This window comes from Pholis gunnellus (genome assembly GCF_910591455.1).
Source record: "Pholis gunnellus genome assembly, chromosome: 5".
In the NCBI taxonomy this organism is placed as follows: Eukaryota; Metazoa; Chordata; class Actinopteri; order Perciformes; family Pholidae; genus Pholis; species Pholis gunnellus.
Window position 1 is genome coordinate 15816046 of NC_136531.1, and position 71706 is coordinate 15887751.

General features: G+C 43.1%; 5 protein-coding genes across 6 annotated transcripts; 4 read left to right on the plus strand and 1 right to left on the minus strand.

Moving 5' to 3' along the window:
• Positions 1–1036: 1036 nt before the first annotated feature.
• Positions 1037–39326, minus strand: grk4 (G protein-coupled receptor kinase 4). Its single transcript, XM_079159607.1, has 16 exons — positions 39000–39326; positions 27698–27793; positions 22944–23056; positions 21825–21902; positions 20892–20992; positions 16054–16146; positions 15551–15614; positions 15201–15341; positions 11107–11297; positions 9957–9994; positions 9442–9531; positions 9010–9218; positions 6947–7084; positions 5973–6110; positions 5156–5287; positions 1037–4386 (listed from the first exon to the last, which is right to left on the minus strand). Exons 1-16 carry the CDS (start codon positions 39049–39051, stop codon positions 4330–4332), a joined length of 1731 nt encoding a protein of 576 aa, XP_079015733.1. The 5' UTR covers positions 39052–39326; the 3' UTR covers positions 1037–4329.
• A 4926-nt stretch (positions 39327–44252) lies between these two features.
• On the plus strand, positions 44253–52382 carry LOC306695640 (target of Myb1 membrane trafficking protein). Of its 2 annotated transcripts, none has more exons than XM_079158939.1 (15): positions 44253–44442; positions 46278–46362; positions 46774–46852; positions 47057–47206; positions 47845–47979; positions 48071–48220; positions 48823–48951; positions 49639–49772; positions 49872–49914; positions 50005–50122; positions 50517–50583; positions 51221–51296; positions 51432–51491; positions 51610–51649; positions 51786–52382. In XM_079158939.1, the coding sequence occupies exons 1-15, from the start codon at positions 44370–44372 to the stop codon at positions 51926–51928; spliced, it is 1482 nt and encodes a 493-aa protein (XP_079015065.1). In that variant the 5' UTR covers positions 44253–44369; the 3' UTR covers positions 51929–52382. The 2 variants fall into 2 exon arrangements, with proteins under 2 accessions (XP_079015065.1, XP_079015066.1); XM_079158940.1 differs by having other exon boundaries at positions 50008–50122.
• A 791-nt stretch (positions 52383–53173) lies between these two features.
• LOC306696428 (noggin-2-like) lies at positions 53174–54154 on the plus strand (the record flags this gene model as incomplete). The annotated part of the gene is made up of 1 exon (XM_079160032.1): positions 53174–54154. The coding sequence occupies one exon, from the start codon at positions 53174–53176 to the stop codon at positions 54152–54154; it is 981 nt and encodes a 326-aa protein (XP_079016158.1).
• Positions 54155–55655: 1501 nt separating this feature from the next.
• get3 (guided entry of tail-anchored proteins factor 3, ATPase) lies at positions 55656–60218 on the plus strand. The gene is made up of 7 exons (XM_079158727.1): positions 55656–55805; positions 56603–56750; positions 57228–57376; positions 57490–57640; positions 57889–57996; positions 58483–58680; positions 58795–60218. The coding sequence occupies exons 1-7, from the start codon at positions 55663–55665 to the stop codon at positions 58921–58923; spliced, it is 1026 nt and encodes a 341-aa protein (XP_079014853.1). The 5' UTR covers positions 55656–55662; the 3' UTR covers positions 58924–60218.
• Positions 60219–61452: 1234 nt separating this feature from the next.
• best2 (bestrophin 2) lies at positions 61453–68277 on the plus strand (the record flags this gene model as incomplete). Its single annotated transcript, XM_079159686.1, has 9 exons — positions 61453–61607; positions 61704–61798; positions 62233–62466; positions 64644–64798; positions 64955–65032; positions 66499–66651; positions 66758–66838; positions 67105–67259; positions 67488–68277. The coding sequence occupies exons 1-9, from the start codon at positions 61456–61458 to the stop codon at positions 68275–68277; spliced, it is 1893 nt and encodes a 630-aa protein (XP_079015812.1). The 5' UTR covers positions 61453–61455.
• Between the last annotated feature and the right edge of the window lie 3429 nt (positions 68278–71706).

Sequence of the window (71706 nt, forward strand, 5' to 3'; positions counted from 1 at the left end):
ACAATTTTTCATACCCTTCCGGTCCAGTGAAAACCATGTAGTGTATCTCCAAATTTCATTCATTTGAAATGTTTTGACAAACTGCAGGATCAAGTTTCTTTATAAGGAAATGAGAAAATAATCCTACCTTCTTAAGTTAAATAAAAAAAATCAAATATCCACTAGTTTTAAACATATGGTGATCTTATAGAATATGATGCACAGTTGTACATTAAGCTACCCCCAAATTGCCATACAACAGCGATAAAAATGCAACACACACATTAATGCATCGGCAATATTAATCCAAAAACCTAATACTTAGGCAACTTACTTTTACTTGAGTAAGGTTCTGGGAACTTTTACCTGTGCTGGGTATAAGTAAAGGATCTGAATACTTCTTACACCACTGAAGAAGGTAAGCAGAGCTGACACCGACTAAGCTAATTCAATTGAATTAAATTAGGTGTGGCTCTTACACCTTAGTATTCATTCATGAATACAAACATCCTGTCATCCGTTTGCTCTCTTCCTGTGAATCAAGTCAAGGGGTACATCCCAGGGCCCAATCCAGCTGTGATTAGCGGCTACCGTCATCAGAAACAGACGTCGCTTCACGTGACGCTTCAGAGGAAAGGACGTCTCATTTCTCTTCAAACACATTTCCTTGTTTCCTCTCTCCTCGTGTGGATTCCTTGCATCGAAAAAAAAAAAGCATGTGCATGAAAATCTATCTTATCCGGCTCTCACCTTCACGTTATACCGAAGCTTATTATAGTCCTACGCACCCTTGACTCAGTAGGAAAATAATTAATGGGGAAAACACAACCACCCATTAGAAATACATTTATACCTTTAACTTTATGTACTGGGTCAAGGAAGTAGTAAAAGCTTACCTGCAGGCAGCATATGCCCTGTAACTAATGCAGCTATACAGTATATTGCGGCTCGGACATTGCATAAGTCTCAGCAGCATGACACTTTTTTCTGTGCACATTAATTGACAACAAACAAATCAATTTACGACACAAATAAGTCAAGACACAAGCATTTTTATACAAATGGCAGTGTATTATTTCATAATTACAAATGTCAGATATGGTACAACAACCAGTGATACAACTTGTACAAGAATTAACAATGACTGCAGTGGTTGAACGACATGACTGTACAGATACAAAAAAAAAGAAGAAAAATCAAGAAGTCCCCGGCCCCGTTTGAATACCAATAATGCATTTGTCATTCCTCCCGTCCTTGATCACTTATCCGACATATCTGGACAGAAGAGTGTGAAACCCTGGAGAGCCTCCAGGCATTCTATCGGTGGTTATCCCAAAACTAGACTCAAGTGACATCAAGGAACTGAGGACCTCTCCCTTCTAAAATGTTGCAGGTGAGCGCCATCCCAGCTTTTAGGGAAAGACTCACCACCATCGCCTTGGAGGAAGGCAGAAGGGAAGGAATGCATGTTGTGCATTTAAACGGGGGCCAACTCAGCTGGTCACCTTGCCATTTATAAAGTTGTCCTCAGATACCAGTGAGATATGTTGGCACTAGAAGGTCATCATTTACATATACAAGGAACCTGAAGTATTACAAACCAATACATGCTTGAGTAATAAAACATATGTATTTTTTTTTTTTTTTTTTTAAAACAGGCATTACAATGCACTTAGTGCGGACATTCAAAACTGTTGAGCTGTGTAAAGTTCCTTTATGTGAAGGAATTTCTCTCAGAATGGACGGAATGATAGAAAAGAGGCTGGAAAGAAAGGCGGGATGTCAGAACGTAACTTGGTAATTGGCACATATAATAAAAGGCTGTCAGTCTTTCTTCAGTAAAATTTTTCAGACAACGAGACAAGTTTGATTTACTTGATGTTGCTTTTGGTATCATTGGCAAAAAAAGGTTAAAGACACTTCCTATAGTCATTGTCAAAACACAACATAGTGCAATGAAACTAAACAGACTTTCTTTACTGCTATATGGATGGTATAAGAGCAAAGTTCAAACAATGACAGAGGCATGGGTGGCAAACACAGTTTAGTTTCCCTGTGAGAGTGAATGTGTGTTAGTTACATGTTAGAAATACATCATTTACAAGGTTTTTGAGGCTAAAGAGCTAAAAGGCTAAAATCTACATAGGCAAGAGAAATCAGCTTCAAAATGTGCCTGAGAGCAAAAAAAAAAAAAAAAAAAAAGAACAAAGACACTCAGAAACTCAAGTGATGACGAGCCAGCAACAGATGCACGCATTCGATTCCTGATTTTTGACAATGGAATGTGCGACAGGTGACAACATTTTTTTTCAGAACAAGCCAACTCTCCAAATTAGATATCAGGATGAATTATATGTGTACCATTTTAAATGTAATGTCTTGAATGGTTTAATATTCAAATGAGTGACATTCAAGACTACATGATTTCTAACTATTGTATTGTTGTACTTCAATGCATTAGATTGAACAGAAGCTGCAGTTGCTTACAAGGAAAAATACACACACACACACACACACACACAAAGTGAACATGTCCAGATTGGGTATTCACAGCATTAAAACAGGTGATGGGGAGTAAACAGCAACTGCTTCAAAAGCTAAATTCAAAAGCAAAACGGCTTCAAATGCCTCCGAAATGCAAATGAGAAAAACAATTAGAACATGCTGAGAAATGTACAGAAAGCGCATTTGTTCACGACTGGTTAACTTGGAAGTAAACACTTTGTCTATGAAGAAACAAAAGTGCGGAGCTACTGTGGTTCTGCAAGTGGACAAATGTTCCCGTACACAGACTCTGCCTGCAGGATGCTAATAAACACTATTCCCCCGTTCCTCCCGGTCTACACGCATACAAACAACCGTCCCGAGCCATTCCAACGGCAGAACGTATACAGGTTTTAAAAATGGAATATTACGATTAAGAAATGGTGTTTTCGTCTAGTACAAACACAGCCAAAGCCACGGGGTCTAACTGCAGGTCTACTAGCAGGATATGTGTCCGTCAGGCATCGTGCTATCTATGATCTACAGGCTGCATCTTGACAGAGGCTAATGGCTGCTGACAGCCTAATCAATGGAAGTTACTTTGATGCAACAGCAACATGTTATCAAGATGAAGCCCTCGTCAGCTGCAGATTAGATATCTTATACAGTGCCATCATCATCATCATCTGTCATGTGTTCCAACTCCACCTGGTTTTCTGGTACACTGAAAATATGGGTGGCAAATTACTAAGATACTTTAAGGGAAAGGATTTCCGCTCGGCACATGAAACAGGTTTATAACAATAACCGGACACGTCAGGAAAAATAAAACAAAGAAAAGCCAGGTAGTACAATATAAGAAGCGGTAAAAAGGATGAGGAATGAAGATAACCAAAAGACATGTTTTGCCTGAGTGAATAAATGTAACAGACTTTCACTAAACAGCTGTTCTCCAGAAGGAAACACAGTCTGACATCTGAAATTTAAAGATCTGAGCCTTTTAGGAGCCCATGAGAGATTTTTTAGAGAACATGAATGATAATTATCAGACCTTTTACCGAAAAAAGGCTCCGGGATATTTACTTTAAAACATACTAACACTTGCTGACTCCATATTGTCAGAAATAAATCCATGCCATCTCTGCTAAAAATGTATTTAGTACAGGAACCTAGAAGACGGTTTACTACACAGTCCAGTGCAACCTAACTGGGCTGAGGGAAGGATGTGGAATATCACTTTGAAACCAATTCTAATCAAAAGGGGGCAGGTGGAGCACGGCATCAACACAGCAACGCGAGACTGGATTTATCCCCCCCCCCCACGTCATTCAGATCTACCCGAGCCTTGAGGGGTGCAGAGGCTAAGGGTTAGTTTGGGAACCGGGTGGATCTGCTGTGCCAACAACATGTCATGTTGACCAAATCAATGACAAACATACAGCACATGTTAAAAAAAAAAAGGCCTTATGCTACATTGAGAAAAGAAAAGGAAACTACTGGTACTGTGCTTCTTACAAAAAAGAAAAAAACTCCCCGATACACATTATCCATACTCATTCCAAAAGAAAAAAAAGGAAATCAAAACGTAATGTATGCATTCAAGTGGTACTTTTATGGCTTTTTGTACAATACAACCTTTAGTGAAAATATACATCTAGACATAAATTCAAGTACAAATGTACAAAATCTTTAAACTCATACTTTTTTCTTTAATTATAATACACTTTTAATACAGCTCATAAATACAGGTCAACATTCACTGAGTTCCTAAGATTTGCGCTCGGTTGGAGTTTGTGGCGAAGTTCAGCGGATAGGGATGGGAGGAGGAAGGGGGAGGAGGAGGAGGAGGCAGGTGGAGGGAGTGGTTTAAAGTCGCGAGGGCTCCTCGATCTCGTCGTCACTGTAACCGCTCTTAAAACAGACCTGGGAAGAACCAGAAGTGAGGATATATCACCAACGTTATCAACTTTCATCACTACGTCATCTCTCATGTGCAGGATGAGGTCACATTCTCCCTAAACGACGACCTCATCTTCACCACATCACAAGAAGTATTCCTGTAGTGGACCAAGCTGGTGTCACACACACACACACACACACACACACACACACACACACACACACACACGAGCAAGTTAGAGGATAAAATAACAAATGCAACTGATGCAAGGGTGTAGGCTAGGTAGCAAATAAAAAGGGAGGGGGGCATGTCATCCTATTGTCCCTGGTGGCAGCCACACCCTTGAATTCAAGGGAATTCAAGTACAGAACAAAAAAAGGTCTCTGTAATAAAGGACAGGTGAAAGTTGGTGGAAATAACCAAATAGCCAGGTAGCTGCTGTTGCCTATAAAAGAGGTTATTATATATATTATTATATATACTGTCACACATCTGATGATATGTGTCACTTGATATTAAGTCTTCCCACAACCACAAACCAGTTGCTCTCAAGACAAGACTCATCACGCTAGAGACAACGTGGCACAGCAACATATAGAGAAAAGAATAAGAAAAGCAGAAAGAGAGGCCTTATTCTAACCAACTTAAACTAGCGATGAATCGGATTCGAGGTTCAGGGGCAACGTTTTCTCATGTCGAGTTTGGACAAGGCCTGGAAGGAAGCAAAGAAGGAAGAGAAGAAGTACCTTAGCCCCCACCCCCCCGGACAGTTGCCGGAGCACTAGCACTTGCCTCTCTTCTGAACAGGCGGTAGAAGAAGCCTCTCTTTGGTGGAGGGTTAGGCCGATTCACGTCCAGATCCGAGCACAGCGTCCCGTCAGTCTCGTAGACGTTGATTTCCTTAAAGCACTCCATCTCGATCATCTACAAAGAACGAGAGGGCGAGTTATCTATCGGGATGACTTCCTGGGGAGCTCGGTTCTACAAAAGGCCTGTGCGTCAGCGTACGGGAGGGTGCCGTGTATTCATAACACAACCCCTCTCTACAGGTAGCCGTTTAAGTGTCCATCTGGATTGAGCATTTAGGATGTAAATCAACACCTCCACACTGTGTCTCATACATATTCAAAAACTTGACTCATTCACAAGCAATGGCACATTCGCATTTAAAAGCATTTACAGGAATGTAGCCTTCTACGTCACTCTTAAAGGTCCCACATTATGAAAAGTGGTTTAAAAAAGTTAAAAAAAAATGTATAAAGCAGGTCTAATTGCTATATAAATACTGCGAAAGAATGCCTTAAAACGAGCCGTGCGATGTCACAACTACACAAAGTATAGACTGTTTCACTGTTTTAAACGTAAACAATACAAATGGGTCCCAGTGTATGTGAACGATATCAGCTGAGGAAGTAAACGTTGTTTACTTTTATTGTTTACATTGAAGCATGTACACAAGTTCTAGTAGAAACCCAATATACAAGTATGAACCTGTACATGAGCATAATAAGTGTCCTTTTAAAAGGAAGGGAGTGTTCTTTAATACAGGTGTTTCTATGTGTCTGTACAGTATGTGGTACTGAACGATGACATCATCTGTCTGCAGTACCTCGTTCTGCCACGGGATGGAGACGCTGCCCGTGACGAACTTGTGGTAGAAGTCGTCGTCTGTGGGGTCAAGGTTCACGCCTTTGACTGTGGAGAACTGCTCGATGTCCAGGACGTCTTTACAGTACACGGCCCGAGGCTGAGAGAGAGAGAGAGAGAGAGAGAGAGAGAGAGAGAGAGAGAGAGAGAGAGAGAGAGAGAGAGAGAGAGAGAGAGAGAGAGAGAGAGAGAGAGAGAGAGAGAGAGAGAGGGAACAGACAACTGTGAAACCTGGATTTATTTTAGATGAAAGGGGGATGGGGGATACTAACCCTGAAATAATTCAGATGGTTATTTTAATAACATGGAAGTCCTCACACGCATAACGACTGTTTGCTGCTCTGTTTTCCTCAGCGGGGCCCTACTGACCTGAATCACCCAGAATAGAAACGCAGATAGCACTATCTACATTCAGCTATTGATTTAACCTCTCAGGCCAGTCCCTCTCCCTCACTCAGGCTATTTATGACACTGACCATGTAATGACTCTCTCTACGAACAGCTTAGAAAAAGCTAACAGTGCCTTTGGTTAAGCTACATTTATCTAGGGAGGGTACCACAGCTGGAGGTATTAGTATTAGCGATGATTACCACCAAACAGGGAAACTCTGCTTTAAATCACTTTTGTGGGGATTTCAAACAACGACACTGAAATCACAAGCCTGATTCTCACCGCCCCCATTAGCCAGCATGATAACTAGCTTCTACTGTAAGTGTTTGTTTACTTGTGACAATGGTATTTCCTGTATGCCAAGTCGCTGCTTGCTGAGGTTTTAGACTACAAGCTGTGAATCAAGCCTGTATGCACAGTGTGTGTGTGCGTGTGTGTGTGTGTGTGTGTGTGTGTGTGTGTGTGTGTGTGTGTGTGTGTGTGTGTGTGTGTGTGTGTGTGTGTGTGTGTGCGTGTGTGCGTGTGTGTGTGTGCGCTGTTCTCACATCAGGGCTGAAGGGAGGGTCCAGCATGTTGGCCTCCAGCCGTTTGAAGTTGATGTTTCTGAAGATGGGGTGCTGCTTGACCTCTATGGCCCCTCGACCCTGGCAACCCAGTCGCTCCTTGGGGTCCTTAGCCAGGAGCTGACACGCAGCAGGAGGAAGAAGAAGCACGAGAGGTTCAAACATTAGAACTCTCTGAAGATGTGCGTGTTAGCCCAAATAGATAAATTATAGCTTTATGTATTTCAACTACCTCACAAAACAAATACGAAACAAACCTCTGATTCTTCATTCATAACCTAACCTTTAGTGTGATGTATAGAACACACACACGTGGTTGTAGTGTGCATGTAATCCTCTTGCCTTTATGTATCTGACCCAATGTAAGCCAATAAAGGCCGATACAAATCCATGCACTCAGGGGTTAATGCAGCACCACCGTGGATAGATTTAGAGAGCCTCTATGAGAGCCTCTGGATAATATCACCAGCGCACCACCTACAGAGCAGCAGGCTTATCAAGTGGATGAGTGCTGTTTAGTGGTTTGGCTACCAGTGGACACTCTCACTGGCCCTGTTGTCACCCAAAAGCTGGTGGCTTTCACAATCAAGAGGCCAATAGACTTCTCACTTCCCCCCTCCCCCCCTCCCACGCCTCTCTGTCTTTCTAGTTCCCAATTGCTTCTCTTGTCTTTAACTCTTGGCCAACTTCCACCAGGGTTCAAAGCAGACTCTCACTCTCACTCTCTGCTCTTGACAACTTGGATCACTTGTCTATTTTGAGCTGTGGTAATAGCCGCCCTCCCCCCCCGTTTTCTCTCCCCTTCCTTATTATCTTGCTCCCATTTCTTGCTGAAACCGTTCTCCCCCCCTCCACTTCTCCTTGGGGAGATTATGAATCTGCTGAACCTCGGGTCATAATGTTCCACCGCGTCACACAAATCCACGTCCCCTCCCCTCCTCTCCTGCCCAGAGGCAAAGCAGCTCAGTGGCTCCCTCTAGCAGAACGGTCAGCTTGTGGAAGACAGATGGGAAGATTGCAGCTACATTGTAATAAACAACTGATCTCCTTAAAGTTACAGTAATCCATGTTTTTACTGGGTGAAATGTACAGTTTGGATTCAATCACAGAGTTTGTGACTACCTGGTGAACATGGAAGAGCATTTAGCAGCTAAAGAGCTAGCTATGTCTAAGGATTTGGTGGCGACCTTGCATCCGTCAGGTCACCAGAAAGACAAATACTGTTGCTCTTTATCAGCTGGATGTGTAAATATGCAACTGTTGTCAAACTTTAAAAAGGTGATCATTTGTCAGCGTTGTGTGCTTACAGCTTGTTCCACTGTCTCAAGAGCAACCAACAACAGGTTTGAACTGAATTTGTTCAGAAACAAGGTGTATTTTTTAAACAAAACAAACAATTAGATTTTTCAGCGTGAACACTTCTGATTCATAAAGAGAGAACGATACAAAAAATGCTTAGTATGTTGGGAAAAACTCCCCACAACCCTGACAAGAGGATACACAAAAAAATGGATGTGTGGATCTTGGCAAAAATAATTTTGTTATTATCTAATCTTGAAATATAATTACAACATAAGAGTCCTTCAATGATATAAAAATAAATTTAGATAAAACCAGAAGCTACTGAAATAACAAATTAAAATAAGAGTTCAAGGAAGCAATGACACACTGCCAGTCAAACAGCTTTGTTTCTAATTTCAGTGTGCAACTTCTGCTTTTCATTTGCCACCGTGTCTACTGAGTGAGTGGCAGAAGATAAAAGGCGCTCCGCTATTGAGGCCACGCCTACTTATTATATTAATAAAGGCTAGTTATTGCAGTAATATAAACATGTTCGAGTAATTTATCAAGGCAAGAACTTGTAGTTTCGTAAACTATACGGAACTGAAATCCATCACTAAGTTCCTCTCTCGCCTCAGCTACGTCCATCCATGTCCTCATTTGCCAGTAGTCTCAAAGAAATGTGTTAATGTGCTCTCCTCCCTTTGTCCTCCTTCCTCCTCCTCCTCCTCCACACAGCCAGCTGTCTCCTCTCTCTCTCTCACCTGTCTGCAGATGTCCTTCGCCTCCTCCACGAACTTATCAGAGTACTCCTCCTGGTCCTCGCGCACTCTTCTGTCCACCTCCTCCCGCTTGACACGCTCCTTGCGCTTTCGGAAGGGCGACTGGCCCTGTATCATCTCAAAGATCAGGCAGCCCAGCCCCCACCAGTCCGGGCTGACGGTGTAGCTCTCATTCTGGATCACCTCGGGAGCTGAGAGGAGGCAGGGATGAGGAGGCAGGGATGAGGAGGCAGGGATGAGGAGTGAGAGAGGAGAGGTCAGTTCAAAAGGCAAACAGGAAACCTGACAGAGGGGTTTACAATGTGAATGGAGTGGACCAGAGACAGTTGATGAAGTCTATTGCAGTGGTTTTCTTAAAGAAGGATGAAGGCTTGAGGAGGTAGAAGAGGGTATCACAGTTACCCAGATTCTTACCCATGTATCCAACAGTGCCCACTCTCCCTCGTATCGTCTCTCCTTCAGGGATTTGAACAGCAAGGCCCAGGTCTGAAATTCGGATGTGTCCTGAAAATGAACCACAGATTAATAACTACGATCATGTTGAATGTACATACTTTAATAAAAATGTACTCTATTGAGGAATGCATTTCTTTTTCTAGATAACAAGAGAGCAAAGGTTAAAGCAATAGAGTTCTGACAATACTCATGTTATACTAAAATTATCTTTTATGATTAAAGTGAGAAAAGTAAGAGCGTAAGAGATACATGAAAGAGATTCCTCTATTTCAAGATAAGACCGTGTTGCGGAGAATAGATGATATGGGAGTGTGACTCGGAGGAAGAGCATGAACTGAAGAACTTGAAGAGATGACTTTTCAGCCTGTGAGAGACATTCTGCTGCTGTACTTGCACATTATAACGCAGACTAGTAACACGCTGCTTGTGTGTGAGCTTGTTACATAAAAAGAGGAACAAAAAACGGAACGTACCACGATCATCCAGAAGGATGTTTTCAGGTTTCAAATCCCTGCAGAAAAAAAAAAAAAAAAACATGTTAAAGAGTCATTCCGTTGATTTATTACATATGAAGATGTGCCAATAAAATCCTTTATTAACTTGTCACGTTGTTGACGTATCTTTTATTGCCTGTGTGCTTTTACAATCGTTCATGTGGATTAATAGATGGCTTATCTGCACACATATGTGTTTTTGCTGTATTTGTTACCATGCGTTACACTGAGCTACATTCCTGTTTTCAACAGTGTTACAACAGATTCATTTTAGGCTCCTTAAATCAGTGTATTTTATGAATCTCATCTCAAAACTTTTAACCCTATTTTTTTAGCCAAACCATTGTCTTATCTAACTTGTGTAAAGTGTAAAACAACAACAACAACAATGCCAAGCTCAACCACAATGCCAACTGTGAAGTCCAATACAACACATGCAGAGTGTTGACTACACGGGCCATGTCTGTGTGAGTGCATGCATCCAGCAAGAACACCCGTGTTCACGTTAGCATTACTCTGAGGCTCCTTTGAGTGGGACAGGTGGCACCTCAGTGAAGTCGGTACCACACTAATCCAGTGACACTTCATCATCCGGGACTTTCCTTCTGCCAGACATGCAGTCGGTTTAGGGTTCGTTTTAGACCTCTTGCGTTGACGAGGTTTGTCAATTAATTCGAGATAACCCTGATGACATCACTTTGACACCAGCTGGGTTATTTTCTCAAACTTTAGAAAGCTCCTCTCAGAGATAAAAGACATCATGCAACCGTTTTACTGGTTGAGTAGTGCTTCTCATGACGAGTGAACTGAACTTCCTGTGTAAAAAGTCGGTGGAGTGGTCCTTTAAAGGCCAGGGCATTCTCCCGTACAACAACAAGCTTACATAATGTTGTTCTGGGACTGTAAACCTCAAAAAGGTCCTCAGAGACGGAGATCCTCAAAATACCCCGGAAAAATGTCCTTAAACCTTTACGCTCAAAGAGACATGGCCCGCCTACAATATGTTATAATCTTCTAAACAGAAGTCAAAAAAGTAATCTCTTAGTCTAATCTTCTTGAAGTGAATACCCATCTGCACCTGCCCCAAAACAGTTTCTGCCCCCCCCCCCCCCGCCCCATGTGGTCTAACCTGTAGACTATCCTCTCACGGTGCAGGTCCTCAAGGCCACAGCAGATCTCAGCAGCATAGAAGATGGCCCTCTGCTCGTCGAAGCCGGAGTTGCCCATGTTGTAGATGTGAAACTTTAAGTCACCGCCATTCATTATGGTCAACACCAGGCACAGCGCATCCTTGGTCTCATAGGCATATGCTAGATTAACCTGGAGAGGGAGGAACATTTTGGGGAAGTGGCAACGAGGGAGGTGAAGGGCCAGTCAAGGAGTCGGTGTAGAAGAGAGAAAGGGGGGAGGAGGAGGAGGAGGAGGAGGAAGAAGAAGGAAGAGCAGTGGTAAGAGACAGGGTGGCTAGAGGAACACGACTGTTACATTTGGTTTATTCAATGCCCCAACTAATCATCCATGTCAGGAATGTATACAAAGAGAAACAAAGAGATATATCACAGATGTGCAACATACAAAAACAGAAGCTTCCTCTCCACTTCTTACTCCATTGCCTCGTGTGCTTTCCCTCTAATCCCACCATCTATCTCTCTTCTCTCCCTTCATTCCCACCAGCCTCCCCTTCTCTCCCCCCGTGGGTCAGTGACACGCAGGGTACAGTGTGTGTGTGTGTGTATGTGCTGCCGAGTACAAGCAGGATGTTGCTGCCATCGGGAGGAATCCCATCTGCTCTGGACTACGTAGTCAGAGACGCACCAAAAGAGGGGATGGGTAAAATTCTCATGGGCCAAAAGAACAACACACACACACACACACACACACACACACACACACACACACACACACACACCCCCACGCATACGATACCTAAACAAACACACAAGCATGAACTACAAGCCAAAGCAAACAGTCAAATTCCCATTTTTTACATATTTATGCATTATAAACGGACCGATCTATTGACCAGTCTTTCACACTGGAGTATTTAAAACATATAAAACAATAGAAAACTAGGAATCCACAAAGCTTCCCAATGATGAAAGAAGCTCAAAGTATTCACAAATGCATGACTTCTATGAGGTGGAGATCAGAACAGAAAATGACTTTACTGTAATGCAGCCTTTAAAACCAGGAAGAGACAAAACTCATGGCACATTACGGTATATAAATCTACGACGATATCTAGTCACGTATCACATTATAATATCAACATATTGTCCTGCCTCATCTCATACCTTTAAAAATAAAACTATATGCTAGGAAGTGTGTATTAAGAGAACATTAAATGAGAAGGCTGACTTATTATCTAGAGGATACTATATATGTATATATACATATATATAAACATACATACACACCCACACACTGAATACGTGGATGGGTTATTGGTTTAAACATACAGTAAACTGACTAATAGTATGATGCACTGATAAAAAAAAAAAAAAAGGTAAAGAGGAAGAGCGCAAGAGAGAGAAAAATGAAGGGTTTGAGAGAGCACTTGACTCTTCCTCCTTGCTACTGCTGTTTGGTCAGTGTTGCTAGGCAACAGAGCTGCTCTCGTAGGTAGAGAGGCACATGAAGAGTCATCAGTTCTGCCTGCAGCATAGAGAACAAACGCACACAAACACACACACACGCACGCCAATCCCAGGTGACAAGAGCTGCAAGTCTGAGGTTCTGTAACAAGCCCACTCCAGCGTGTTTTTGTGTGTGTGTGTGTGTGTGTGTGTGTGTGTGTGTGTGTGTGTGTGTGTGTGTGTGTGTGTGTGTGTGTGTGTGTGTGTGTGTGTGTGTGTGTGTGTGTGTGTGTGTGTGTGTGTGTGTGTGTGTGTGTGTGTGTGTGTGTGTGTGTGTGTGTGTGTGTGTGTGTGTGTGTGTGTGTGTGTGTGTGTGCGCGCGCGCGCGCGCACATATGCATGCCCATACACATGCTTCTGCCGTGACTCACTCAAAACAAGGACGTGCAACACAGCTCACGCTGCATCAGAAACGGACTAATCCAAAAACGTAGTACAACTCAAACGCAACCATGAGCTTCAAATTGAGAACATGAAGTTCTGAGACTCTGCTGCCTTACAGCCGACTGTACGACAGCTCAATACCTCTGGTCTGCGCAGTAAATAGTAGAACACCATGTTCGACGGTATGTACACATATACAAAGTACCCGTTGCACACAGCCCCCACAGACCATAAAAAAAAGAGGACTTTCTGTCATTTTCTTGTCTTTGGAACAATCATTTGAAAAAAAAAAAAGACACTGAGCCAGAGCTAAGTTCTCTTTTCCTGCTGGAGCACCTGGGAAGTTTGTGTGTGTACAGTTGGACAGAATGGAAAGAGAAGCACACATTACTAATTTTCCAGCTGCGCTCGACTCCTGATGTCAAGCGAGATGGAAATTCAGGCATTGAAATTCTTATAATTTGTGTTGATAGCAGAGGAAAAAAACAAAGCAGACACACCGGGAATACATCTACTGCAGCACATGCACACAGCGAGAGGGAAAGAGAGTGACGGTGGTTCATATTTTGGAATTTGTTCTACTCTTCTTACTCGTATTTTATTGAAGAAAGTATCAGTTAATAAAGTCAATCTTCCCTATCTTGGGTGTAGGAAAGGCACTGCCACCATAGAAATGAAATGAACATAACTTTAACATTTATTCATGTCACATGACCCTTAGACATTACTGCCATCTCCTTTTACGGTCTTGAACCTTTCCTATAATATATCATCTTACACGTTGGTGGACTGTTAGCTGTACGTTTCTGCTCTTCAGCACGGAAGAAATGAAAAGCGAGGCGACTCCCTCAAAAAGCGCTCAGGCTTGGCATTACAGCGCCGGCTTACTCATGACTATGGCTCAATTTATAAAAATCCTCCGTAGGAAAATCAGCCAGGAGCTACGCCACCATTAAGAGCTCGAGGCACGCTGGTACAGTGGGAATGGCTTATTTATTGATTTTTGGCGGGTACACGAGCAGGACACCGTCATGCTTTCATCAACACGCTGTTGCTCCGTTATGTAACCTAAACTGTGACGCAAAGCTCCACATAACTCAATGCAGTTGGAGACGACACAATGAACTCATAAACGGGACGGTGTCTTTTAAAGATATTGAACTTTTTGTGCATCAAAAGCACCATACAGTGTGACCAGGAAGAGCAGTTTTAATATTATTTCCCAATGGTGGGACCTGCTTTTTGGGAAATTGTTTTCATATTGTTCTACAGATTGGTGCTTCTTCAGAAGTATCTTGGAAATCTGACAGTTCCTTAAAATGTAATGCTCAGGTTACCGAACACTACAGTTGATTACAGATGTGTTTTGTCCAATAATTGATTTGGCCTCAAATGAGCTCAAGTTGTGACGAGCTAGTCTAGTTTTGAGGGTCACTGCAAATAGGATTGATAAAGTCCTTATTCCAATCATGCACCTTGGTTTTAGTTTTCATTAAAAGATGTATGAAGTAGAAGGTACAGGTGTAGAGGCATGTGTGTCACAATCTATGACATGCACCTGTGAAGAAGTACACACACACACACACACGTATACAACTATCAATGTGTACATCTGAGTCTTAAACACCACAGCTTGAAGACCAAATAAAAGAATTCATAGGGCAGCAAAACAGATTTCAATCAAAATGCAAAACACATTCACAGATGATTAAACGCTCACAGGGCGCTCCAAATCAAAGTCAAATCTGGTATGTTTGCACAGGCAAAATAGCAGGTTTCTAACCAAAATGAATTAGCATTTGGTTTCTGCTATTCATTTGAGCTGGTTAGCTGAACTTGTCAGCCGTTGCGCCCGTCATTGCTAACTGTATGCAGTCATCTGCAACTGGTCAATAATATCATGTCAGTTCCTTTTTTTCCCCCTTTTGTGCTTTTATCCCCTCATGTTTCTTTCCACTGCGACCCACAACCTCTCATTAAACAAACAGAACTCAAGTCACAGCAACTGTCTTAAACAGCTGATCGACAGCCTTTGCAAACATACCGTTCCAATTTAATCTGCAGGATCCTGGAGCCACAACAAACAATGCTCACACACACACACACACACACACACACACACACAAACAGACACACTCAAAACAGACAGACAAAACAGGTACAATTCTGTGTAAAGGTTGAATAAGAAAAAGGTAGTACTTACTACAAAACTACTGTTAACTTTTTCTAAAATGCGTTTTTCGTTTAGTGCCATTGCTTCACCTTTTCTTTTCTTCACTCGTTTCTTTTCCAGCTTTTTACAGGCGTACATCTTACCGGTGGCACGTACTTGGCAGGCACAAACCTGGAAAACAAGCAGCGAGGAAACATGATCACATACACATGCACATAACAAATATGAACTCACTGTTAACGGTGACTTGTAGCAACTTAAATCATTAACGTCTCATTCCCAAACTTGCTGTGTAAGGGAACTTGTAAGGTGGCTCAGTATCCATCACACAAGTATAGTATCTTATTCCAACTTCACTTCTTCATTACAGCGACACTCACCTCGCCAAATCCACCTTTTCCTAGTACTCTGTAATGTCTGAAGGTATTTTTGGTTACTGGTTGCCTGCATTGACGGAAAGAAGAGAAAAAGAGAGAAATGATAAAGAGAGCAACAAAAAGAAGACAGACAATAACTGATCTGACCATGTGAGCAATACGCAGACAGAGCAATGCGCCAATATATTATTAATCCAGCCTGATGACTGCCGTTTCCACCGGGCTACAGTTATCCAGCTATTACACAAAGCATCATCAATTATTTATTCCCTCTAGAGATTATGATCCCTCCCAAAAAAAAACAATCTTGACTATGTGCTGGAAGTTTAAAGGAGACAATTTGCTGCCCTTAGCAAACAAAGAAGTGGAGTGAAGGATGCAACCCCGAACAGAGAATATCGAATGTGCAGAAGATCACGGGTGCCATTTTTATTGGGAGAAAAGGAATGGTTTGCACGCCTGCTTCACCGAGCGTGTAAAGCGTGTAATCTGCAGTGACTACCCACCTCTCCAACCATTTCCACTGCAGGAAGCGAGAGAAGTGCATGGACTCGTGGTAGGAGGAAAATGGAGCTCCACTCAGATAATCACGAACTATTCTGTAGGGAGGGAGGGAGAGGGAGGGTTGGTGATCATGTAATACCACAGTAATAAAGATGTACATGTCAAAAACAAGCAAACATGTACAAATTATTGCAAAATCTTCCAGACAGAAGAACAGACATCTGGCCTGCGTTCCACAAATGAATAACCTTTACAATGACTAGGAACACACACATCCTCTTTATCCGACTACCAACTAAATCGTGTGTGTGTGTGTGTGTGTGTGTGTGTGTGTGTGTGTGTGTGTGTGTGTGTGTGTGTGTGTGTGTGTGTGTGTGCTCAGGCATTGCCTGGGTGTGTAACGGTTCAAAACAGTTCTCAGTGGAAAGAGTGAAAAAAGCTCAGTGGCGGTAACCACCGTGAAAAATTAAAAATGCCTTTGAACAGAGACATTCCGCTCAACTCTACCAGGAAACGGGGGATTTTGGGGGGGAAACTGGTTTCCACTGAGCAGGAGGTTGAGCGGAACATCTAATCTCACTTTTCCTCACACGTGAATGTGGCAGTGAGTCTGTCTTAATCGATGAGATTGGGTCATATATTCAGACGTAATCACCCCCCCCCACACACACACACACACACACACACACACACACACACACACAACAAAACTGAATTGCGTAAAAGCCCTGGCGTAGGTCGAAGGATGAATGTAACGGACACAAAAGGTCTTTGAGGAAAGAAGGGGTCATGAATGTCTCCTGACCATACGTCAGCCGTCAGCCCGCTGAGAGTTGTAGAACATGACTCTTTGACATGACCCTGCCAGCCTCTCGTGCTAGTGTCCTTTTTCACTGCAGATGTTGTTTGACTTAAACACCGTGTCCTCTTTGACGCGGTTGTACCAAACAGACGAGAACTACAATTCTACTTCAAGGATTATGGGGAAAAAATAATCGGGATCTGCATTAATGTTGTGGTTACTGCAGCGACAAATTTCATACATCAAATGTATTGTCCTTGCTGTCTGTGTTGTCTGCAGATAACACATTTAAGATTACTGCATTCTCATTCTTTAAGGTTTGATTGCGCGTCTCTCTTTCGATCAACAGATGCGAGTCAGCAGGTTTTCATCCCGGATCATCAACTTTGATGCTTCTGCTTTACTTTAAATCAAGACAAGCATTTTGGTCATTTGATGTTTGATACTAATATTGTTTCTGTTATTTAAATGATTGTGTACAAGACGCTCCCAACGCTTTTACCCCAGTGCTAATTTTGGCACATTTCATGCCAAAAGCATAATTATTATTATTATATTATTATATCTAAAGAAACGCAATATTTTAGGGTTGGTCAATGGTGCTTTCACAAAATATTTACATATTTGATAAAGACGAATCAGTAAGCTGGCTATAATGGACTAAGTGGTTACGGCAAATAATAGAACAGTCTGGCAAGTAAAATGACATCACTTTACTGTAACGCAGCCTTTAAGACGACAACACTCATGACACATTCAAATATCCAAAATATAAGATATACTGCTCATCCCTAAGTACAGCACAACTGCCCAAATGCAAAAAGTACAAATATTTCAACGTGGTGAAACATCATCATCGTGTAAAGAAACACAAGTCGGCACTACAAGCTTTCCATGTAGAGTTCCATCTGTCATCCAAATCATTACCAGTAGCATCACGACTTGAGCTTTAAAAAAAAAAGCCAGATTTAAGAAGTCCATGTATCTGCTTTACGTAGCAGCAGAGAGACTGAGACAAAGGATCATGATCCCAAACAACTGAAATCATAATTCCACTTTTGCCTAACATTTAAAAGCCTTCAAAAGTGAAAGAACAGTTCCACCAGCAGCACGTTCTCTCCTGCGGACCAGGGAGCTAAAAAAATCAGATATTCCCTCCCCTGCCACCCAGATGTTGAAGGGATGCTCATATTAGACGATTTTTTTCCTTGACCATGTTTTTAAATGACTTCATCGCGAAGGAGGATGAGGAGAGCTGCCTGTGGTTACCAGCAGCGCTGGGGTGGCTGTTCTTGGCAAAAGGCTGGAGAGTAGAGAGTTTCCACAAGGGGAGCACCCTCCGCTGTCTGAAAGAAAACTGAATTATGTCATCATGGGACCCAGTGGCTTTGTGCACGAGATTCCATCTAGCCAGACGAGCCGTTGATCCTTCCGCAGGGGAAGTACGGTGTCTATGGGATGTTATCTCTCCTCTGCTGTTCCTGAGCTCACAAGGGTTTCTACTGAAAGCATGGACATCAAAGCTCAATTCAAAACGTATTGAAATCCCCTTGCAAAGTGCTGGTCTGCTCTGTAACCTCAACAGACACAAGAACGTCTTTTTCAACACACTAGCTTCACTCAGTCTTAGAAGACAGAAGCGGTTCCGGGGGAACTTAAAAAGGAAGGGGGCTCCGGAGAGACAGGAGCCTAGCGGTGCCTGGCTTGGAGTCGGGCCTCAGACAGACACCACTGGGAGTAGAAATAAACACCGCTACAATATGGCTTTTGTTACTCGAAAGGGAGCGGGAGAGGAAAAGAAAGGAGCAAAAACCAGCACAAAGACCTTTGTCAAGAGCGGCGATACACACAAACACCAAGATGCGCGTGTACCGAAGGGCCACACTCTACCGCTGGTGTGACATAACCATATGTTCCACTGCAGCAGAAGAAAATCCATGAGTGAGCTAATACGCTTCTGCTAGCTCCGCCCAAAAGTCACATTTCCACGTGCGGCAACCATGCTTTCCTACACGCTATCCCCCTCTGAGGAAAAAAGGGGAATAAGCCGCGGTACAGAATTACATCTCGGAGTAAGTGAAAATAAATACAGAATTCCACATTATTATTCCAAATAATGATGATAGTGGAAGGAGTGATGACCGAACTTGAACAGGAATCCCATTCAAAAACATCTGATCTGCGGCTGCGACGGCTTTCAGTAACACAAACATGTGCCTGTGTTGTTCCACGCTTGTACACTCGCCCCGCTCTCCTTCACGCTTTCTTTCCATTTCTTCCCCCCCCCCCCAATGTCTCTTTGCTCTCCTTCCATGACTCCCCGAGGGTCTTTCTAAACGTGGCCCCTCCTGCTGTCGCTTCCCTCTTTCTCACACCGTTTCTCTGCCCTCCCCGGAGCCCTTTTGACTACCAGAGGTGTTAAAATAAGAGATGCATGCAGACGGGAAGGAAAACGGGGCCAACAGGCCATGACCTGAGACGCCAAAGACAGGTGTGTTGTGTTCATCCTCAAAACAAATCCTCTGGTCACACACACAAGCCGCCGCCGTATGCAGTAAAAGTCCCTCTACTTTCTTTGTCACGATCACAAACCTCCCGCCGCGCTCATTTTGTCACCCTCCAAACTGCGACGCAAACACGATCGGTCTAGATAAGTGGATGTAGAACATAATCACAAGACAAATAGGCAAACAGTTGATCTGATCTTCACGAACCGGCATGAGCAGCTTCTGAACCTCGGCGCATTTAGAACTCCAGCAGCTCTCTAAATGTGTCGTGCCAGAGCAGGAGAGCGGGCTGAGAACATAACCGAGTTTCCCAACAATGATTCCTATTTCTCCAGCCTCCCTGAGAGCAGATTCCAGTATTCCCCCGGGGAAGCTCAAGTGGATCGGGGGGCCGGTCACAGCATTTTTTATGTGGCGCTAAAAGCTGTGTCGTCTGCTCTTGCCAGGACTGAGCAAACATGCGTCTGTTTTCTTTTAGCCAACTGATTTGATGGAAGAGGGGGGAGTTGTATATTTTATGTATCAATGTATTTATGGATGTTTTTGTTCATGGTCCCTGACAAAATAAATTCTATAACATAAAATCTGTCGTAAGGCTGAAGACCTGAGACGCGTGTAACTTTCTGCCAGTTTACACAAAGCAGCCACATTTTGTGGTACACTTTATGAAAAGCTCTTTTTATGTTTTCTGGTTCGGACTTACCAATTCACCTTAAATTACACAGAGAACAACCACCAATGATATCTAAGCAGAAACCTGCAAACAGTGCACTTCAGACATCAACAATCTTTAACTGCTCCTTAATTAATACAAACACATCAGCGGTAAGAAAGGAAAATACGATATATAAAATATAGTGCACCAGCGTATATCATACTAATTATTAAATGTATCGTTACCAAGTCAAATGTTAATACTTATCATGATTTTACAATATATCATTTGGCTAATCCCCTGGGCGACAGAAACTAACTGTGACGGAGTGAAATATTTGGGCTAATACAGAGTTACGTGGAGGTGTGTGAATGTGTGTCAGTCTGTGCAATCAGAAGTACAAACCAGGAACTAATCCACGGTCTGTTTGCTTCTCCTGGCTCTCAGAGCAGGAAGCAGAAGCACCTGCAAGAGTGTTTGTGTGTGTTTGTAAATCTGTGTTTGTGTTTGTGTGTGAGTGTGTGTGTGTGTGTGTGTGTGTGTTTACGTGGAACACTGAGGTAGCTGTTGTTTTCATGCCAGCCATCCGGATGCGCTCTTTGCCCACTGCTCTTTTTCATTCGCCTCCACTGTGTGTTTGCAAGTCTGTGTGCGTGTGTGTGTGTGTGTGTGTGTGTATATATATGTGTGTACTACTGCACACCAGGTGCCAGCTGCGTCATCATCACTAGTGACGGGGTGAACTAGTCCACGCACACATTACAAAACGCACACATACATATGCTTTCTGAAGGAACAGGCCTCTATTGGTGCTGCTGCACTTTTATGGCCAGACTCAATCAAAACACAACATCTATGTGCCAGAGAGAGACTTACTTGGTGCAGTCGTTGAAGAGCTCCTTACATGGACTCTGCTCCAGCCTCTCCCGACACCCAGCGACCACATCCTGGGGTACGTCTGGCAGATGGGCTGCCGACTTGAGGGAGACAAGGAGGGAGAGAGAGAGACATGGGGGTGAGGCAGGCAGACAGACAGCGGGGGACACAAACAAAGTGATATAAGATAAGATAAGATACGCTGCAGAGCATCAAGGCTAAGAAAAAACTCCTGTTTGTCAACATGTACAGTCAGACTGGTTGAGGCATGATATCAAGGCTGTGGACACACCTCGCCGGTTTGGTCCGGTTCATACATGGTGGTGAGAATGTGGTAAACAAATACTGAAGACAAAAAAAAAGGTTGTGCTTTGGTTGTGATGTGAACACAAGACAAAACCACAAGAATGTGTGATATGGGTATGTAGCACATTTATATCTACTCAACCCATTTCCTCCAACTACACGACAGCCCGGTTTCCTTATTCTATTTCTAGTTGGGGTTTTTTTGAGAATTGAAGTCCCGTTAAGAGTGTCGACCAATAATGGTAATGAACCAAAATAGAGGGGTAAACACTACCGCATACTGCTGCAGATAGAGGTGCCAATGCTAACGGGACACACCTTTGTCTTCATACACCTTGGATTCAGTCCACCGCATATCATACAAGACTCATCGTTGGCAAATATTTCGTCATCATTATATATATATATATATATCGGATATATTTATGAATGACATAATTAAAGAAAGCAATAAATCACACGGATATTGAAAACAAACTAACATTGTTTTCAAATCACAGTGTTAATGTACTAAATAAAATCCTGCAGTTCAATGAGAACTGCAGGATTTAATTTGCACATTTGCAAATATGATGTTATGTCCATATCGGCCAGCTCTGTTATTAAGTGAGTGTGCGTGCGGCTTACCCCATTATTAAAGTATGTGTCTAAAACATTCAGTCCACAGTCCCTCCTCTTCTCGTCAGGAGCTAGCTGGTACATGGCCTGCCGAAGAAGAACAGACGTGTGAGCAACCACAATGACACAGGAAGCCATCTTTAATATCTCTCCAAATAAGGTCAGAGAGAGAGAGAGAGACGGCCAGCAGAAGGCACAGAGGACGGTTGAGACGGGGAGGAAGAGAGAGAGAGAGAGAGAGAGAGAGAGAGAGAGAGACAGAAAGGTAGAGGGGTTAATGAGGAGGAGGAGAGAGGAAGACATCAAAACAGAAATGACTGCAGACAAATAGAGAGATGGTACTGGTGACAAAACGTCTCATCTGAGTCAAGGCAGCAAACTGGCAACCATGTTCATTCTCACGCTTCGCCCGTTACATCCGTCACCTACCCCCCCCCCCCCCCCCATCGCAGCGTCACAGACTGCATTTTTGGAAAAATATGTAGGCAGGGAGATGGTCCGCAGTTTTACCGCTTCAGGTCGTGTGTTTTGTTTGAAAACAACTCGGTGGAGAGCAATGGGTCCGAGCAACGCGACTGTGCATCGCAGCCGAGGCATACGACGCCCTCGGTGAGACTAGTGGCACGTTGAGCACTAACAAACTTGCTCGTTTCATTTCTTGACTTTCTTTCAGTCGCCGTGAGTTTGTGTCACGTACCTGTCTTGAAAAAGACTAATGCGGGTTCTTATTAAATAAGCACGGTTCTCCCCCTGTTTTTCTTTCTCGCATACCTCCAGGGGCAGAGACACAAGCTGGGGCCTGTGTTTGCCTGCTCACCCAGGGGACCTGCCTCTGACGTGGGCTTGACCTCATGGGGGAGTGCATGGAGGAAGAGGGGGGGGGGCTGCTCTGTGACAGCCTGTCTAAGTCGCTAATCACCCCGCTACGCCCACCCCGAGCTACTGCCAAGAGCAGGCAAAAGGGCCGAGCTCCCACTTTCCTCTCCTTGTTCGCTGCTCTGCAGGCCGGAGTCGGGCCGGATTCGGGGGAGAAAATCGCAGAGAGTCCAAAGACCATGAGAGAGAGAGTGAAAGAGGATGTGTGCAGAGAGGATAGCTACTAGTAATGAGTAATGGTGAAAGTCTTACCACGGTATCCATAAACTCGATGCAGCGCTTCAGCTCTGGCCTGGTGTCACAGTACTGACGGAATAACAGCCGACCAATGGGCTGCTTCTCACATAAACTGGTGTAGTCCCTGTCTGAGGAGAAGAGAGGAGACAGATGGAGGAGCGTCATTTCACTAGAAAAACACACAAATCCAAACAAGCTGAAAAAAAACTCATTATTTAACATAAATAATCTGTATTTTTCAGACTCACTCTTACCTTTGCATTTTTTTTGTACTCTACAGTTTTAACCATTCAGGCCTCTAATAGTTATAACAACATATCCTATTGTTAGATAGCGATCACAAGCTAGCTAATAGATGAGAGCTGGAGATCTTGAAGGCTTCATCTTACTTTAGCTAAAAAAGAAAAGGCTAATCCCATTGACAAACATACTTTAAAATGCAGATATACTATAAGGGCGAGAGAGAGAAAAAGAAAAGCAAGCTGTCCCTTAATTAGTGCGGTTACTTATGCTACGACATGCTAAAAACAAACACACACTGCACGTCTGTGTTTTCTGTGTGTGTTCTGTGCAGCTGGCCTCAGCCTATTAACACTAATGGCGTCCATTTGAGTCATATTTCCTCTGGCACAAAATGAGGAAGAAGACCCAGGACGTTTTCCATCACTGGTTGACAGTAAGGACACACACACACACACACACACACACACACACACACACACACACACACACACACACACACACACACACACACACACACACACACACACACACACACACACACACACACACACACACACACACACACACACACACGAGTAGAGGAGGGGGAGGGGAGGGGGGATGCATGGGATGAACATTTGTGAGTGGTGACAGCCACAGGACAACCTCCAACAGTAAATCAAATCTTCACAACAGTCCTCCCAGCTGCACTGTTTATGACTCAGCCGCCCCCTCCGCTCGGCAGCACAGGGCTACTCGTTCAAACTCACCACTTATACGACCACAAAACCCAAGTTATCGCTTTGGTGAGCAAACAGTGCAGAGATATGATGGATTTGTATTGCTTCCCCCTTCCACGGTGCAGATGCTGTGTTTTGAATGTGAAGCTCAAAAAGCTCTCTCAGGAAAGAATCTCACTGAGAGATCTTTTTTGGGGGGGGGGGGGGGTTCCCTATCAGCTGAGTGCTGGAGCTGGGAAAGCCCCTCGCACTCATAATTGATATTTCAGGGCGTCTGTACAAGATGTTTGGAGCAGTGTATTTGAACTTTGGAGTTAGATGATTCAATCTGGACAGGTGGGAACAATGTAATTAATACCTGGTAAATGTGGATCTCTTTTTACTGCCATGCAAACAAATGTGTTGACTTCCATCAAAAGCCTCTTCACAATCACGGGACAGGTTTCTTGTGAGTCCATGCGACTTCTGTTCATGAGCTGCTTTGTTTACAAACGGGCAGTGTGGACCTAAACAAAGTAATTCTACAAAGTCAACTTTTCCACTCTGGTTCAGAAGAAAATGAACTTTGAATGCTTTTAGTTTGAATGGTTAGCGTCTGCTTCTCAAGCATCCCAATAGCCAGAGATTACGGATTCTTTATTTTAGTTCAGATTTTCTCTCGTGGGGATTTTCTTCATTCCTTCCTGCATATCATTACAGCAGCGCTCTCGTTTACAATGAGCCTCCTGATGAGGTTTCAGCGTCTCGCTCCAGAACTGGTTTTGCTGGGAGGATATTTCAGGGCGGTTTCATTCTAATTGCGAGTATTTCCTGCTGAATCACAGCACAATGGGTCACTCTTGAGGTGAAACTCTCTAATTTGCGTAATAAACGGAGTCACTGAAACTGTTGCGCAATGTTCCTGAAAGGATTCCCGTGTTTCTAAGTAACCGAGACATTGGGCCACGCATGTGTCAACCAACATGATCCAAATGAAGAAAAGAGACGGTTTCATGATCATAATTAATACGTTCTGATTGAACCCTAGCTCAGTTTTGAATGACATCTATTAATAGGCCTATATAGCAATATAGCATGGCACGTATATAGAGAAGATTTTCAAATCGTTTAGATTTTGATTACCTATTTCCATCAACATAATTATCTATATATATATAGATATATATAGATAGATAATTATGTTGATGGAACATTCTGAGCCTACTGGAAAAAAACAAAAACATACTGATAGTGTTGCGCCTCGTCTATCACACTTTATTTGCCATTTATACAGCGGGGAGTCACCTCAGCAGCTCCGAGTAGCCGGTGTTATTTTCTGTCATAAGTTGTTTACATTTTAACGGTACACAGAGAACTGAAACGTGGCAACAATCTACACCCAGGGACACATGAATGATTTCAGTATCTATGTTGTCATAACTTCATGGTAAGCAAGTCAAATGTTCTAACAACATACTAGATTCCTGTCAGAGCAACAAATACTACCGATGGAGCTCATGTCAACAAACTGTAAAAATATATGAAATGAATAAATAAATAATGTAATTATATAGTTTATCATTGCTGCAACCTTAGTGGGGTTGACTACTCAACAATAACTGTATCAATACCAGTCAACGTCTTTTTTTTATATCTTGTTAGATGAAGTTTACAGATTGCAAAACAAAGGATTCTGTTCAAAAATGTAGCCTTTGAACATAAAAGCACCTCAGGCCTGAAAAGAAACCACAGTATTCTGGGTTAGCCTGTGAGAGCATGTGTGTGTCCAAGCTGATTCCAGGCTCTAAATCATTTGAATGAAAGAACGTAAGATGGCCTTCCAAGAATGAAGAATGTCCTCTTTGCGTAAGAGAACTGTCTCCGTAAGAAAAACAACTGTGAAAGTAAGATGAGAGAGAGGAAAAACTTGACAGGAAAATGAAAGGACTGAAAATAATGAAGAGTTGTAAAAGCTTGAACTAGCCTGGACTAGCGACTGTCTGAGCCGGGCAACGAAGCTGCAATTACAACTTAATTAAAACTCCAATTTAGGCCAAGAGTGAGCGAGTGAGAGAGACACACTGATGGCCGGATGTGCACAAGTGTACGCGTGTGCAATGGGTGTGCCCGCTTCTAAGGCCGACATGGCAGAGATGAAAAGTAAAAGGTGCAGGTGTACTGTATGCATTGGCCAGAAGAGCGAGAGAAAGGGAAGGGGAGATAGAAGGAGAGGAGAGAGAGAGGGAGGGCGAGCGGCCTAAAGCTGGCAGACAAAGTGGCTGCAGCCCACATAATGTAATCTAGGCTCCCTAGAATACTGCACACTCGTCAAGGCTAAGGTCAAATGCCTGACATTATCAAGACACAACAAAGACACGGCTATCAGTCGCTTTACTCGCCTTTTATCCGCTGGGCCTACACTGTGTATGGGTATGGGCGAGCGTCTCTGCACATGGGGCGTGTGTGTGCCTGTGTGCGAGTACACGCACATGCCTACACGTCCGTGTGTTCAAGTAGGCAAAAGGGATTATTTTGATCCCGCGCTCGGTGCGATAGGGGCATTACGCAATAGCTATCTATGTAATAGTGACGTATATAATGCTCAACAGCTGCTGCGCGAGCGTACACACACACACACACACACACACACACACACACACACACACACACACACACACACACACACACACACACACACACACACACACACACACACACACACACACACACACACACACACACACACACACACACACACACACACACAGCCCAGTTTAGAATCCTCTGAAAAGTTATAATCCGAAAGGCAATAAATATGCAAGATATAACCAGCACAATGCGTCTTCACACTTACGGTGACATTTATATGCTGCTGTTTTTTCATCAGGTAATTTATCCCGGCTGAATACAGACGCATTCACGTTTATGATAATTAGATCTGCGAGTGATGATTTGGGATATGAAGACAGAACGACGAGGAACACAAATCGACGGCGAGTGAGAGATACCGCCGTAGGGAGTACGTGCGTCTCTTTCACTCAGCCTCCCTTCTTTCCTCACGTCGTTTCTCTCACTCGCTCCTGTCCTTAAGAGATCTTTCCTCCCCTGGTAAAAGCCTCTCTTTGTTTCTGTTTTTCACTCGGTCTCTCCATAACTCTCCTGTTCTGCCACTCTCATGTTCCTCTGAAGTGGTGGAAAGAGGGAGGGAGAGAGAGAGAGATGCAGATAGTGGGAGGGGGAGGCATGGAGACAGAAAAGAGGGAGGGAGGGAGAGTATGTGGGGGAGGGTAGCACTGCAATCTCTGGCAGAGATAGCAGTGACGCACTATTACACACACACACACACACACACACACACACACACACACACACACACACACACACACTCCAATGCTGTGGCATTCAGAGGACCAGGGTGGGAGGGGGGGGGGGGGGGGGAGATAATGTAGCCCAGGAGTAGAGCACTTGTCTGGGCCACAAAGAGAGAATCCGGGCCCTACTTTCAAGTCAAACCTGAATGTGGAGAACAGGAAGGAAGACGTTTTGATTTGGCGTGTGAGCAGTCAGTGGGACACGCACGTAAGGTCCGGAGAGACTTTGAGATTAAGATACGGCTGTGCAAACGGATTCCCTGAGTCAGACGAGAACACAAACACACATCTATACACACACTGTTTCCTGTCCCCTGCCTGTAAGTGCGGGTGGAGACGGGTAGAAACCGGAAGGAAGTCTAATCTGAACTTCCTCCCGCAGACAGACCCACCCCAACGACACAGCGTGGCATGTTATCTTCCTGCCTCACACCCACCCACACACCGGGTTTCTTACCGATAGAGCGGCGTAGCTCCTCACACTGGCTGATGTGTGGGAGTTTTAGCATCTCCTTCCATTTCTTACTGCGACCGTTCCTCTTCCCTCCTCCACCTGAGAGACACAGAGAGACATTTCAATCAGCCCATCAATCAAGTCACTGTTTCAACATTGCACTTGGAGTAGTTACCCACAGCCAATGGTTGGCATTGTCAACACAAGAACAAGAGTACATCCAGCCTAGTGTGTGTGTGTGTGTGTGTGTGTGTGTGTGTGGGGGGGCGTGTGTGAGAGCATGTTGACCTTGCAGCGACCAGAGGCAGAGACAGCTGGTTCATCTCACCAGTCGCCTCTATGCATCATGACAGAGCATGTGGTGAAGAATGTTGACAGCTCTAAAGATCACGGGGAACGCACACATCTTGGCACGCACGCGGCTCTTTCTCGGCAGCAAACTTTAGCCAAACATTACTTTAACATTATTATTATCTCACACACACTAACACACACGGTGGCGTTGGAGATTCCTCTCCGTAGATGAGATGACCCTTAACACGAGGGGTGAATGACCTACTGGTACAACAGCGCTCTTCAAAAGACCCGAGGTCACTCCGTATATATTTTACTGAAATGCTCATTGCAACACCAGCAGGGGTGTGTGTGTGTGTGTGTGTGTGTGTGTGTGTGTGTGTGTGTGTGTGTGTGTGTGTGTGGAGGGGGCCGAGGTATTTACTCCTCGAGGACAACGTGCTGAAGATGAAGAAGTTTTCTGATGAAATGCTGCTTTGATTAGCAAAGTAGCAGCTTTACACACAAGCAGCCGACCTTTAGAGAGGCGAGAGGAAAGCTTGGACAGTGGGATCAACGTTTGTGTGCGAGAGCGTCCGTGATCCATACCGATTATCATCATTTTTGTTGCTTACTCGTGTCAGTTTTCTTTTTGCCTCAGCAGTAATGTACCGTCCACGTTCACACCAATAAAGCTTTTTTCAACTTTATAGACCCAGTTAGGAAGCCACTAATTAAACCTGTAGTAAACACGACAGAGGCATTTTAGTGTTTTCATCACTGCTAGTACAATGTGGACACATTTCACATTTAAAGAAACAACAAGGCATCTTCCTGGCTTCTTCCAAGTCTACGGTGGTTTTGATGGGTTTTATATAGATGGTAGAAAATGAGTGAAGGAGATTAAAGACAGGGCTGGCAATCTTCTTTAAAAACATATTTGACAGTTTTTTGTTCTCATTACATCCTGACAGCAATTGATGAATCAAAGGCGATGACAAAAAGAGACAAACATCACTTCTCTGTGGCCGTTGCGGGACTGTAATAAGCCCACCCAATCATTTCATTTGGCTCAGGTGTAACACTACCTGCCTGCCTGCGCGGATTTTTCACAGCTGCTTGCGTGAGAGCTGTGAGTCCTAACACTAGTCACGTACTTTGTTTACGTTCTCAAAGACTATTTTGGGGGAGGGGCTTTGGAGGGAGGCCTGAGGGGACGGCCGTCAGTGTTGCCCAACTTTCTGGTGAGATTTAGCAACCTTTGGAGTGAGCGCTGCAGCTACTTTCATTGGAAAAGACTGGGAAGGATTTTTCGGTTGGATAATTTTTTAGTGCTCTTGCTAGTTTCTCAAGATTACCAAAGCTGCCTTTAAAAAAAAAAAAAAGGACAGAAAGCACCTTCTACAGAGACACACATCTGATTTCAGAGTCAGCTGATTATTCTTGGGCACACATTGCTGTGTTTCCCCATCACTTCAAACCCATATTTTAAAGCACTCAGTAAACAAACGAGCCCGAGCGACCCACGTAGACTGGGACGGTTTGAGGATGACAGAGAGGGAAATCCTCTGCCCCGAAGTTCACCAGCCACCAGCTGGTCCGGTGGTGACATGAGACGGCTTCAACACAAAACACATACAGGGGGTCACTGTGGCCAAACACCTGCAAAACAACACCTTCCCAACACACACACACACACACACACACACACACAAGCAAGCACAGTGTTCATGCTCTTACAAAAACACCCCCATTGCTCCATTACTTCAGACTTACTCACACTTTTTACTCTTGTCCTATGTTCACAGTGAACAGTAACAACTGGAAACATACTATAAAGCCAGATATGAGCACTCCGAGCTGCCATGATTTATTTGGACAAGCAGTGGTAGCATACACACTCAAAAAAGTGACTTTGTCACACCATGAATGGCTCAACGGGAGCGTTAAGAGACGAGCTCCTAGTAGACGTTTTGCTGACGGAGTTTATAAGATCCCACTAGTCTCAGGTTTTAGTTGAAAGACCGGTTGTGGGGCTGCAGGGCATACACACACACGCGCACACACACGCAGATATAGTGATACAAGCCCATGCACAAAAATATGCCGTTTGTTGCAGGACAACAACACCGTCTGGTGATGGCCAGTTGCACACACTTGATCCACAAATACACAATGATTGATGATTGCAGTCAAAGCAGCTCAACAAAAAGTAGCAAACTGTCACAGATTGACTTCTTCCCGACCGGAAGATGTTGTTCGAGGGAAATGCAAGTGTTGAGATTAGTAGTGCCTGTAATAGGATGAAAGTGACAATGCTTTTATACATGAAAAAAAAAGACAAAAGGGGGAGAAACGTCACCTAAACGTGGGGTCAGAAAAGAGAGAAGGAAAGACAAAGAAGAATTAGGAAAACAACTAAATGAACAGAGATTCTAACAAGAAAAGAAAGACGGGGATTTAATAGCAAGCTATGGAAGAGCGCATGTGTGTGTGCGCGCGTGTGCGTGCGTGAGTGCACATGCCGAGTCGGAGTTGGCTGGGTCACCCCACCCTGTTTAATGTCACTCTGACGTCAAAGCCATGTGTGCAGGCCCTTAATGCAGACAGGATGGAGCAAGTATTTATTTAACTTTGGTTCTCCCCTCCGAGAGAGCGGGGCCCTCCATAAACACAGACTTCAGAGCAGTTTGGCTCATTCATAGCCGAGCAACAGCCAGCGGCGCTGAGATCATCGCGCAGGACCTCAGGACGGCTCCGCGCACGCGCGGACAGTGACGCGATTCAAATGTCGGAACATGTTGAGAAAGACTCGGGTGTCAAATCAGGTGACATGCCTCTCAACCAAGGATGCACATTCCTGAAAAGACTTCTAAAGAGAAGATCGAGACACGTTTACGTGTTACCAGCGACTGGCCTCACATCATCCCCCGCTCCCCACGTTTCCCGTCACTCTCTGCTGACAGCTATCCAGCATATAAAAAGCAAACGGCCATTTAAAAAAAAAAAAGAAAAAAAAAATGCGACACAGCTTTGGCCACAGATGAATGGATGAGCGAACATTACACTCTGCTCATTTAAAACAGCGCAAGGTAACCAAAGCCCTCTTCTTCCTTGGTAATACAATCCAACAGTCTGACATTTCTTATAACCAAGTAACAACATTTCTGGGAAATCACTATCCAGCACTTTGATCTCACAGCAGGGATGGATGCACCAACAGTGTTTACTTTGTGTCTTACATTTTAAAGTCCGGTTCGAAGTTTTTAAGACAGTCTGGGAAAATGAAAAATACACAAAGAGAGGGAGGAGACGGAGAAGACTTTTGTTTGTATGTCTGTCAGTCTGGAGAGAGCTATGACTGCATTCATGAATGCTACATTCACGGGTCGCTTCCGTTTTCACATTATGCTCTTAAAGCAAGTGCAGGCCACATACAGTCAAACGCCATCCCAAATATGCTCCGCCCCCCCCCGTCCCCCCTTCCTCTCTCTCTCCTTCATCTCAAGTGGGAGACGGACTGTGGAAGTATTGTCTCAGGGCATTTCTACAAAGTCAGACTTGAGATTCATTCACTTTTTAAAAAAACAGTTCAGATAAAGCTCACAGCGTATTTCACATATTTCACAAAAACCTTATAGAAGAAATCCCTGTGTGACTGATCGGCATCTAAAAGCTGGCGATATGTTGAATTTATAGAGAAACAGGTGAAACCCAAATCAGCCAACAGATGTGTTATAATAGAGCGCATTAAATAGATATTATATCAGCATATATATTGGCTGATAAGTCACAAGAACTTGTAAGATAGAAATGCCAAATATGTGTTTGAGGTAACAAAAGAAGTGCTGAGATTATCTGAAATATCGATATCATTATCATCAACCTCAAAATCCAGTATCGGTCTCGATGGCTCTAGCTCAAACTGATTTTGTCTAGGATTAAATATCGGTCTTTTATGAAAGAAAAGTGAATATCTTTTGTCTGGCCAACAGTCCAAAACCTAAAGACGACATTTTACAAAGCCACTATGAGCTCTGGGAACTTGTGATGGACATTCTTTTCACAATTTTCTGACATTTTATAAACCTAACAATTAACGTGAGTTATATCGCTACATTACTATATAGTAAAAGTCCCCCATATCAAACAATAACACGTCTGTGTGTCATTATGTTATATACGATCACATGAAGCGACTATTTGCAAACCCTAATCAGAGACTAGGTGGTCATTCTGTGAAAGTTAAACCGATAGCTTCGATGAAATCAAAACACTTGGAAAAGGTAAACTGGCGACTTCTTCCGCTGTGATTCCCAGCTTTCTCAGATGTTTCCCTGCCGTCTTTCACAACCCGTCTTCATTTGGCATCGCCATATGGGAGAAGCCGCTCGCCCATCTGATGAACACATGTCACATGCCGACACACAGGAAAAACAGCCACGAGGCCGGAGACTCCAGCTCGTCTGTGAACAGTGACAGACCGACCATTTTCACGCAATCCGCTTCAGCGCAGGTCGGCTACGCGTCAGCACACAGTGACTTATACATGAGTGCAAGAAGGTTTAATTACCTGAACACTAACTGCATGGAGGTTAAAGATCAGCTTCAATTTTAAAAAAAATACACTGAGCATAAAAGAGAAACGCGGTACGCCACTACATTTTGGCACTAACAGCAGTTTTCTAACTTTAAAAACACTGTAATCGGTGTTTACCAAGTTATTTTTGGCCAATGTAATCATACCCTGAATATTTGGTACCAGCCCATACCTCGCGAGATCTCCCCCCCCCCCCGCAGCAGTCACATCGCTCTCTAAAAAAACACGACTTACATTGTAGGAAATGAGAAGAGAGTCACACATAGTTTAGGGCCCGTCGTACTGTGAGCACGCACACAATGGAGCCCGGCCATGATAAATGAATGGCCTGTTGCTTTCCCATACAGTGCATGATTGGCTGGAGTAGCCTCTGATAAGGAAAACATTAGCTGCGAGTGTCTGTGCTGGCCATTCAAAGCACAGGCCCAGTGTTTGCATAAGCTGATCCATCTGTATACTCACACTGAAAGACACACATCAGCTCTCTCAGACACACACACAGAGAGACAGAGAGACAGAGACAGAGAGCGAGAGAGCGAGAGAGAGAGAGAGAGAGACTCGCTCACATGGCCCCTTCCCTTGTTTCCTCCCCTCTCTTACTTCAGCTTCTTGCTCCCCTCCCCCACAGTATTCTCCTCTTGTTTTGCCTTTAATAATTCTCTATAGCCAGACTTCCCTCTCTCTTGCACACACGAGGTAGAAAATGCAGTTTTTCACACACACACACACACGCGCACGCTGCACATAAACATGCGCTCTCGCTCATTCCAGCGACGTGCCGTGGTGTTTTGCAAGACCTCTCCTTCCTCTGCCCCGTATCTCCGTGTTCGAGATATTCCATTAAAATCGAGCCGAGGCGTGCTTGAAAACTGACCCTTGTTTTCACAGCGTCTTGAGGGAGGAGAGGGAGGGAAGGGAGACGGGTGGGGGAGACGGTGGGACTAAACTTGAGCAAGACGCACAGAGCTGGATTGAGTGAGAGGACGGACGGAAAGGTTAATCATCTATACGTTATCTACAGCTGTCTCTCAGATGAAGGGCCCGCCGGTTAATTTCACGGCCTCGCTGAACGAGCAGGAACACACAAACAGCAGTCCTCTCTGGCGCTGAGCCCTTGGGTGTGGAACACATAGAACATTTCACACCTTGAAGATTATCTGTGATAAGACAACCCCTTCAAGTCGCGTTTGAAGGAAGGACCGACATCGAATTCAACCAAGGGCAGGCGCCAAAATTGTGACTCTATGAATGTTTCAAAAAGGCAAACTGATAAAGCACGAAGGACCTTTGACATTGAATACACTTGCTACTAGACTTTCGACTCTGCTAGACCTTTAAAGAGAAACTAAATCTTAACCATACCAACTTGTAAATACACTCAGCTGCACACATCATCGCTCGAATCCGGCTCTCTCACAGGAAGAACGGCCATTTAATGTTTAATAAGGCAGCTGGAACAACGTCCCTACGATGTTCGCAAAGTGCCTCAAAGAGTGCCTCTTCATGCTCAGTCGGCCTGCCAAGGAATTGTGCTAATGAACCTCCCGGTAGCGACCCAGCTAAGCGTCGCCGCTATAGTGCCAAAGCGGCACGGCCGCGTACGCAACTCGCTGCGTCTCGCTCCCCGCACAGCCCATTTGTGGGTGTAATAACTGTAAAATGAGTCCCACATCAAGGGACAGTCACAAAGCAATGTGCTTTATGAGCCTCAGCTGGAGGAAACACCCCAGAGTGATGACAACAAGTGTTAGCCCAGCTATGACCACAAAACTAATAAAGCTACGCCGGCTAACGTCACAGGAAAAGCCTCACAAGTGGTCTGAGAGGACCTGCTGGCCTACAATTTGAAGGGTGGTGGAGAGAGGGGGGGGCAGAGAGGGGTTAGAGACTCCAAAAGCAGAGGTAGATCCTCTTACATGTGTTGTGTTCTATGGCAAAAAGAGAGCTTCCAACTTGCAAGGTGGAAATAACTTATATAAGCAGGATTAGTTTCTACTGTTTGTCCGGGGAATGTGCGCACCGGACCGTCCACATTCCTTCCTTTTTTATGAAGACAGTAGGAATGAAAAAATAAACAAAGCGGAAAAAGATCTTCGTGAAATGTGACTCCGGGAAGATGGATTAATGCCCTGTACGTCCAGTCTCTCTTTACATTTGAATATGAACATATATAGTTTGTATTAAAGAGGAATACAGTAAATGCTGCTCCTCTGTGCCCTTTGGGTATTTCCATTACTTCTCAGCAGACATTCATCTACCAAAGCCGGGATCTGTGGAGCGGTATATTTCGCTGAATAGCTGCACATTTTTATTAACTCAAAATTACATTTTGGATTTTATCCCACAACACTGTTGTGGCAACGGTGTGCTTTTGACGAGTGCGTGTTGCTTATTCCCAGATATAGAGAACTTAAAGTCACAACAATGTATTACCGGTGCAGCTTTGTTGAAGCTCGAGTACATATTTGTATTCATTTGAGGAAACATAAGCAGTTGTCAGCCCCTCAAGTGTGTTATTTTTACTAACTTTAGAGTAGAAATCCGGTACTTTAATGACAAACCTCAATAGACCAGAATGCATTGCAGACATCCAACACGTTGGGTTTTCACTACGGGGTGCAACTAACTTTTATCAACTGGAAGTGTTCAACCATGCATATATTTAAAACTCATAGCTGAATGCAACAAGAAAACATTGGCTCGTATAGGGAACTCTGGGAAACGTAGTCATTCTCTAACTGAAGTAAAAGCTCTGGCAACGAACAGCCAAATTTACAGCTTTGAATATTAGTTGTTTTTTTTGTCTAAATGTCCAATTTAAGAATTCCCCCAAGAAACATCTGGATCTTCCTGTTGTCTCTGTGGTGCATCGTCACTCAAAACGAAGCAGTGTACAATACGGTCAGGGCTAATACTTTAATAGTTTGAGACAGCATCTTTCAGCAGATGATGTAAAACATACACAATAATTCCTGCGACACAGACTGCTGATATCAAACAATGTCAGAGCATACCGGGGTGGATTCATCTCAAATAAATGTACAACTTCAGCAATGTTTTGATGCTTCGGGGTTAACATCCACTGACGTTTTAAGGAAGATATGTCGGATGTAAATGTTCCAGTGGTTGTTCAGCACTGCTTGCTTGCTTCCTTATTGAGACCCAACTGTATGATCAAGGTACAAGAAATGTATCAGTTTGTATCAATACTTGTTTCCCATCTCATATAAATGTTAAGTTGATCAAAGAGACCCTCCAATGTGGTTGTTAAAGAGCTCTGACAAATACATGTAATGGAGGCAGGACATTTTACAGCTGAAGAGTAAACATGGATTTTTCTCCACAGACTTCACACCGCCATCTGCTCGGCTATGATCGGGTGCTCCGCCAACTCAGGTGCAGCAAAGTTTTGTAAACAGTGGAGTCTGCGGGACAAAGTATGATAACACTGTTTCTAAATGATCTCAAGTGCTTTTAACGGCATTCTGTCCTACAAGCTTTCATATATATATATCAGCCAATGCAGTCTGTGATAAAAAAACAATATCAGCTGTCAAAGCAGGCCCTCCGATGTATTCATAGAATGTACTGAATACTACTCGACGATGTGAAAATGGTTTAGACTGTGATACAATTATTGAGGATGCAATGGTATACTGTTCTAATGTTATACTGCATGAGTCTATGTGTTGATATGAACTCTCTAATGCTTGGCTGAGGTTTTACATCCTCATGACCTGTGGGCTGCGTCTATGCTCTATGATCCTCTCATATTCTCACACACACACCATTTCCAAAACTTTGTATCGTATTCTCATGGAAGCTATTATTAGCAATAACTTCCTCTGACGGTACGAGACTTTCACCCCATGCAACCGTAACCTCTTGCAGTCCGAAGGGCCCCCCAAGGCAAAAGACAGAATTGAGATACTGTAAAATGAGTTGGGTTTCCTTTTCCATGTTGTGTACTGAATGTATACATTTCACAGAGGCAGAGGTGGGGGAGAGGCGTCATCTCGACGACACCAAACCACTTCCCTTAACGTGTCATTTCAACTGTGGCAGACTGGACACACCCTGTCATAACACTTCTCTCGCTGGCCACCCAGTTTCACATCAACAGGTGTGTAAAAGTTGACGAAAAAAATGTTGTCTAGGTACCGGCAGACGTGTTTGGTGGCCTTAATAATCAAGAGTTAATTCAGCGCATCAGCAAACAATTATTGTTTATGCACCGTGCATATTTATTAGTGTGCTGGGAAACTGTTTGTCATTTCCTGTCTCCACAGCGAGGTCAGAGAGTTGCAGGAAAACTGATTTAATGTCATGCTCAAGGACACATCAGCAGGGCAAACGCTTGCTGACTCAGTGGATGGGACCCAGCTGAGGCAGCTGGTAGACAGACTCCACTGCTCGCGGAGGCCTTGATGTCGTGTAGCATGGAGGGGCTCAAGGAGGGACTCTTGATGCTGACCTCTGACCCACAGGAGCCGTTTCCTGTCTGGATTTGTGAGTATTAAAAAAAAAGGGTGGGGCTCGGGACACTGCCAGTGTTGACAACTGTCACTGTGACATACTGAAACACGTTGACAGCTGCAAACACCCACCTCTGGAAAGCCTAATTAAAATCAAATTAGTCTCCTGTGCACCTTAAAAGGATAAATTGGGAGCCATTAGCGGTTTTATTCTGAGTGCTAATTAACAGTCAATGGTATAGCAGGGAGAAATAAAAAGAAAAACTGGCTTATTCAACATATTTGACGTGGCAGAGGAGCACCGACTACATCCAAAATCCTCATTAAGACTGAAAGTACTCACTGTTTTCTTTGTTGATAAATCTATGTTATGTCACAATAATAATAAATGTACATCACAAGTCACGATAATAAATGACCTGTTGGTATATTAACGTGATAAACGACTCAAATGATTACTGAAAACCCCCCAATAAATGTCATGTCAAATGATCACCAAATGTTTCTGCACACATCTCACCATTGAAGCTAAATGATGGTGAAGTTGGGCCACATTTGGAGACGTACACCATGCTCAGTCTACTCTCTGCACGGACCGTATCCTCATCACTGAAGGCCCTCTGGAGCCTCTGGCCGAGGACACCGACGGGTACCGAGGCTGTAGATCCGATCTGCGCACCGTCACGAGTAAACACTCGTGACAACGCCAAGCACGGAAGGTAAAGGAAAAGCCTGGTGCCTCGTAAGGAAGCAGCTGCCGCTATGAAATGGATTCACTGCCGCTGTGAATAATCCATTTCACAGCAGTGTTGGCGTTTAGTCTTGAACTGAAACGCAGTCCGATTATAATGCAAACCATAAGCAGGGGAAGGCCTCCGCATACGCACACTGAGCTGAGCCATGCAGCCGCACTGTGAGCGAATAAAACGCATCAACTTTGACAATACCCTCTGGAGGCCATGTAGCCTTATGCTGGCGTCCAATCCGATTGGAAGAGAGGGAAGAAGAAGAAGAAGAAAAAAAACACACAAGTGGAAATCGTTGACTAGTAATAACACCTTTTCACCCTCCCCCTGGCAGCTGATACAGTGTTGTACACCCACCCTGCGCCCACTCACTGGCTACAAAGTAGCCTCTCTGCTCTGCCATCTCCTGGAAAACAGATGGACACTCGCTTCTTTTTCCGCCTCCAGGTGAGCTGCTGCGGGATCACCGGCCCACTGAGCAGCGTGCACACCCGGGGCTTTAGCGCCTGGGGCCGCGGGGGGGGGGAGACCGGGCCTTCTCCCGGTCTCCCCCCTCGCCTCTAAACCCTCCACTAGAACAGTATTCCTCCCTCCCACTAGGTCCTTATCAACAGCCGAAACGGCAATGCAGTGGCATATTTCTGCGTCAAATAACACCACACGTTCACGTTACATTTCTAATTGGGCTTTTTTTTTTTTTTTTTTTTTTAAACACACGTATTGAAACCTACAATGACAGCTAGGAAAGAGGCTTGTTACTGAAGCCCCGCTGCGCAGCTTTATTTTCGGGGTCAACAATTACAACATGTAATGTGAACACCGTTAAATGTCGGTTATGTCATCGTAAATTGTAAATATCCACAAAACCACTGGTGCTTGTGTGGAAAAATGTGCTCGACAGCCTCTAACGCAACGATGCTGCAAACACTCCCTGCGTTGTTCATCTCCAGCCCGCTGGGCCTTGTGTTAAACCTGCGCGGCAAATATATGCGTGTTGCTGGTGTACAAACAGCTGATTTTCAACGGAATATGTTTGGTGTCTGCCCAGAGACAAAATGCGCTGCGCAGGGATGGGAGACAGAGAAAAGCATAAATCCCAAAGAGGACAGCCGAAAGCTCGGGCTCGTCCGTGTCCATGTCGTAGAGGCGGGGGACCCAACCACAAATATATACATTTTCATTTATTCTTGTTGCCATTCTGCTGTGCTTACCTTCTCTTGCCTTCAGGAGAACCGTGTTGGCCACGATATTTTCAATCTCCATTGTCAGAATGTGAATCCCGAGCAATACATTTCACTCAGCGGAAAAAGACGGGTTTTCTGATCAAACGTGCCGACGACGGTGAGGCTGCTGCACGCGCACAGGGCGAACGCGGCACTGGCGCATAGTAGGTGTTTAATAGTGGTCGTCGTTCCTCTCCATGGCAAGACGATTTTTTTTTTTTTTTTAACAAACCCTACCTATGGAGCGCTATGATTACGACGGTGCTTGTTAGCATTCACAGCCTGCCTCCCTTCCCTCTCTGCCTGCCTTCCTTCCTGCTTCGGTTCCCTCCTCCTCCTCCTCCTCCTCTTCCTCCTCCTCCTTCTCGCCCCTCCTCTGCACAACGAACCAGCGAGAGTAGGAGGGATCAATTTACAACCAGTGCAACCGCACACACATTCACACACAAATGCATTCATACGTACATGCATGCTATTTCCTCGGCTTAATCCTGACATTATGGATGGTTATGACATTTATTATGTGGCAGTTTTGGATTAAAACGTGCTTTATGTGTGCAGTTGTCTACAAGTTTCCCTCTCCTCAACCACAGGAGCCTACAGGAAACATCTAGAAGAAGAAAAAGATGTTTCCTTTAAACAATCATTCTTGAATGGCTTTTTAATCCAAACATGGATGAAAATACTAAAAAGTAAACTTTTCCTTCCCGTGATTTCCTGCTTTACAGCTTTTTGCTGCTGGCTAATGTAATGTTAGGCAACATGAATGCCTTTGGCCACAGAGGCCTGATGCAGACCTTGTGCTGCGTGAACAATGGTGTGAGGGTTTTAAAGTTGTTACATTATGCCGGGTCGTACAGCCTGGAGAAAAGAGATAACGCACCGGTGTTCTCCTCCTCACAACCACACAGTGTGACCCAGCATGCCTCTGGGCTTTCTAATCTGACTTTTGGATCGACTGAGCCCACGATGCTCAGAGAAGAGTCGTGTGTCTGCAGAAAGAGAGGAGAGAAGTCGTGTGCCTTTAGAAGGACAATGTGGGAGTTGTAAAGTAATCAATGAAACTGTTCTTGAAAAGATTTAGAGATCCATAAATGGGATCATTGAGAATACACAATAGGCCTCATTAGCTGTTTTACTTTTCATTTTTACTACGGTCATAAACACATCACAGGGAGGCCTGAGGGTATCTGTGGAGAAACTCAAAGGTCGAAGGTCGAAGGTCACAGGCTTTCATCTTCACTTCCTCACTGATTTTATCAACACAGAGAGTGTCAAGTTACTGGAACACTCACAACATGTCTCTTTTCATGTTTAACCAATGGACATGTAATAATGTTTGTTTTGAATCGCCCTGAATGGGTTCATTTTGCAAGAATGATCCGGTCGCTGTACATTAACTAGCCAGTCTCTACAGAGATCAATAATTTGACACAAAATATTGATTTAAAAATGATTTTATTGATTAAAAAACATAGCAACAGATCGTAGAACCGGGTGTTCAACAAAGCTGTGTAATACATGTTTATAAAGCAGGAAAAATGAAACTAAAGTAGTAGTTTACTCTCCTACCAACGACATTATCACCATTATCAGTTCCCAGAGGAACAGGATGCTGGTTATGGGACAGATACAACCAAAGAACCCGTTGACATAAAAGTGAATATTACATGGGATGGGCAAGTAGCCCGACCTCAGGTCAGCAATTCAATTTAAAGCCATAGAGGCCATGATTGCAGAGGGTTAAATCTGATGCAGTACTGTGTCATACTGAAAAGCCTTAATTCTTTCATAGTTTAAATTTAAGGTAATTTTCTCATCACAAGAACAACTTGTGAGTGCAACAAGTGGATGCTGTCCCTCTAACAATACGGTACAGTATAAACCTGATTCTTATTTCACCATGTTAGTAATGCACCACTGTCCATAGTCGCTGCGGTACATACATGGTTGCTCGTCTGGAACCACATAAAACCAAACTACTGGACCATTCAGATTCAATGCTGCCACCTAGTGGTGATTATGCATGAATACAGGCCATTACATGCAGTGCGCCAGTTTTCTTCTCTCCTTCAATAATGACTTTTCTCACAGAGACAAAAAGAGTATATATCAGACCCCAAATGTATTATTTACATTTGAAATAGTTTGGTCCCCAAAAGAAGAATGCAATTATTAAAACATTTAGTCGATTTCCTCTTAGTTTTGCATGACGGGAGAATACTGTTGTAACCATTTTCCCTCCAAATACCCTTAAACTTTTAAGTTGTTTTCCAGTCCAGAAAAGCATTAGTGACATTAAATCATTATTTAACCACAACTGTGCACTATGGACTCAATATTTTGGGTAGCCGCTTTTCTATGTGCCCTCTGCAGTCTACTCAGCGGTTTGATTAAAGAGGTTCAAACTGTGAATCGTTTGTCACAGTATGTTTCAGCTGATATTCCACCAGTGATAACACTACACTATCCTTATATTTATATTGTGATGAGCTTTAAGAAGAAGAGCTTTGCTAAATAAACACACCTGTTAATATTCCAGCTCGTTATAGGCTGCATTGATGTACACTTGACACTGAAACAGGAACCTGTTCCTAAATTTGCACACATTTTGATGCTAAGCTTCCAACTGACCAATGACTGATGATTTCTTCTTTTTCAACTGTTGCTCAGAAGGACCTTTGTCTCTTATTGCCCTTTCACTTGTCAGTTTGGTTGAACCATTGTACAGAGTTGTGATCTCCACTTACACAAACAGGACTTTTTTTGCAAACCCCCATAGAAAATTTGTAAAGTGGACTTTCTCCAACCCAAAAGCATGAAAGACATTTCAAAAATAGAGAGTAGTCCTCTCTGCCACCTGACTGTAACAAATCAAGCTTTGAACGTATCCCTGCAGCTAACTGCTCACCGTTACATTGAGATCTCAGGTGAGTCCTGTGTTGTGGACACTAAACTATAATGTTTCAACTCACCTAACAAGCTCAACTGGGCTGCAGCTGGTGGAATAGGATTTACTCAAGAACTGTACTCAAGCACAGATTTCAGCTACTTACTCCACTAAAATACTGTACTTTTTACTCCAGTTATTCGACAGCTGCAGTTACTAATTACTTTAGAAACTAGGAATTTATTTACATACAAAACATAAAATGATAAGGGATGATACTATTTTTACAGATTAAAGTACTACCCAATATTATAAAAAAGTAGAGCTGAGAATGAATCAATTAGTGGATCGGCTCTTGGATCTTTACTGTAATCTCTCTACTGTCTCAGATAAAGACACATGATTTCCCAAAACTATTTTCGTAAAAAAAGGTTATTATGAGATTAGTTTCCTAATAGACCCGTTAAGTTTTGTGGCAAAAGGTAAAAAAAAGTAATGCTAGTGAAAACAGTGCATTTTTGACAAAAATACACAAACCTAAACAACCCAAACTGTGCCTTAAGTACATTAGAGAACTAGATATATGGTAGATAGATGAGAAACAAACAATAAGATTCCTTAACCACAAGTCTGTAGTTTCTAACATGTGGCTGCTATTTTCTTGATGTCAGAGGTAAAACTCAACAGCAGATTTAACCCCGAATGCTTCACCAGCAAACGTTAACGTGTAGATTTCCTGCAGGCTACATTTACAACACTAGATGGTGCTGCTGACATAGAAATATGCCAGAATTTCAGGCCTACAAATAACTTTTGGTCTTAGATTTTGGTTGTGGAATTTTAACAAATGCTCATCTACCGCTCAAATGCATTTCATTTATTCAACCTCTACTTCTGCATTTATCCTCTAATTGGTCTTGTGTCCCACTGGTCACCACACAGAACAGGCTGAGTGAAGATGACGTGTGAATTTTGTACCAAAAATATTCATGAATATTCATTTTGTGTTTGTACAAAAATAATCTCACTATCTGATGCCAGCTGTATAGCAGCAGGTCAAACAATTTAGAATTCTGTTGTTAAGTAAGACACAGTGTACACACTGCAGGCGAGAGGGTAACATGGTTACAATGAAACCCATGCTGAAATCTTTATTAAACTTTTAAATAAACAAACATATCAAGGCTTTTTTTTAAATGCTATTTTAAGAGCTAAATGCCATTTTAAGAGCCGTTTGTTCCTGCTGGAACATATTACTTAAACCTCTTTTCTGCAAGGGAAGAGTATGCGAAAGGATTATGTATTCATGAAAAATCTTCATTCATACTGTCTGAGCAGCAAATTGCATGTTAGTCGTAGACTCCAAAGTAACTGTACTGTAGCAGAACCTGCACATATTGTCTCTGACAATGTATTAGATTTCATTTGGTCAGAGAAATTCAATAGACAGGCCCACCAGTGTGACCTTTTGGAGTTTTCCTTGAAACACAATATTTTCAAGCTGAGAGAGCAGATAGGTGTTTTATTTACACATTTTCAAAACTGTTTTCTTTGTTAACAAGGTACCTGTAATGAGATGTGAGCATGGCTTCCCTCAGTGTTTCATATGAGCTTTTGAGGCGATACTGAATATCAATCATACAGCTGTGCTTCAGCATTATGTGTTCCTCTAAATCCTGTACAGTTTGAGATTGAGATATTTTAATTTGACATTTTCAATTTATGCTGCTTTTTGCCGCTACTTTAAGAGGAACATATTGTACTTTTGAATTAACTACATTTATCCAACAGTTTCAGATCAAGACTTTCTATTATAAAACTCCTGATAACTTCATTGTTTGAGATTAAACTACCCAACAGTAGTACAGGCATAAAGAGTTTTGGTAAAGGGAGATTACGGCACAGATTGTGAATGCAAGACTTTTACTTTAAATGAAGTGTTTTGCTCCTTTTAACTTATTAAAATACCTTATACTTCTTGACTGCCAATCATAAGCCTATATACATTATATAGAAATATAACATTCTGCATTCAAAGTCTGTCTGCAAATTGAGAACTTTTACTTTCGATACCTTAGGCTATATTTTGCTGGCAATACTACCTTTACTTAGCTTTTGAAAGGTGTACCTTTACTTACAACGGAGCTGTGGTATTAGGCTACTACTTTTATGCGAGAAAGGGTTATGAGTATTATGGTCCACGACTACCTTGCTCTGAGCTTAACGTGTAAGGACTCGAGACCTATACGTGAATAAGCTCCACTCGCAAACATCAGAGGCTGTGCGCCTCTCTGTTGATGTCTGCTGTTTCCTGGCTCTGTGGGAGCTTTCACGTGACTCAGTGAGCCCGTGCGCCTCTGAAGCAGCTGAGGACACGTAAAGCAAACGGCAACACCGTAGTTTCGAGCTCAGTAGCTGCCAATTTACTTCAATACAGTTAAGAGGGGGGACGCTTGTCATATTCGAAGATGTTTTCACTCGGGGAGAAGATGGAGTTTCTCATAGGAAACCCCTTTTCAACGCCCGTCGGGCAGAGAATCGGTAAGTCTCCGTTGCTTCTCAAACTAGGAGTTGTTCACCGCTGGATTCAATTTGACTATCATTTAATTTACCTAATCAAGAACATGTTCCAGCATTTCATAACCACACTCACGGGGATGTGGCCTACGATTTAATAACACTTTTCCTGTTTTATTTCCTGATCTAAAATGTTTAAAAATGAACTCCAAATTTGACAGAGACATAGAAAGAAGTCTTTAGAGCCAATGACGCGGCTGAGGCGGGACTCGAGCCCACCGAATCTTTCGTTTGATTGGTTTATGCACGTTAAGTGACGGTTCATTTGACGAATTAAGGAGGCGCTGTGTGTTTCCTCTCACTTCCTCGATCACCGATGTGTTTTGTCAAGATTCGGTTTCACACCATTATGCACAAGTGTCACTGACGCTCTGTAACAAGCATATGCGTCACATTAAACTTCTTTTAAAACCAGCAGTGGTTCCTCGTAGTGGCAACAGGTTGCTGATTTTAGTGATGCCGACAAACCCACAACAGACTCTCAGACAGCTGCATAAGACAGATGTGTAATCATGACAATCTAGAGATGTGACAGAATGACACACAGCCATCTCAAGCCTTCCTTCCTCTGACCTCATCCACTCAGTTTTTCTCACACAGTAATGTCAGAGAGGCTTCTGCTACGTCTGAGGCCAACGAGAGCAGAAAGCAGCTGACAGTCACATGAAGTGGAGGGAGCCCAGGGAAGGGGAGAGGAGGGGGAGTAAAATGCGATTGAGAAAGGCAGTGAGGGTTTGGAGAAGTGTGGGGGTGTTAGTGGAGAGGAATGAAGGAGCTTTAGAGACTCACGAGGAGCCTGTGAGGGGTGGAGTGCAAAGAAAACTGGCTTTGATTGCTAAATAGTTTGGAGGGAAATACATGTTTAAGCCGAAAACCCATTTTCTCAATCGGCTTATGGCTATAAACAACGAGTTCCTGTAAAAACCATATTACCTGGAGGATACCACTCACTTCACATGAGCGATTTTGAGTTTGTCTGTGCTCCTCTGCCTGGTTTAAAGTTGATGGGGCCTTGTTGGATGAAGGTGATGGTTTCAACCAACCAGTCAGAATCCTTGATCCAACCACGTCAACACAGTCCTCGAGAAGCAGATTTGATTGTTGAAGGGGCTCTTGACCCAACTATACACACTGAGATTATGGTTTACGAGTCTAAAGAATCATTCATTCATTGTTTTGGTTTTCTGGCACACAACTTTACCATTCTTGTTCACAATCACTGTTTTCAACATAGCTTCGTTTTCAGCCGCAGCGGGCAGCTGTTTTTCTGCAAAAAAGCTCTGAAAACTGTCTGTACACTACGAGCACAGCTCCAAACAGCAGAGCAGACACAGACTGATGAACACAGCGGTGCATTTAGCACCTAAACAGCCACATATTTCATATTCATATTTCATTTCATACGTTTTTTTTCCCTTTAACGTTGATTGTTGTTTATGTAGTCACAAACATTTAGTTTTCAATAAAAGAAAGACATTATTTAAAAACACATTTCCAGGTGTGTGACCTTAAGTATCACATATACATATCTTATTTATTGTATGATATTATTACCATATTTCCATGTGGTGTTTAATTATTGTGAATCATGCTATGCGTTTTTATCTCAACCGACACATTTCTCACAGAATGGTTTCCGGGAATAAATCTGAAAATGCCTGCTAAAAATGTGACTTAGTATTATGTTGCAGATATCATGATATCAGAAGAAAGTCTTCTGGTTATCGCTACATGTCTCTCTTCCCATATCAGTATTACTGTATAACTGTAACTTTGTGTGATTCCCTCTCTGTTGACAGAGCGAGCGACCAGCGGCGCTCTGCAGTCCGACGACTGGGGGCTCAATATGGAGATATGTGACATCATCAACGAGACGGACGAGGGGTACGCAAGTAACATGGTTTCACCAAGAAGCCTCTAACTGACCCCATCTGATGCACACTGCCTAACCCTTCTGTCTAATGCATTGCTCTGTAGCTCCACACGTTTTATCTTCACGTTACTTTTTAGTGACACGTCCTTCATGATTTTGTTGTGTCTTTTTGTATTTCTATGGAAATGTGGTTGTGACTGAGTGACCTACAGTGAAGGCCAGTCTCAAAGTTTGCTCTGCAGTGTAGTTTTTGTAATGCTAAAAGACGAATGTCACTGGAATCCTGAAATGCAACGTGTGTAGTGATTAGATGTATACAGTAGAAATCGCAAAATTATGAGATCTCTCTCATAGAGATGAACCATAATTACCTTTCTTTGCTTATTTTCTCATTTATCAATATCAGTTTTTATTTTTCTCAGGCCCAGAGATGCAGTCAAAGCTATTAAGAAGAGAATCGTAGCGAATAAGAACTTCAGAGAGATCATGTTGGCCCTTACTGTGAGTATTCATCTGTGGGGGATCGTGTGCAATGATTTTACCCATTGGTGGCCTTGTCGCAATGGTTTGTGGCTAATTCAACATTGAAGTCTTAGTGTACGTGTTGAGACAATGAGAGAACAAGCTTTCATTTTGACTGGCATAGATTTGATTATATTTGCACCTTTTTAGTTTTTTTATATGGACTGCATCACTGTCACACAGGTTCTTGAGGCCTGTGTGAAGAACTGTGGCCATCGCTTCCACATTCTGGTGGCGTCGCAGGAGTTTATTGAAGGAGTTTTGGTGCGTTCCATTCTGCCCAAATACAACCCCCCCACTGCCCTCCATGATCGGGTGCTCAGCCTCATACAGGTATGTGGATGCTCCTGCAGAGGGCAATATATGACAACAACTGTCTGCACTTGTGCTGCAACTAATGAGTATTTCCCTTAGCGATTAGTCTGCTGCTTGTTGTCTTAAATCATTTATTAGTCGTGTCTATAAAAAAATGAATGAATTAATAAATCTCCATCACATTTTACAAAAACCAAAAGCGATGTCTTGCTCATGTTTTCTTTTTTTTTTGTTCTAAACCCAAAGATGTTACATTTACTACAATAAAACACAAATAAAGCAGGCAAATAATTCCAGCCGTTATTATGAGATATTTCAGTTCTGTGTGATGACTTCCCACAGCTTTTAAGGTTTGCTTAAGTGGGACTCTGTTATGGCTGCAGACGTGTACAATCGTGTTATCTTTAGTGTTCTTTGTGATTTATATACACTTGCACATTCCTGTGCTACATGGTCAAAGCCAGTTCTGTGTAATCACAGACTAGCAGGAATGATAATATTAGATATACACAGTATGCTGAAGGAGCAATCCTTTTCTGTAGCTTTTGGTTTCTTCTTCTTGTTTTTTTTTCCACATTTGGCCAGTTGACTGTGCTATTGAATACTGATTTAGGAATCTGTTATTCTCATGATTTCTTTCGTCATATCACCCCCAGTCGTGGGCCGATGCGTTCCGTAGCTCTCCCTCCCTAGCGGGGGTGGTGTGCGTGTATGACGACCTGAGGAGACGTGGTCTGGAGTTCCCCATGACAGATCTGGATGGTCTGTCCCCCATCCACACTCCGAATAGGGTGAGTGTCTACAAAGTGAAAACAACACACCAAAAGAAATGCATCTACAGATATCTATCTCTACAGTGCACGTTCTCCATTCATCTTGCAGAGTACCCCAGAAAACGGGACCCCTGAAACGAACCCCGTCGCTGCTCCCACACATCAGCCACAACCACAAGCACCTTCCAGTGTTCCCACTCAGAGTACGTCCACTCCAGTCCTGTCCAGTGAGGGACCAGCCTCCCTCTCTGCAGAACAGGTACAACAGCCTAAAAACACTGTCAGTCACTGACTACATAAAGCAGGTGAAGAAAACTATGACATGTTTCAAGTTAGGGACATTTGTAGACTCAAGATCAATGTGCTTTCACTTTGATATTAAAGAACCTTTTTATTTTCAGTATCAAAAATCCAATGTTCATCCGTTGTGATTCAGTGTTGCAAAACATTAAAACATGAAAATGTCTCAGCTTTAATAGTTATTATAGGCACTGATATGTTGTGCCAATATTCAGCATCTTTTGATGTGGAACCTTTTGATGTTTTGTCTGTGGAACAGCATTTAAAAAATTAACATAGACTAGAGTTCAACTGCATCTTAAATCAGGTGTGTGGTTCCCAAATTGGCCACTGAGTCTTGCACATGTGACCGGGGGGAAAGTGTTTGGTGAAAATGAATTTGTCAGAACTGTCCATTTGATTTGAGCTGGAGCAGGGCCATTGTTAATGGGGTTTTTTTTCCCTTTCAAAATACAACTGTATTACGTGAGTAATAGGCTGCTTCTATGCACAATGTTGGCTTTATAGAATAAACGTCATTGTGTTGTTGCTTTTTTGACTGCTTTAGATTTTTTTTTTAAGTTTCTTAATCAGGAACAGAAGCTGCGAAGTGAGCTGGCACTGGTGAAGGGAAATCTCACTGTGATGACAGAGCTGCTGAATGAGCTAATACCTGGACAGAGCCAGCAAGATGACACGGAGCTGCTACAGGTGTGTGTGTGTGTGTGTGTGTGTGTGTGTGTGTGTGTGTGTGTGTGTGTGTGTGTGTGTGTGTGTGTGTGTGTGTGTGTGTGTGTGTGTGTGTGTGTGTGTGTGTGTGTGTGTGTGTGTCAGCCTTTGTCCATCATCAGTGGTGTTTAAAACAAAATTAGTTGGGAGAAGATGTACCATAAATGATTGTGTGTTTTGTTCTGATGCTTCATTCTAATGTGATCATACATCACTTTAAATGTGACTTTATATTCAACTGTGCAGGCTACATTTTTGTGTTGGTACAATTTGTCAATTGATTTAATAGCATGCCATGTGTGTCTATATTAATCGATCTTACATGGGGAAGCAGAGATACTTATTTGTGTCAATTCCCTTGTATTACTCTTTCTCTCTTTGAGCTCTGTTTTGTTGATGCTGCCGGTACAATTGCTCTGTACTTCATTTACTCTATACAAGTTCAGGTATCATGTTGTTGGCAAAGAATTCTGGGAAATGTAGTAAACTAGCGATTGATGTAAAAATAGATGAAACGGATTAAGAAAATTGGGTACACCAACAAAAGAACATTTAAACATCATATAACCCTGGGACTGGATTTAACATCAAAGATGGATGATTTTCATTTACTCCATGTAATTAGTGGTGAGAATGAATTAATCTCTCTGTCCTCCGATGTCCAAGCAGCAGCTATACTCGGTGTGTAAGAGCATGCAAACTCGAGTGATGGAGCTCATCCCCCAGCTGCTGGATGAAGGGTTTATTGAAGAGCTGCTCATGGTCAACGATGACCTTAACAACGCCTTCATCCGCTATGAGAGGTGTGCCGCAGCCTAGCTTCATGTTTCAGATCACAAGAGTGCAATATGTATCTTTCTCATGGCTAAATTCATGCTCATTGTGTTGTCATTGTGTTTTAGGTTTGACAGACTGAACAAGGCACAAATCCCAAATAGTCAACAGGTAAGAAGACGACTCGCTTCTCCTCCTTTCTGCTGTAAGAACAAGCTCACACACGAGGTGATGCCCCACTGTTATGCGTCCTCACTCTAGCAGAGCTCTGCCACAAGCCCGAGCCTCATCAACCTCAGCCAGCCTGCTGTCATCACAACAACCAGCCAACCAGCAGCCAGCAGCACCCGCGCCAGTCTACCGCAGCCAGCCGACCACAGTGAGTAAACATTATGTAACTTCTGCTTCACATGTGCACTCTTTTGTAACACCGAATCCATACGTATAACATATGTATAACGGAGTTTTGCCTTTGTAATTTGGCTTATATATCTGGCAGAAAACAGGATGCTGTGGCTGGGCATCACATGGACATTTGGTGTTTATGGGGTTTCACAATAACATGACAACTTAGGAAAAAGGAGAAAATCCAAAATTGCACTGTTGGAGCATATGATGTGTTTGAAAGTTGCCGATGAGTACAAAATCACTGTTTCCATTCATGTTTGTGGTTTTATTATTCAAATGTGTTGCTACAGGAATTTAGATAACAGAATAGAGGAGGGCTTTTTTTCATTGAGTTGTGACTTAATGAGTGAGAATCTGTCTTGCAGAAGAGGAGGGGGAGTTTGACATGTTTGCCCAGACGAGAGGCAGCTCCCTGGCTGAGCAGAGGAAAAGGTGAGCGGTGCTAACTGGTGACAGAAAGACACGCGTCATATCCCGACACCACGAACTGTCACAACATGTCTGGTGCTTTTATTTGCGTGCGGTCTATAAGAGATGAAAAGTGCCTCATCCCTTGTGGTAACTTTGACTTGGCGTAGTAGCCTTAGCGATAACTGGATTTGCTTTACAGATATCTGCAATCTGTGACTGAATCTGAACATAATAAGACATAAAAAATGGATTAATTAAAAACGTCTGAATGTAGTGAGATGAAATTACAAGCTGACTGGTGAGCCTGAGGCTACTTTTGCCACTAAACCTCTGATGAAAGATATCTACAGTTTAGTTTTGGCCGACAGTACATGACACCACATAAAGACACAGAGTACACAGAGACACAAAGCCTGACAATTTGAATTTTACTTGGCCATTACTTGGATTTTTCCCAACTGCATCACAAACAAAAAGGTTATTTTACCACTAAGAAGTAGACAACGGTCTGGACCGCCCCCATGGCCGAATATTTAATGTGGGCATGCCACCTAATTGCAACGTTCAAGGTTTGACTCTCGGGCAAAAAGTTGAAATGAATATTTAGTTGAATACAGCCTACACTGCATCACAGCATTACAATATATCCTATCCCCAGTGTCAGGTATGAGGACCCGAGAGCTGTGGAGGGCCTTGCTGAAGCTCTGGATACGCGGTTGCAGGTCACAGGAGGGGTGAGTATGCCACCATAAGACGGACATGGAGTCAAACAAAACATTTCCTGTGAAATACAAATACAAAGTGTGGTGATAATCGTTGAATACAGCTAAAACACGGTGTCGCCTCATTTTGATTACTGTTCCTTTTAGATGCCAGCCGCGAAAAGCTCTCAGCAGAACGATGTTGACAAATGGTTATCTGGTGATATGGTAAGAAAAAGCTTCTCTCTGTATTAAAATGTGTTCTTTTCAAATAAAAACGTTGTGATGTGTAATACACTGCAGGATGATATATCTTTAATCTGTTTTATTGTGTTTGGACGTGCAGGAAGACCAGTCTTCAGTTAGTGAGGGAGTTTCCAGTACAGGTATGTTGTTCTTGTCTCCTGGTCCATTGCTGCCATTTTAGTGTTAAAAACAATGTTTCATATTTCGTGTTTACTTTCTGTGTGTTCATGTCTCCATGCACATACACGCACATCTAACTACAACCGTCTCTTTCAGAGTTTGATCAGTTTCTGGAGGCTCGGGCGAAGGCATCGGACCAAAGAGGACAGACAATTCGAAGCGTGCCACCCTCCACATCCAGACCGCCACCGCAATCTAACCAGCAACAGGAGAGATCAGACCATCTATTCTCACTTTGAGTTTGAGGACAAACAAGAGAAGCGGGTGGATGTAAATATCAACGTACACACGGCATCGTATTAAAATATGCCCACAATCACACACATGCTGTGTTAAGTCAGGTTTCCTCTGAAAGCGCACACACACACACACACACACACACACACACACACACACACACACACACACACACACACACACACACACACACACACACACACACACACAGAATAAACCTGACACTACAGACAATATTTCTTAGTTAATTCCTGCTCTTTGTTATCTTTATGTGAGTATAAAAAAACGGTATTTATGAATTATATTATTATAATGTTGCTGTAAACAACAACTTAAAATGCAACTATTGTTTAGAGCTAAGTATAATGTTGAAAATATGTTTGATAATACGCCATCATGTGCCTTTGACCCAGACAGCTGATTTTGTGTAGATGAGAATAAATAGGGTTATTATTCTGCAAACATGTTGCGTCTGTCCTCTTTTTTTTTACAATGATATCTATGTCATTAATTTAAGCTGCCATGATGGGAATTTACCCTGAAGCTTGTTTTATAACTGATCTAAGTGCAGTCTTTGTGTGAGAGAGAGCTGTTATTCTTCAAGATCTTGCTTCAAGATTGCTGCTCCACCAAATCAAGGTCAAATGATTCTTCTTCTTCTTCTTCTTCTTCTTCTTCTTCTTCTTCTTCTTCTTCTTCTTCTTCTTCTTCTTCTTCTTCTTCTTCTTCTTCTTCTTCTTCTTCTTCTTCTTCTTCTTCTTCTTCTTCTTCTTCTTCTTCTTCTTCTTCTTCTTCTTCTTCTTCTTCTTCTTCTTCTTCTTCTTCTTCTTCTTCTTCTTCTTCTTCTTCTTCTTCTTCTTCTTCTTCTTCTTCTTCTTCTTCTTCTTCTTCTTCTTCTTCTTCTTCTTCTTCTTCTTCTTCTTCTTCTTCTTTTGTCTTGCTTCATGCTTGCTGTGAATTATGTCAAACCATTTTCTTTTTCCCATACAAATGTCTCCTTGATGACATCTCAATTGCTTGAAAGTATCACACATATAAATCTGTTAACATTGTAGTAAATCTGGTGATTAACACATGAAACTAGCTTCTCAGATGTGTCCTACATGTTTGCGTTGAAGCTAGCCAAAACATCAGAGCCTTGAAAAAGAAGTGGGAGCTTAGATGAGCTCTGGCCAGCCTCAATAATATGTCCTCTGTTTGTGTTATAAAGCACTGATTTCAGTATGTTATTGTTCACAAGCTCAAGGATGTCTGGTATAGGAGTCTCTGAAGCACCCGGAGGAAACCCCATAACTCACCCTTCTGTTGTACCATCCGCACCTAAAACCATGTCTCGACCAGTCAACTGTGTTGTCTTTGTCTGCTGGATTTCTGTTTCTGCCCTTCTACATGGATCTGCATCGTTTGCGTCTGACATTTCAACCCAGATCCAGCTTCCAAACGCGACCGTTGTGCAAGACAAGGAGGACACAGACTGGGATTCAACCTTTATTCAGCTGAGAGACAGTTTGCTGTCCTATTCACAGCCAGTCCCTCCATACACCCTGCTGACAAACGCTAAGGACTACCACCACATGCCCAAACCCAGACATTGCCGCCCCTCCCGCCTCCTGCGTCTTCTGGGATCCTCTTTTGACCTGTTCTGGATGTCCATAGATCAGCCATCTCAAGCCTCTGGGTGTCATAGGGGTGGTCAACCTTTGGTTAAATCGTCACTGCCCGCAAAATTGCCCAGCGACACCGCTGTCTGGAAAAAGTTCAACCTGAGTGCTTCTCCAGAGCTGAGAGAGGCTGCAGCAAACCATCGCCAGAAGCTGGTAAAGGAAGCTGCAGATCTGGACCTCAGTTCTCTGCCCTCGAATGTCGGCAGTTCAGTCAGAGACTGGTTAGTGCGCTCTGCCACTTGTGGATTGAGCTACCAATGGGTGGATCTGGGTCCGGCTTTCTGGCCACGTTGGCTGCGTCAGACTGATTGTGAAAAATCTGATGGAGTGCGAAGTTGCTCCTTTCCTGGTGGGATGGAGTGTGTGCGAGCTCAGACAGCTCGCATAAAGATTCTGGCTTGGCACTGCTTGGAAATCCGAGCGGGAGGAGATGTTTCTAGAGCGATTAAAGCTGACAGATCTGACGGCAGAATTGAGATGGGGACAGGTGAAGTCATGAAAAGGTGTAGATGGTCTATAGTGCCTTATCCTGTGGTCACAGCGTGTACATGTTCTTGTAAATAAATGTTTTTCTCACTGGGGCTTAAGATTTTCAATCCTCATAATATGTTTATATGCATATGTATTTTATACTGTCATTGAGTTGTTATTGATGAAATCAAAAATGTGTTAAATGATTTTCCAAACCTAATCATATTTGCTTTTTAAGACGTTGCACCTTAATATTACTGGCTTTGAGCAGAGTTTAATAAAAGATTCTGTCTCCTGATAAATTGTTGAATTATTTAGTGTCTTCAGCAACATGCTCTTTTCCAGTAACACTCTGTCAAACACAGTCCTCTATATTGTTGCTTTATGTAAGCAGCTGCAAAGTGTCTTTGCAGGGATGAAGTACTAAAAAGGCTTAAAATTGATAACTTTTTGGTCACAGGCTTTTCTCACTAAAAGTCAAGAAGGCGTACATGTCTGGTGTTAATAACAGTATAAGGTCTTTTGGTACAGCTCTATAGTCCCATATTACTTTTGGGTTGTGATACATTCAAACGATTTGGAAAACTTCACAAATGAGTGGTTCAACTGTGTTTTCAGCAATGCTTTCAGTACACTGCAGACTTTTCACCTCTCTTTTTCAGCTTTTCACAATTAGCATTGGGTGTACCTACGTGTGTGACGTACATTTTTTTATTTTTTTTATTAAAGAAACTTAAAAATATCAACCTAAAATAAATATCTATCCTATCCTGAAATTGAGAATCCAAGAGAAATTCATATCCAGTTGGGCAATTCTGAGAGTGTGATGACAAAATCATTTTGCGACAGGAATGGTTTTCTTTTGTGTTATTATGATAGCGTACAAGCAACGAAAGATGTGTAACTGCAGGAAATGTGATGATTGGTTCAATCTGTGTAAAGTAATGAATGTTCAAGTCAACAGCCCATATCTGCTGACTTTCTCACGTGACATGAATAAAGCCACATGTTGATGTTAACAGGATGTCTATTAAATCATTATTTATTGACACCATTGATCTCCTAATAAAACTGTTGTAAAAAGTGTCTTGTGTTTACCTTTGATTATTTGTGAGTTGTGTTTGCGATAAATAAAAACAATTTAAAGAATGAAAATGAATATAGATATTTACATATACATACACACACACACACACACACACACACACACACACACACACACACACACACACACACACACACACACATGTATACATATATATATACAGTATATATATACAGTATATATACACATATATAAAGAGAGCCTCATTATTAGCCTCATTACTGACATCCAGCTTTTAAAATTTGCACTTTCTACCCATTCTGGCCTCACCACTATTGGTAACGTGTCAATATCTCTAAAGGGGTTAGTTTGATATCAAACACATTCCTCCCAAATCTGCGACAACAACATTACTTTTGACTTTTGCTACTTCTCTCTATTTGACAGCAGCCTCCATTTGCACAGATATAGTTTCCCTTTGTCCGAGGAGCAGTGAACGCAGCAGGGTCGGCCACATCCCACCTGGGCTGTAACGTTCACAGTGTACACAGACAAGATGGCAGCTTTACTAGAAGACGAGTTTGAAGATGCGCCTGATGTGGAGCCGTTAGAACCAACACTGAAGAACATCATCGAACAGAAATCTTTGAAATGGATATTTGTGGGTGGAAAAGGTGGTGTTGGTAAAACGACATGCAGGTAAGTTGAAGGCAAATGCTCATTAGCTCCTGATATCGACTCAGGCTACCGCACAAGCTAACAGGGCTAGCTAGCGTAGATTAGCTGCCACCATAACTGGACGTAGATTTTTCAGGAAACGAATGTTTTTCCACAACACGAATCTAAATGAGCGGTAGCTTAACGTTACCGGTTGAAGACGCGCACGCTTTGAAAGACCATCACCGTCACCGTTACATGTGGCGTTAAGTCATCTGTCCGTTATTATCTAGCGTTAGCTGAACGCATTTCAATACTGTCAAGCACTGTCACTAGCTAACGTTAGCCAACTGACACTTGTATGCTTGACTTCCTCAAGTGGTTTGACAATCACGGGGCAGGATGGCACCGACAGCCTGCGTGTTTTCTTCTGCCTTGTGTTTATTCAAGGGGTAACGTTGTGTTAGCTTGTAGCTGAGCTAACTGACATCTAACGTTACCTGTGGGTAACGAATAGACTAACGCTAGTTAGCTAGCTAGCGTTAGCTGTCAGTTTTGCAATTACGCCTCCTTTTAATTATCGTTGAAGCCATTGAGCGAAGATTACAAAATGAAGAATATACAATATCAAAAGACCGAATCAAGCAACATCCACCGTTAAGTAACTATTGTTAGATAATCCCTTATAGTAAAGGTGTAAAAGTCCTGTGAATCTGACAGTTACAGTGACAACATAACCATCTTATGAACAGAACATGTATCTCTTAACTTGCTCACTGCAGTTTACTTCATGCAACTTTTAAGATGTCAAACATCTCTTGTGTCCTTTTTCCTTCTAGTTGCAGTTTGGCTGTCCAGCTCGCTTCTGTCAGGGAGAGTGTCCTCATCATCTCCACCGATCCAGCTCACAACATCTCTGATGCTTTTGACCAGAAGTTCTCAAAGGTGCCCACTAAGGTCCAGGGCTATGAGAACCTCTTTGCAATGGTGAGTGGCACTGCGTAGACACTACCTAGATCTTTGTAAAACCCTAATACATTATATCGTAGTCAGTGCTCTGTTCCGTTCAGGCGTCCCTGGAAGCTATAACAGCGTGACGGCGAGCTAGCATGCACAACACCAGGACCCTGAAACTGAAGCAGCTTCATCAATGTTGTTATTTACACCTGCACTTTTCCTACTGTGACATGTCAAAATGTTGCATTTAATTCACATTTTACTTTTTGCTGTTTTTCCCCCAGAAAATAGATGGACAAGGGGATAGAAACATAGCAGCACTTGTTAACAAAGAGGTTTATTTATGCTGTTTATAGAAAATGAGGAAACTATCTCTTTAGCGTCACGAGGACGGTCCGTTCCACATCTGTGTCTCGAACACAAACCATCACTGTGGACCAAACTGACTTGCTGGAAGGCCCTCAGTCTGTAACGTGCTGATTACTTAATGTGCTTGTGTGGGTGCAGGAGATTGACCCGAGCCTGGGTGTGGCAGAGCTGCCGGACGAGTTCTTTGAGGAGGACAACATGCTCAGCATGGGTAAGAAGATGATGCAGGAGGCCATGAGCGCCTTCCCTGGCATCGACGAGGCCATGAGCTATGCGGAGGTCATGAGGTAAGACAACGTGGAACACCAGATCACTCTTTTGTAGTAGTATTGCTGACCCATATTTGCATAAAGAAATGGTAGTTGTGCTAACCCAGCGCTGCCGTCGACTTGTGCCCCAGGTTAGTGAAAGGAATGAACTTCTCCGTGGTGGTCTTCGACACGGCCCCCACTGGTCACACACTGCGGCTGCTCAACTTTCCCACCATTGTGGAGCGTGGTCTGGGCCGCCTCATGCAGATAAAGAACCAGATCAGCCCTTTCATCTCCCAGGTGAGGAAGAGACGAGCAGGTCCCGTCACTCATTGATTGTAGTAATTTACCAATTTTTCATGAGAGTAAAAGCTCCACAAAGCTACTGTTGAACTTGAAGTAAGGATGATGCCAAGTCAAAGGGCAAAAAAAAACAAAAACAATAAAGTTTATGTTTTGTATTCAAAGATTATTTATTTTACACATTAAATATGAGCTATGACTCAATCCCTTTCACGTCTCCTCTGTTCCTCTCTCACGGTTTGTAGATGTGTAACATGCTCGGCCTGGGTGACATGAACGCAGACCAGCTGGCCTCTAAGCTGGAGGAGACCCTGCCGGTCATCCGCTCAGTCAGTGAGCAGTTCAAAGATCCTGTAAGTCCCTTCCGGTTGCTTTTATGTTGTTATTGAGTTTTTGCTTTGCGCATCACAGGCTTTTCAAACTACACTTAGTTACTGAAGTGTTTCTATATCTGCATGCAGAGTTGCTCTTTAGATGAACAAAAGATATATTTATCCATTTCAGTATTGCCAAACATAGACACTTCCACTGCAAACGTTCTCCTTGCTGTGGCTGCCGCTCTGCAGTACTCTGGACACACTGACGTCTCTATACATTGATAAAATATACTATTACTGCATCTATATGTTATGTAGACTGCTTAAGACGTTATGCTAAAATCCTTTTTCCATTGTATCTTTTCCTCTGACTGCAACCCCGCTGCATTTTGTGTTCAAATGTACATTTTTACAAAGACGTTTAGTTAGGTAATAGAATGAAAAATAATGTTATAACGACTCAACACGTGAACGAGTCGTATTAAACGCTTTCTGTAAACTCTCTCTCCTCACCGTCCTCAGGAACAGACCACTTTCATCTGTGTGTGCATCGCTGAGTTCCTCTCTCTGTATGAGACGGAGCGGCTCATCCAGGAGCTGGCTAAGTGCCGCATCGACACGCACAACATCATCGTCAACCAACTTGTTTTCCCCGAATCGGAGAGGCCGTGCAAAATGTGTGAAGCCCGCCACAAAATCCAGTCCAAATATTTAGATCAGGTAGGAATCGGTAGTTGTTTTTTTTTTAATGTGGTTTTGACAATACGGCTGCGTAGTTTGCAACCGAATGTCGCATGTCGTCTGCCTCGTTAATGGTCTGTCTGCTCCCCACAGATGGAGGACCTTTATGAAGACTTCCACATAGTCAAGTTACCGCTGCTGCCCCATGAAGTCCGAGGGTCTGACAAGGTCAACACGTTCTCTCAGCAACTTCTGGAACCCTACAAACCCCCAAATAAGTGAACTCCCTCCCTGCAGGACCTCCCCTCTCCCCTCCTGCAGACCACACCTTAACAGTCTGAACTCGCCTCCTCTCCCAACCAGCCTCAATCCCTGCAGTAACCGCCTCAAGTTGATCCACTCACTCCTCAGTCCGTCATCCTAAGCAGAGCACTGCTACAGCAGGACACATGTCCTTGTTGAAGTGGATCTGATGACATCACAAACACACACACACACACACACACACATACGTAACCTTCGGTATTGTTAGAGACATAAGACGGTACAGATTTGTTCTTTACTCTCAGTTCACCTCCACGTTCCTTCATATCCTCTGTGTGGCGGTCGTACTGTTCCTACTTGAAGCATTTAACTTTCTCCCAACAAAAAAACAAAAACTTCCCCTCCTCCATCCTTCAGTGTCTGGCCTCAGTTGTGAAAACAAAGTGTTTCCAGTGACGGTGCTGTGTATTCCAGGATAAAACAGCTTTCAGATGGTTGGTGTTGATGCTTTGTTTCTTCTGTGTGGTTTGGTGGCTGTGTCTGTTCTCCAGTTTGAGTTTTTGACCAAAATGTCATGCAAAGAAAGATAATTTCCCTATAAACTATATGAATAAAAGAAAATCAGAGCAGTCGGTAGTGTGTATTTTACCGTGTGTCAAATCATTAGATCTCACATTACCATATGATCCTGGTGTAAATGCAGTAACACAATGTCAATGAGATTCTGAATCAAGTCGAGTTGGGAGTTATACATCTATATATATGGCTATGTCTTGATGGCTTCTGTTAAATATTTTAGGCCACTGCGGCTGCTTCAGGTGGTATTTGTTTGGAGACAACTCTAGTTTGATGAGATTCAAAGGCAAAAAATGTGTGAGGGCTGGAAGATGAAAGAGTTTGTCACAGCTGAAGTCCCAGCACCATGCAGGCAGGTTCCCAAACAAACACTCGGTCCAACATTCTGTGTCCACCCTGTTTACAGATAACTATATGGGAACACTATTGAAATACATTAGTAGCCTTATTCTTAGTGCATTGTTAATCCAAAATATATTGAATGTTGCTCGATCAAATGTGGAACAAATGAATGGCGAGTTGTTTAAGTACAATCACAGCATCTTTGCCCCGGTGATCAAATACTGGACTCTGGATTGGCTCGCTGGTACTTCTAACAGGTTGTTAACATCCTCATGGAAATGCATAAGTAACCCCCCTTCCTGTCACTGAATGCTTTTGGGTCAATAATCTGTTTTCTATAGATTTTCTTTTCATTATGTTGCGAGTGTTAATTAAAAAAAAAAAAGATTGCCTCAGCCGAGAGTCTTTTGTCATTTTTCATTTTATTCTGTTGTTTATTCTTGTAGAGCGAAGCTATTTCCCATAAGAGCGCGCACAGACCTAAACCCACCAGACTGCAGATTGCCTCTGACAGAGCACGAACTCCCAGTTAACCTTCAGCACCACAGTTCAGGAGGGACTGACTGATCATTATGTGCCACAGCAAAACTAAACGACACAAACGAGCGCTTAAGAATATTGTAGGCCTCGTGAGGCACAGCGAGGGTCACTGCTTAAAATAGCCAAAGTCGCCAAAAGTCAGTTAGTCTGTTGAGTCATAATAAATGATTTATTTTTGACAAATATGTCCTGGTGGGAAAGTGCATTGGTAACAAGTGGGATTATTACACCCCACTGGGTTTTATTGTTATAGAGAGGGAAAAAATAAGTCTGAGAGGATGGGCGCCTTTTTCTCCAATGCAGGAAATACACTTTTTTTTCTGTTATTCAACAAGCATAATTATAAACCTGTAAGCGTTAAAATTGGTTGTTGTTTTCATATCAGTTAACACGAGAGTTTGCCATGGTTCACTTGCTCCTGTTTCATAATTCCCGACTGTACTGTACGGTCCTGTGCGCTCCTTGTGCCCCGGCGCTGCGGCCTGTCGCTTGTGGTCCATCACCGAGCCGCGTTCTCCCGGTCGGGGGCCGCGCTAATGAGCTCCTCCTCCTCGTTTTGGGGATTTACCCCGGGGCGCACTGACCACTGGACGCACCGAGGAGGCTCCGAAGGATTACTGCCATGCAGCCGACCGAGCCTCGAGTTGACCGAGCTGACGCCGGGGGATATCAGAGTTATGAGCTCTTTGGAGAAAAAAACTCCACTGGCGAGCACAGAGGAGACTATATACTGATAAGTGAAAATGTGAATTCACTTCTCCAGTGGGGCCAATTACGCGCTGAGCAATTGGCACATTCATCAAGAGAAAACACCAGAAAAGGTAAGGAGATATTCTATCAAGACTAAATACATTCAAAATAATGTAGTAGTCCGTTCTTTTAGTGTAATGTAGTCTAATTCTAATCTGTGAATCAAAAATAAAGACCAGAGAGAGTTGTTTAGTTTGAGTCGAGTCAAGTTTGTCCTGTCCATGGCTTCTGACCCACCTAAACTTGTTACATGAACATGCTTGTTCCCACTGCAGGTGTAATCACAGAGGTGATTGTTTCTTCCACGCAGCTCTTTTATTGAGGATAATCTGGCTGTCACCAATGACTGTCACCTACACAGCCAGAGTTGCAAACGCCCGTTTCTGTGGCTTCTCCAAGCTGCTTTTGGCCTGGAAAGGCAGCATCTACAAGGTTTTATACAAGGAGTTCCTGGCTTTCTTTGCCATGTACACCGCCATCAGCATCACATACAGGTAAGATAGAGAGGACAGCTTCAGGAAACACTGCGCTGTTGACACAATTATTGGTGCTTTGATTTACAAATGACTGTATCACTGTTACTCTTTTAGATTTTTCCTGTTTGATGATCAGAAGAGGTATTTTGAAAAGCTGGCAATTTATTGTAACCACTACGCCAGTCTCATCCCCATGTCCTTTGTACTGGGTAAGCACTAATGATTTTCTTTCCCACTTTGGGATAACAGAAGAGAGGACAGATTTTAAGCTACAGTATGACTGGATAGAGGATTTTTTAGCAAGGATTGCACTTTACAATTTTTACAGACTCCACAGTACATTTTATTAATCTGATTGTTTTTCATTCTTTTTTTTTCTCCTGCATGAATCAGCTTAAATACGTGCTATAGCTTATACAGTATGTGATACGATTACATGACAATATTGGCTCTCTGATGTATCAGTTGAGCTCAATAGCAGAAATAATATTAAAGCCAAAACATTTATTTATTTTGCTCGGGGCCCCCGAGACCGATAGGACTGTTCTTAACAGAGAATCTGGCAAAATACGCCTTCAGCCCCTCATTCCAGGTCTGTTCTCTGTCTCAATGACTTGTGACTCCTCTCCTCTGCTGTCTGCAGGTTTCTATGTGACCCTGGTGGTGAACCGGTGGTGGAGCCAGTACACCAGCATCCCGCTCCCCGACAGGCTCATGTGCGTCCTGTCGGGGGGCCTCCAAGGGACCGATGAGCGTGGCCGCCTGCTGAGACGAACCATGATGCGTTACGCCAGTCTGTCGGCCCTGCTCATCCTCCGCTCTGTCAGCACGGCCGTATTCAAGCGTTTCCCCACCATGGACCACGTTGTGGAGGCGGGTGAGTAGGTACTAACACAGGTGGTGGTGATGGTGGTGGTGGTGGTGGGGTCCACCCTTAGCCATCCTAACACTCAATGTGATTTTGCAATGAATGATCTATACACTATTAGAGGAGGTGCACAAAACTTTGCAAAAATAGAGCCGGGATGAGAGGTTTTGCGAACAAGCCTGTAAGGCGATCTGTGGAGCAGGTTAGGACATCGGCACTGAGAAAACTGAAACAATCTGATGTTTGCTCGTCTGTATTGTGTCCAGTAAGAATAGGTGTAATAATGTACTCGGATGGGTTTACACTGTAGTTAGTTGAAAGCCCGGTGCGTCTTATATCAGACGCAGAGGGCCGTGACAAAGCGTCACTATTTGACATCCTGGGAATAAGAACGGGCTGGTGTTGTAGATGGAGAGATGTGATCAGTCACACTCACGTCATCAGTGTGTGTTGATTACTCTCCGGTACATTCTCTACACCGGTGAACGGGAGAAATCCCAAGGACAGGCACTTCTTGATAAAAAAAGATAAACATACGACAGTTACAAGATCACGAGACGCTGGTGTAGCAATCCTCTCCTCACTGTTTCCTGAATGGACCGTGCTGCAACTTTTGGTGGCACCAATGTTGGATTGACACCGTGTGACTTTAAGAGTTGCAAACAAGATGTCAACATATAATATATTCCAACAAGCTATTTTCTTACTGATAGAGCTATAATGTATTTTCTTGACACATTAAATTCATTCTCACTCACTATAAAAAATGACTTAATTGAAAATTAGACTCCACGCATAGTCAGAGGTGGAAAGAGTACTAGAATATTTAACTCACGTAGTTAAGTAGAAGTAAAAATGTCAGTTAAAATGTACTATGAGTAAATGTTACTGCGCTACAGTTTAAAAGGTGTGCTGTGTGTGTGTGATGATATGATACTACTGTTGAATTAAAGCATCTTTAGACTACAAAATAGATTGCATCAAATGTCATCTCATACACAAGTGGAACAACATCGGCAAACTACTGATTATCAATTACAAATATGCAACTGCTTTCCTCAGTATAGCCTCACAGGAATTAACCAGAAAAGAGACAAAACTCAGACAGTTGAACAAAAATGATCAACAATAAAAACAATGAGCTACGGACACGACGACGCTTTAAACTTATTTTAGAATCAACAGTAGAATAAAACATCACCAAAGCAGACAACGTGGACATTAAATAAAACCAACATCGGCTTCATCCAAACACACGTCACAGCAAAGGAGAGTTTTTTACCATATTTCACCAGGCAACGAAGTGGTTGTTAACCGTATCATCTGGAAACCTGTCTGAAAGGCAGGTCCTCCACAATCAGCTCCAGGTTCAACTTCTCTACTCCTTCATTCTCAAAGCACAATATAACCAGTCCATAGGGCATCTCTGCCCCAGTATAACCAGTCCATAGGGCATCTCTGTCCCAGTGTAACCAGTCCATAGGGCATCTCTGTCTCAGTATAACCAGTCCATAGGGCATCTCTGTCCCAGTGTAACCAGTCCACTCGGCCTCTCAGGTCCCACTGGGCTCCTGCATTTCTAAACGCTTTGGACTGAATGGGGCTCTTCCGTCACATCAGGGTCTCAAACAGCATAAAGTCCTCACACTCCTCACTGAAGGTAGAAGTTCTTCAGTGAGCACAAACGTCACCGCTGGAGGATACACAACGAGCATGCTAGCCAGACCCAGATTGACCCAACTGTACAGGTCACGAACATGGTGGGTGTGACAAGTAGTGTGCTCAACCGGTGGTTAATTAAATCAGTCATTAATTAAGATAGCGGCAACTTTTTTTAAAAAACCATGCCGAGATAGAAGAATGCTAATTATAACCACAGCCTTGTGTGATCCTTCATTTGATTGTGCTTGAAGTGACCTCCGGCCAGTGAAGGCAAACATTGTTTTGTTTTATTTCTGGAGCGTCACCTCTCTGGACACGGAGCTCTGCCCCCCTGTGGCCACAACCACAGCTGCAGCTTCTGTCTGCAGTCTGGGATTTATTTCCTTTCTTCTGTTCAGTTCTCAGGACTTTTTCATCTGACTTTTGTTTTTATAAATAGCAGTAATTGTAGCAGTAATTGTCCTATTGATCCCTCGTGCCTCCCCTTTCGGTGAGCCGATTTTGACGTTTTGCTGTTTCTGCAGGATTCATGTCAAGAGAGGAACGAAAGAAGTTTGAGGGTCTCCACTCTCCATATAATAAATACTGGATCCCTTGCGTTTGGTTCACCAACCTGGCGGCTGCAGCCCGCTGCGAGGGCAGGATCAAAGACGATCACACACTCAAACTACTGCTGGAGGTGCCGCAACACATACACACACATATACACATATACACACACACCACACACATTGTGTTTTGACAAAGATTCTTTCATATGTATATTCACAAAGACATAAAGGCAGGAGAGTTTGGATGAATCCTGTAAAGTCTCTGTATGTGTGTGTGTGAACAGGAGCTGAATGCGTTCAGAGGGAAGTGCAGCATGCTGTTTCATTATGACATGATCAGCGTTCCCCTCGTCTACACTCAGGTAAGCGCTCTGCTGCTTGGGATGCTGCATGATTTGTACACTGCTTTACACTGCACTCCTACTCACATCTTTAATTGAACTCTGACTTTCAATTATTTTATATTTTTTGTTCTGGAGATTTGTCAGTTTTCTACATTGGTACTGAAGAAGTGTTATTGTATTTTTTTACAAACTCGAACTTGCAGGCAATGGAGATACAGGCTATATGCAAATTGGCTTGAACCACCATTGATATTAAACAGTTTGATAGTAAAATGGATGGAGCTGCTGGTTTGAACAGTATAAAAATAACTTTCAGTGACTTCAAGTCTTCTGGGTCATTAAACAATAGTATAGGTTTGTGGCTTCTGGTTATATTTCTTTGACTCAAACATCAGTTGTGTGCTTTGGTCCTAAATACTACAGCTCCCATCGGCCTTAGTTACAATTGCTTGGAAAAGATACAAGCCAAAAGTACAGCACACATCAGTCCAAAGATTTATAGATTCAAACATCGTACTTTCATTCCGTTACGAGCAGTGCAGGCATCAGAATCTTATCTCTCAGAGACGTACATTTTGATATGTCACAGTAAGAAAAGTACATGTTTAAATGACACACTGTCATGGCTAACAGGGACACGTGAACAGAACAGAGCCATCCTTTGTTAAAATCTTTGATGTCAAAGGGTTTCCTGTGAAAAAGTCTGAGGATGTTTCGTAATACAATGCTCTTTGGATAAAAGTTTTTTATCAACAGTCTTGTACCCTTTTACTAATAAATCCCTTCTTTTTTTTTTAATGACAGCTATCTGCATATACCGATGTAAGAAAGAGAATGTCATGCTCAACCAACTCACTTATTTTATAAGAAGAATAAAGAGGGCTTTATCTGGCTTCCTGGTGTCTTAGCAGGATGTGCTTTGGTGTAACTGGTGACATGAAAGACTGTTCAATTTAACTGTCCCAGTAATGAGCCAGTGTGCACAACACCCAGGCCCTGGTTATTAGTGGCGCCTGTGTTTGGCTGGTCAAACAGTGAGAAAGGTTTTATCGCTTGAGCACGATTATGGAAAGTTATCTTTAACTCTTATAAGTCAGATAGATGCAGAAAAGTATCTCCATAAAATAACTATCCTTCACTTTAAAAAGCAATGAGCTAAACTACAAAGTCATTCTTTACTAACTTCTTGCATTACACATCATACCTTTAAAATACTGTGATTTTCAATTTGTCCACTTTCAAGGCTTCAGGGATAGTTTATTGTCATTAAGAGCAAAAACAGTAGTTTTAATTATCTGCATCAGGAGGAATGTAAACAGCAGCAACAAAACAATTCTCTCGGTAGATAATATGGCCGGCATCTAACATCAAAAACACAACGTCAGTGAAGCATTATCCATCAACCTCGGCTATGCTTGAGCACCAATACACAAATAAAAATATGAATGAAAAATAGTATCATGTGGCCTTCATCTTTCCCACAGGTGGTGACTTTGGCCGTGTACAGTTTTTTCCTGGTGTGTCTGATTGGTCGCCAGTTCCTGGACCCCAATCAAGGCTATCCAGGTCATGACCTCGACCTCTACGTGCCCATCTTCACCCTGCTGCAGTTCTTCTTTTATGCCGGCTGGCTCAAGGTCAGAGAGAGGGTCACATGTCATCTGTTGTGATACCTGAGCACGATACAAAGATAAAAATCAATGATACATGTCGTTAGCTATTTACATTTGCTGTCTCCTGAAGGTTGCAGAGCAGCTGATCAACCCTTTTGGAGAAGATGATGATGACTTTGAGACCAACTGGCTTATAGACAGAAATTTCCAGGTTTCTTGATTTTTTTAATAATTAAATTGTCATAATGTACCTTCTCAATGTCTTTGTTTGAATGTGTTGCCTAGAACACTAACCTAAACCATGTCTGTTCGGCTGACATTTTTAAATCCCACATTGGATACAGCTCAATTTCCCATTTGAGCTTTACCGTCATGTCTTCATTTAAGTTCAATATAACTGTAACTGATTTGTCTTAAAATGCTCTGTACTGTCAATAATCTAAGTGTGTGTGTGTCGGTTTGCGATTTGCTCTGCAGGTGTCCATGATGGCGGTGGACGATATGTATGGAGATCTGCCGATGATGGAGAGAGATCGCTACTGGAACGACTCCAACCCCAGACCCCCCTACACCGCCGCCACTCTCTTTGTCCTCCGCAAACCCTCCTTCCAGGGGTCCACTTTCGACATGGCGTGAGTCTATGACTTTTACCTTCTCGGTCTAACGTGTGCTCGACCTGTGACTGTGATACTTTCAGTTTGAATCCCCCCACTGGGTGGGAAAGTTTGGGTGATGAAAGTGAAAGTATTCTGCCTGAAGTCGTGTGAAATAATCCGTGCTGAGAAGGTCAAAAATGTCCAAAGCACTGTAATGTTTTTTCAGGTAATCAAGAGGTAAATTACCTTGACTTCTCTTGACAGGATCCCTAAAGAGGAGATGCACTTCCAGCCTCTGGAGGACATTGCTGAGAACCAGGAGGAGTCAGGCAGTCATCACCCTAACATGGCCCTCTTCAACCGCCTGCTCAACGTGGCCCCTTCCCCCACCGGCTTCATGGGAGGGGCCCTTCGCCGCACCTCAGCACAACTCCAGAGGCTACGCCACTCTCCCAGCATTGACCAATGCACCAGCGATGATGAGGATGATGAAAGTGGTAAAATAGGTAAAGGTGGGTCTCTGCCGTCAGGGCTGGGGCAGGAAACCCAGAGCACCGTGTGCAGTTTCAGGGAGGAGAAGAGCGCTAGAACGCCTCTGCTGGAGATTCAGTTTGGGGCGGAACGGCAGGAGAGGCAAGGAGGGCACCCTGCTGTCAATGAGAAGAAGGGAGTGAGGGCAGTGGAGGGGTGGAGTGAGGAAGACTGGCAGATGAGGGAGGAAAGAGGGAACGTAGAGAGTACAAGGGGGGAGACCCAAGCTCCTGCGTCACTGCTTCCTCCTCCCCCCAAATCCTCGAGGGAGATGTCCACCCAATCAGCCTCCGCCATTCCCTTCACCTCCCGTCACCCCTCTGCCTTCCTGTTTCACCCGGCTGCCCACTCCAGTCTGGAGCACTGCAGCTCCCAGCCGGCTATCAACCAGAACCGAGCCGTGCCCGCTATTCCCAAACCTCCCTTCGGTGGAAACAAAGTGTCCTTCCTCACCGTGCCGTCTTACGATGAACCTCAGCGCTTCCGCAGCGTGAGCATGGGATCAGAGCTCACTGGGTCTTAGGCGGACGATGGGTCGTGATGTTCCAATGAACTTTGGGCTGTTTGAAACCCTGTTCTCGTTTTCACCAGGGAAATTAGTCATAAATACAAAACTGTGCTGCCACTCTTACTTTGAATCTGCAGCACTTTTGAAATAGAAACCTATCAGTTTTAAAATTAAAAAAGAAAAATGATGTCAACGAAAGCAACAGCTCCCCATATTTCCCAATGACCGTCCCTTTTAACTGATGGTGTCTGAAAGCAAAATGTGAACTGTACTAAGTTTCTGTGAACTGGGAGGAACATCACGTTTAGCCTAGCTTAGCACCAAGACTAAAGGCAGGGGGAGATTGGCCTCCATCAAAAAGAGGAAGAGAGGAGGGGACTCCAAAAGCTTCTTTACATGTTGTATCTTAGTATCGAGCAAATTACTCACCGAGGTATCCTCATCAGTTCAGAGTTGTCTATGAAGCCGACAACTTCACCATGAGACAGGACGTTGGAGGTGTCATGTGGCAGTTTTCGTAGTAATTAAACCAACAGCTCCTTTTTTTTAGTTCTGTGATTGTTAAATACAGTAAATACAACACAGTGAAACAGCTGTGGAGTCGTTTAAAGGAACCTTTGGCAGAGCTAAGCTTGATGTTTCCCCCTACTTTCAGTCTTTGTGCTAAGCTAGGCTAAACATGTCAAAGCTACATGTGTACAAAGGAGATGAGACCATTCGTAAGTATGTGTTTAAAGGAAGAAAGTATTTCTGGTTTTCCAGTTGTCTGCACATTATATTGAAGAATATAAATATATTGCCTGACTCCTGAAGTCTGCACAAGTATTTTAACATTAACCAAAGTTTGGATCGAAAAAAATGGTGCTGAAACAGATAAAATGTTACAGTTTCACTTTATTTTCTTTTATTAGCTACTAAAATATAACTGTAAATAAAATGATTTTTAATGCATTGTCTGTTGTATTTTCAAACTTCATTTAAACAACTATTGAATAAAACAAATGAGATAACACAACCGTTTTACATTAGTGACGGAATTAATAGTAATTTGTTTGCATTAATTCTGTATCTTACCTGCAAAAATAAATGTATAAATATTATATAATAAGGAATGAAGCACACATTGAGGTATAAAACATATAAAAACAGTGATTTATAGCCCTTACTATTTAGTTTTTACATGGAATCACAAATATCACTCCAGATTCCAACATTGACCAGCAGGAGGTGATAGCAGCAAACCAAACAGAGTACAGACTGTAATTCAATGAAAAAGAAATTACAGAAAATGTACACCTTCTTCCACAACCTTGCATTCCAGCATGGCCGTGAGTGGGCTGACCTCCATTTCTCCCTGCGGATGGAGGCTCCTACCTGGGCTGCAGGCGGGGGAAGAGCGCCCTCCTAACCTGGGTGGACTGCCTCTGCTTGGCCAGGAAAGACTGAGCCGGGCCTGGAGCACTGAAATCCTTACGCAGACTGTGCTGCCGCAGAGCTGAAGACTGCAAGAGGCAAACACAACTGTCAGCTGTTAGTGGAAACACTATAGTACTATAATTTAGGCCTGTTAACCACACCGGACTGAGACCTGTTATCACAAATAATAATGCGTTCTGCTACTTCTGCTACTACTCCCACCACTATACCAGCATTAAGAACGTTTGCCTTAGAGCCATAACAGCTCTACGAGTAAACAAAAAAACATTTCCAAACACCAAGTAAAATGTGCACGGGTAGAACAAGACCAGGGCTCTATCATTTAAGTGGCTTGCTTGTGGGAAGCCATTGAGGGATAGCGGGAACGATGCACCCGTCAGATGAAGCTCCACGCTTGTGGGTTTAAAGAAGATACTTTGTTTATGAGAGAAAACACTTGGCTGTTCACATCCTTCCCATCCCGTGGCCTTACAAGTGACAAAGAGACTGCAGTACAGGGGAATTGACCATAATTAACCAAATTGTTGAGAAGAAAGGCGTGCAAAATGGCATCAAAAAACATACAAGCCTTTATTGTGTCATCTACGCAATCACTAGTGGACTGCAGGTTTTGAATAACTGAATCATTTTGATGCTCTTACAAATCGTTTTAACTTGCATGTACTTCTGATAAACAGCCCTTCATTGAAATTGATTGAGAGTCCTTCGGGACACAGTTATCTGGATTTTCTTTCCTCGTGTACTCGCCATGCTTTGCCAGGCTGTCAGGATCAGCTTCTCCTCTTTTTCCTGCCTGGACCTTGAATCACCATCCCGAGTGTCCTAGCAGTCACATTAGAAATGTTGTTTTACCAAATCACTTCAACACAATGTAATAAAATGCCCAACACAACAGAACAAGTAGTTCAGAGACTCTGGACAGACACTAACCCACCTTTAGGACAGCTGTCGTCATGGTATCAAACGGTCCGGCCTCCTCCTTGCTGGTCATTATTCGAGATATAGCGCAACACCGACAAATCCAAATCCCGAATAGAAGCAAAGAAATGTTAGCGTGACTGAACGACTTGTACACCAGCAGACCCCTGACCTGCCCCGTCTGTCTGCAGCTCAGTGCTGCTCTTGGCTATATTTTGCAACGGAGGCCCTGGTTTTGTTGTGTGGCGGACAGAACAATATGGAGAGGTGCTGCAGGCTTAAATGCTCTGGCTCCTCGCCACAGTCAAAGATGCCATCCTGCTGACTCGGGCACATTCGCTGTCAGACAGTCAATTCAACGGCCTGGAGATTAGTAGGTATTTACTATTACACAATGCAATTAGCTTCACAATAGATGTGACAGATGTCTAAATCTATTGCGTTAAGTTGGGTGTTACAGAATCATTATAAGCAGAAATATCATGAACTCATACAGCAATAAAAAACACATTTATGGTGCTGATAAGAGAATACAAAGGAAAACTCTTAAAGCTGCGTCATGTCACGCTTTCCACAAAGATGCACAAGTAAGTGCCTGTTTTTCTGTTTAACTGAGTCATTACAAGTTTCAGTGACCCAGAAATGCTGTAGTTCCCCTGATTATCACTTGACCAGCATCAAAGGCCAGCAGTATCAGCATATCAGACAAGATCAAGCAACAGAGAAAATGCTTGGCCACTGGTGGTTGTCCACCAGAGCTCTCTGTTTCCTGTCTCCCCCAAGTCAGTTTTTACAAAGGTCAACACATTCCAGTCTTTGTGCTGGCTTCAGGGGAAATGCGGGTTATGTTTTTGTCATTAAGTGTGAAAACACAAGTGTGGGGGAGGATTTCAAAGAACTGTGTTTGTGTGCGTGCTTCTCTAGAACCAGGAGCAGACGGGCTTACTGAAACTGTCTAAATTAAGACGGAAATCTACCCTGCAGCTCCTCACAAACCATCTGACCATATTTGCCACAAGGTAACGTGTGTTTGCACATTTCACTTATCAAACACGTTCGTATGCATTTGCCGCGGTGTATTTTCAGTTT

Bases quoted from the DNA above. Each gene is read 5' to 3' on its own strand.
- grk4 (XM_079159607.1), bottom strand. From the start codon at position 39,051: ATGGAGATTGAAAATATCGTGGCCAACACGGTTCTCCTGAAGGCAAGA. The intron at 20,993-21,824 runs GTAAGCCGCACG...GTCTCCCTCAAG, and splicing joins ACACATACTTTAATAATGGG to TCGGCAGCCCATCTGCCAGA. The intron at 9,532-9,956 runs GTACGTTCCGTT...GTTCATTTTCAG, and splicing joins CATCCTTCTGGATGATCGTG to GACACATCCGAATTTCAGAC.
- get3 (XM_079158727.1), top strand. From the start codon at position 55,663: ATGGCAGCTTTACTAGAAGACGAGTTTGAAGATGCGCCTGATGTGGAG. The intron at 56,751-57,227 runs GTGAGTGGCACT...GTGTGGGTGCAG, and splicing joins ATGAGAACCTCTTTGCAATG to GAGATTGACCCGAGCCTGGG. The intron at 57,641-57,888 runs GTGAGGAAGAGA...CACGGTTTGTAG, and splicing joins TCAGCCCTTTCATCTCCCAG to ATGTGTAACATGCTCGGCCT.
- LOC306695640 (XM_079158939.1), top strand. From the start codon at position 44,370: ATGTTTTCACTCGGGGAGAAGATGGAGTTTCTCATAGGAAACCCCTTT. The intron at 48,221-48,822 runs GTACAACAGCCT...TTTTTTTTTAAG, and splicing joins CCTCCCTCTCTGCAGAACAG to TTTCTTAATCAGGAACAGAA. The intron at 51,492-51,609 runs GTAAGAAAAAGC...TTGGACGTGCAG, and splicing joins AATGGTTATCTGGTGATATG to GAAGACCAGTCTTCAGTTAG.